Source organism: Phalacrocorax aristotelis, chromosome 8, assembly GCF_949628215.1.
Source record: "Phalacrocorax aristotelis chromosome 8, bGulAri2.1, whole genome shotgun sequence".
In the NCBI taxonomy this organism is placed as follows: domain Eukaryota; kingdom Metazoa; phylum Chordata; class Aves; order Suliformes; family Phalacrocoracidae; genus Phalacrocorax; species Phalacrocorax aristotelis.
In genome coordinates this window covers 26178974-26251062 of record NC_134283.1, presented here as the reverse complement: position 1 = coordinate 26251062, position 72089 = coordinate 26178974, and the positions used below count along the sequence as shown (strand labels likewise).

The following is a 72089-nucleotide window of genomic DNA, read 5'->3' as shown; positions in this document are numbered from 1 at the left end:
GTAAAAGACGGTCAAACCAAAATTGATAGCGCTTTATGTTTGCTTGCACCTGGTAAAAAGATTACAGAAAATACTGGACAAGAACAAACCAGAACATGTGTCTCCTCTGCAGTCAACTTCTGCATGGTGTAACTCATTTAAAATATAATTTTCCTCATAGGAAAAAAGAAATAAAAATAAGAGATTGGTGTTTTTAGCTCTTGTCCCTCACTAAAAGATTCACACAAGATAAATGCTCAGGTAATTCAGTCAGTGAGGCTAAAAAGATCTTTACACAAAGAGGTAAGGAGCTTTCCAAAACAAAATTTTTGTGGAAAGATTATCCCCTAATTGTCAATATCATTAACAAAATATTATTCGGAATAAACCTGTTCCTAACCCAGTAGACAATGTGTGCAATTTGCAAAAATATTCTAAACTTTTTTCTTTTTCCCCCCGTCGTCTTTCATTATTTTATTTGAGACAGCAAGATCTGCACAGGAAATGGCTTTAATTCCTCCCAGTATTACCATAAGTCAAAGGGATATAGAACATCTAGTCATCCACTCTGCCAAGCAACTGACATGAAAATCATTAGAAAGGCTCCAGGTTGGAAACCTGTTATAATAAGACTAAGTAACATCAGCAGAAGGAACCTTTCTGCAAGGTTGAGAGCAGCCACCTCGCGGGAGTGCAGAAGGCTGCCGGGCAAAACCCTTCAGCAGCAGCTGAGCACAGACCAGGGGAGAGCCTGGCAGGACAGAGGGCCAAAGAGCTTCAATTCCTGCTGCCCTTGTGTAGGTCCAAGCTACCACCTTCTTCCTACTCCCAGAAATTTCATACACTCCTGCATATTTAAATAACATTTCTCACACTTATTTAAAATAAAATTGGGGTAAAATACTAGGCAATTTGATGTGGCTGAAACAGAAGAAAAAGATAAGGACTGAAAGAAAAAGCTTTCTTTGGAGAAAAGATTAACTGTTCTAGTAAGAAATGCTTCAGGGAAAGGTCAGTGTGGAAGAATTCATGGAAAGTTGGTGAAGATAATGTGAGAATTGTTTGCATGTAGCATTTTTTAAAGTTTTGGTGAATTTGAGCTTCTTTGTACTGGTTTAAACTTGAATATGAGGGTGTTTTCAGATTGTAGCTCGGATTTCATGAAGAACGGGTTTAACAAAAAAGCCAAACAATTCAAAATGATGCAGACCTAAGCCACATTAGTCAGAAGCAACCGTATTATGTTCTTAATACATTTACAGTTCCCTTAAAAACAAAACAGAACTTAAACTAGGATAATGAATGGTGTAACAGTGTCAGTGCAATGAAAACATACTTATTAAAAATGTATACATCTTCCCTCAGATAAAACTGAACTGAAAGATTTGAAAATCTAAGGATCATTTAAAAAAACTAATTTTCCTTCCCAAAACAATTGTAGGATGCCTAGCTATGAGTTTTTTTCTGAATTTCTCCTCTTTCCAAAATTTGTTGCATCAACTTTTAAAGAACACAATCTTTTCAGACCAAGTTGCATCACTGCAGTAGTCATAAGAACTACTTACAAAATCTATCCTTTGCTCCATTGGAAGAAGGGATACAGGTGAGGGAAAGATGTTTTAATCCAATTCCTAAATAATCTGTCATCACCTATTCTGCTCAAGCCTAAAGAGTGTCACCATGCCCTTCTTTACTTTGAGCTTGTCACTTAGGGCAACCAGACAGATTATTGATCTCTTCATCAAGCATCTCACTTCAGCTTTGATTAATTGCTTATGTTTCTTTCTGAGAGTGAGGATATCCCTGAACTGCAGTGACAGATGAGAAGCTGCTCCTAAACTCATGAGTGTTCACCCAAATGCCTAGACAGGCCCTCAGAGGGTCCAAGTACCATGCTTTGGCACACTTGGACTTGTACATCATTTGAAACATGAACTACTATTAAAGCATTCAGCTCAATGTTGACTCAGTGTTGCTACAGACCTCCTAACCATGATGACAAAGCCAACGGAGCAATATTTGGGGCACTAAAGCAAGTTTCTGGCCAACAGAACCTGGTCCTGATGGGTGACTTCAACTACCCAGACATCTGCTGAAAGAACAATATGGCAGCTCACATGTCATCCTCCAAGTTCCTGGAATGCATAGAGGACTGTTTCCTGATACAAATGTTAGATGTGCCAACCAGGAAGGAGGTGTTGCTGGACTTGTTATTCACAAACTGAGAAAACCTGTTTTGTAATATCTTGGTTAGTGATAGCCTTGGCTGCAGTGACCACAATATTGTGGAGTTCGGGATCCTGTTGAGTGTGCTGAAGGTCAGCTCCAAGACAAGGGTTCTGGATTTTAGAAGAGCAAACTTCAGCTCATTCAGGGCTCAGTTAGGAGAGACCTCGTGGGATGCTTTCATGGATGATAAAGGAGCTAGTGAGTGCTGAGAGTTCTTCAAGAACTCTGTTGGAAGCACAAAACCAGTTTATCCCCTATAAAGGGAAGTAAGCGGAGCAAGAGGCCCCCTTGGCTCAACCATGAGCTCCTGGGTCTACTCAAAACCAAAAGAGAAGCATACCAGAGATGGAGAAGTGGAGGTTTATCTATTGAGAGCTACAGGGGCATTGCCAGAGTGTGCAGAGATGCAGTTAGAAAAGCAAAAGCCCAGCTTGAATTGAAACTGGCTGTAGATATCAAAAATAACAAGGGTTCTTCGGGTATGTCAACCATAAGTGAAAACAGAAGGAAAACATAGGCCTGCTGTTTAATGGAAAAGGAGAGTCAATCGCCAGTGATGCTGAAAAGCCAGAGGTCCTCAACACTTTCTTCACCTCTGTCTTTACCAGCACTATTGGGTCCCAGGCTTTGGGAACTACATTCCTGGTTGATCCAAACAAAGACCCACCAGTGAAGAAAGAGTTAGTAGATGATTATTACAGGAGCTTGACCCTTATGAATTGCTAGGCCCTGACACCATCCACACGAGGGTGTTGAGAGAGCTGGCTGACATCATTGCAAGGCCACTCTCCATAATCTTCAAGAAGTCATGGAGAATGGGGGATGTCCCAGAGGACTGGAGGAAGGCAAATGTTACCCCTATCTACAGGAAAGGCTCAAGGGAGGATCCAGGTAACTATAGGCCCATCAGTCTGACTTCAACCCCTGGGAAAGCTATGGAACAAATCCTCCTGGGGGCCATCACAAGTCAAATGAAGCACGTGATTGGGAAAAGCCAACATGGCTTCACTAAAGGCAGATCGTGGTTGACAAACCTGGTGGCCTTCTATGACAAAGTGACTTGCCTAATTGATATGGGGCAGGCGGTGGACATTGTCTACCTGGGCTTCTCCAAGGCCTTTGATACGGTCCCCCACAGTCTCCTCCTGGAGAAATTAATGTGTTATGGCCTAGACAAGTGGTCTGTGCAGTGGGTGGGGAACTGGCTGACGGGCCGCACCCAAAGGGTGGTGGTAAATAGCTCCTTTTCCAAGTGGCAACCTGTCACTAGTGGGGTCCCCCAGGGATCGATATTGGGCCCAATGTTATTTAACATCTTTATAAGTGATCTGGATAACTAGATCAAGTGTAGCCTGATGAAGTTTGCAGATGACACCAACTTGAGTGGGGAAGTAGACACTCTAGAAGGGAGAGCTGCTCTGCAGGGAGATCTGGATAGGCTGGAAGAGTGGGCCAGCAAGAACCTTATGAAGTTCAGCAAGGACAAGTGCAAGGTCATGCACCTGGGAAAACATAATCTGGGAGTGCAGCACAGGCTGGGATCCACCTGGCTGGAGAGCAGCTCTGTGGAAAGGGACCTGGGGGTCCTGGTGGACAGGAAGCTCAACATGAGCGAACAGTGTGGTGCTGCAGCCAAGAAGGCCAACAGGATGCTGGGTTACATCAAAAGGGGCATCACCAGCAGAGATAAAGAAGTCATCATCCTGCTCTACTCAGGGCTTGTCAGGCCACACCTGGAGTACTGTGTACAGTTCTGGTCCCCGCTATACAAAAAGGATATGGACAGGCTGGAAGGGGTCCAGAGAAGGGCCACCAAGATGATCAAAGGACTGGGAAGCTGCCATATGAGGATAGGCTGGGAGAGCTGGGTTTGTTCAGCCTTGAGAAAAGGAGGCTCAGAGGGGATCTCATCACCATGTACCAGTACTTAAGGGGCAGCTACAAAGAAGATGGTGAGTCCCTTTTTACACAGAGTCCCATGGAGAGGACAAGGGGGAATGGACACAAGTTGCTCTTGGCAAGATTCCAATTGGACACCAGAGAAAAATTTTCACAGTGAGGACAGTCAACCATTGGAATAATCTCCCCAGGGAAGTGGTTGACTCGACCACGCTGGACACCTTCAAGAGTCGTTTGGACAGGGTGCAGGGCCATCTTGTCTAGAGTGTGCTCTTCGTAGAAAGGTTGGACTAGAAGATCTCTGATGTCCCTTCCAACCTGTGATTCTGTGATTTTATATTTAGTTGTCTGAACTACTGCACAGATTGCCTTGTTCTTGTTACTTTAATCTTTACTTTTCTATCAGACAGTTTTTCACTTTTTAACTTACTATATTTTAAAAATTAATTCTTATTAGTATTGAGTAATGTGATGTATTTAGTTATGCTACTCAGTCACTGCTGGGTAACCACTTCTCATTCCTTATCTCAATTTTCTCATTCAGAGACGGACAGGATTTCTGTATTTACATCGTAGTGCTGTGGGTGAGAATAAAATAGACACCACCACCAATTCTTTTTCTTATTTTATATTCCCCTACTGTCTCTGGAGCTTTGATTATAGTTGTTGTTTTTCTCCTCCATGACAGTGGTGCATTGGAGTGAAGTTTGCAAATTTTCAGCAGTAGCTCCCAAATCCCTACCCTGGTCAGTATGCAGCAGCGTAAGCCTAGACCTCATGTCAGTAATTTTCTCACTTGCTTTTCTGTTTAATCTTCCAAGTTTGGGCTTGTAGGTTTTCCTTTTATTGCTAAATAAAAGGATCCTATTTGTATCTGTACTCATCTACTATTTCTATCATCTAAGCGCAAGAAGTAAAATGATACTGTAATCCACTTTAAATTATATTATAAAAATCCGCATTAATAGAGGCTTTTTCTTTAGTCGCCTCGTAAGATTATGAAGATAGATATTTTTTTTTTACTAAAAACTGCCACCAAAGTTATGAATAGGCCACTTCATGCCCCTGAAATCCTCTATTTCTCTACAGTTAAAAATGTTACTTTACTAAAAACCTTTCACTTTTACCTCAGCCTGATTCCAGCATTCACTTTTTTCCACACATGACTCAGCATCATACTCACAATCTTCAAACTGTATCAAATTATTCAAAGTTCTGTTCAATGCTGAGGTTCAGAAAGCCCACTGGTATAGCCTACATAATTTTCAACTCTGAATGCAGGTCTTAAGTTGGATGGTTCAAATGGGTTTTACTGATTAGGGCTGCAGTTTCTCATCAGATCTTTTGGCCAGGCAGAGGACGATAGTGGCAATTACTCTGATTAAGGTGCAGGAATGTTTTTCTTTTTTCCAGATATCTTCCCTCCAAATAAATCAGAAATTAAATCCAATTTGAATTAATGTGTGTTGGCTCAATTACTACAATAACAAAAGTTTTGCGATGTAGCTGAAAAGGGGCCTGAATTCTTAGATGAAATCACTACGTAGATCTTGGTTTCACCACATGAATCAATAATGAAGACATACAAATATAGCTAAATAGTGAAGTCCTGGAATGTACATGAACATCCTCAGATCATTCTTATTGGGGGGTGGGAGTTTGTTCCCTCTTTCTTTATGCTGCAGCCTCTTTGAAACTTTCTTTTCTTGCACATAGGGATTTTTTCAGTTCGTAGTACCTTCCTTTCTAGCCAAATTTCTGAAATCCAATGCTGCGTTGCTGTTTTTTCCCCTGGCAGGCCTCAGTGCTTATCTTTTGTACACAATATTCTTTTCATATTATTCAGTATAAAACACAAGACAAACTGTAGATGTGAGAATGTTTTATATAGCAGAATATGCCTAACATTTATAATAAGTTTTATTAACTCATGGAAGTTCAGCAGGACTTTTTCAGCCATTTATTTCCTGTGAATCACTTGATACCACATTAATAATATTACTCCATTATCAATCTTGCATTTTAGTCATCATATTTAGGCTTTCACACCTCTTTCCATTGCATCTCATATCCTCTATTCACTTTGAAATAGAATTCCTGTAACTTCTCATCACAATTCTTTTAGACCAAGAATATATTGCTCAAAATAAAGTACATCTGTATCTTAAAATCTGCAGAAAAAACCTTATTAGCACAGTCAGTGAAATTTTATATTTTGGTATTTAACAGGCTAGGTTTTTTCATACTGGTTGCTCAGTCATACATATCAGTGCAATTGTCCTTGGTTTACACTAGAGCAATGGTACGTGGATATTCCTAATTCGAGTTTCTCAAACTGTATATTATTGACTCATAAAGACTTGGAGTCCAAGAAGCTTGATGTTCAAAGTACCTATTCATTAAGTATGATCTAATAAAAGTAAATTCCAGTATTTGTTCAACACTCTTTAGGGGCAAACTCATTTCATGCAGTAGGAAAAAAGCAGTCTAATAGATCCAGTCGGAAATACCTGTTATCTTATCCTTTGTTGTAATACTAAATGGTGTCATTTAAGGTCTTGAAACGGTAAGCAAACAATTGTAAATTGTGATTAATGAAAGGTATACAATCACTGCTCTCTTTACAGTAAGGGGTGTTAGTGTTGCTAGATCTCAAATGAGACACAAACTTTGTTCTTCTGATATTTCACTCAGTGAAACTGAAAGCACCTGTATCTCCCTCCCCACTCCTTAACTTTGCAAATTACTGCTTCCTTTGCTGGATGCTTGTAGAAGAGATAATACTTACAGGGGTGACTATCAACTGTTAAACCTGGGGTAACTTCCCAGTATAATCAAAGCAAAAGCCATTATCTTCCCCTCCCTTCTCTTCCATTTAGTAAGTAAGTCCAAGTAAAATTTACAATATGGAGAAAAACTGTATTAGAAAAAAAACTGTGGGGCAATACTTATGGAACTCATGCCAAAAATCCAGTGTGGTGATGTGTCACAACATCTTACAGGAAGCAACAAAACACTTCTAAAAGCTAATTCTAAAAGCTAATTTTTTTGTCAAATCAAAGTCAGTGTTAGTTTGGGATAAGGTGCTCAGAATGAGCAGGAAGGCAGCAGCTACTTGATTATTCTTTTCTGTGTTTTACTGTCATCTTTGACTAGATCAGGGATGACTAAATAGGGGGTTTTGGGCATTTAGGCTGTATACAGTTGTTACAAGTCACAGCTCTGGGGCACTGCTGTCCCAGGACTATTGCTCTCTAATCCTGACACAGGCTGCCTGCAGCCACTAAATCTTTCCATGAGCTCTTTGTGTTTTTTAATCCCACAGTCCCTTGTGGCATGAAACAATCTGTCATCTCGCTTTCGTCCTGAGTCTATTCCCTATATCTAGCCCTAACAAGTCTTGGCAAAAGCACAAGTGAAACAAAAGCAGGTAATTCAAGGTTTAGCAAAATAAAGGGAATCTGCAAGGAAACTCTAGCTCAAATGTTCTGTTAATACTCACAGAAATGTATTTCCCTGATTTATTATTTTAACAAGAGATGTTGAGAGTGAAAAATCAAAAATACATTTCAGCCTACATGGTCCAAGACCCAAACTTGTTTAAGCACCCACATTTCAGTGTCTAACCACACTTAGGGAAGAGATACCTGGCCGTCATGTGCACGGTCATCACATTTGGGGCACCTTAATTTTCCTAGTTCAAGTGATGACTCTGTCTAGGTGAATACACCTTGAAATCCAGGTTTGTAGAAAACCCCAAGATTGTCAAACAAAGTATGCCCACATAAGGCAGTGACTTTGAGGGGAAAAGAGAAAGAAAAGATGGCACATGAGTAGCAAAGCAGAATGAAGAGCTCTGCGTCTGCCACAAGTTGAAATAGCCATTTAGAATTAGCCTTTCCAAGTTAGGTACGTAATCACCATTCACACATTTGAATAGCTCACCATTTATCTCCACTGGAAATTGAAACGAAGTTTTGGGGGTTACTGACATGTGCATGACTCATGGGGTGCTCACTGGCTCATTTAAAATTGTGGTTACAGTTCAGGCCACAAATGTAGAGGTTGACTCGCCCCAGCTGTGCTGAAGCTCACAGATTAGCCAACTCCATTCACAGCAAATCAGTTGTGTACTCCAGCTGAGTAGATTAAATGGAGCTGGAAGGGACATTGGCGATAGCAGTTGTCAACCCTGTGTCTCAGTGGCCCTGAGCAGTCATACTCGAACACTAGGCAAGAATAAACACCATATCAGAAAAATTACTTTTACAGGATCATGTACTTTGTTATCAAAATGCTAATAATTACAATGAGGCAAATAAGGGAACCTTTCAGATTGTGATCTCACTTATCGTTGAAGTCTATGAAATGAACTTAATAAATAGACTTAAACTTAATAAATCAAGTCTCACCATCTTAGCAGGTGGTGCAGCCACTGAGTAGTAGGCTGTTGTACCTGAGCTTCTAATGCACTGCACTGCACTGCTTTGAGAAAAAAGGAAAGTAAGTTTGAAGTCAGTGCCAACTCCAAAACTTTCCATTGATTTCCACAAAGCTTAGGAGGATTTATGGCGCTATTCACATTTCTCAGGAAATTTCGTAACATAGCATCCTCTACATAAATTCTGTTGCATTAGTAGGTGACTAGATAACAGTTTATGTGCAAAATAACACTGACTCTATGGCAGAAAGAACCACTTGAAGTTGGGGAGAAAATTCATATATATGTGAGTATAAATATATCTACATTAAAAAATACCTATTAACAGCATTCTAATAATTTTATTAGAGATTTGCGATTGTTTCATTAGGGTTGAGAGATCTCATCACACAATTCAAGCTCTAAATATATGTATTTAAGACATAGTCATTTTTCCCCAAGGACATTCTGCCCTTGGCAGAGTCCCAGAGCTGATGCAAATTTGTCTAAGGGTCAGCAGGTTTTACACTCTTTCTGTAATGTTAACCATAGGAATATTTTTAATGTATTTTATATGAATATACACTCTACTACTTTCCCCCCCCCCCCAAGATAACAGTAATTAGGAGCAATGGAAAAAATCTTATTCCTTCTGACTTGCCATTAGACCTTATTTCATATTTACTGAACAGCAAGCTCACAGTCTCCTCCTTAAAAGACTCAAGTGCCATAAGGCAACTGGTTGTATTTAGTAATCTTCTGCATCAGTAGTTTTGCCTTTTGGGCTCTGAAATTGATTTCCCTCATCTTGGCATGTCCTTACAACTATGCCCCTTGCCTTATCACATTGCACTGGCCAGCAGTGGCAGAAGAAATGTAAGTCAGACTGGTGATTTCTGGGGCATCAGAAGTGACAGCTTCATGGGTAGAGAGAGTTGAGACAATTCTTTTGACATATATTGTTGAAATATATCAGTCACCACAGAGGCTACTCAAACTTAGGAAATTTTCTTCTTTATGAAGAAATCCCCCGAAAGACAGGGGGTGTGTGTACCCTGTAAATACACAATCCAAAGTTGTTTTGAACCTATTTCAGACTTCTGCTAAGAATTTCATAAACTGTGTGAGAACTATTTATCTCAAAAATCTTTTTTTAATTATTATTAGAAACATGCTGGGATGAAAAAAGGATCCATAAAATGTATTCTTATTTAAAATTATCTTTTAAAACTGCCTTAGCCACAATTATTCTTGTACATTATTGTCTAGTATGGACTAAACTTTCAGCTGTCAATAGCACATTTCTCTGCTGAGACTTCTAATATACGTAATCATAACAAATACTGTGGTGATATTTCCATCTTTTCCTCATTTTTTCTAATTGTCTGCTGCTTCTTTGTATAACACTCACTGCTGAGAAGTCCCAATCACTCACCACAGATTCTAGTTGCTATTATAGCTAATAGCAATAATACCCAGCTGATACATGATATTTTTTCTTATCAGAATCTAAAGGTCATACAAGAAGTCTTGGAGAATAGGGTGAGTGGATCCTTGCCTGATTTCTTCAAACCCAGTGAACCACAAGATAATTGTTGTTCTTAACCTTCATTTAATTAAAGAGGGAAATACGAATTCAGAGCTTTTGTAAACAGATCAGCATCATTATCACCATCTGACCAATGAAGCAATGCAATTATAGAACAGGTGACTTATCCACATTTACCCAGAAAAAGACTCAGTAATTCAGGTCCCTGGAGAGTTAAACCATAGCTAAGCCATTAGATTATATCACCTGAGTTATGGTGGTGTGACCATGGTAAATAGTTTCCTTTTGATTGTGCACAATTGAACAGGAAGTTATGTTTAGATGAGCAGTTTCCTAAATCCCAGGCATGATGAGTTAGCAGTTACTATTACCAATATGTTGTGGTCTGGTGTGCCCCTTTTTTTCACCTGTGGAAGTCTGTTTTATTTCTTGGACAGAGCAGTGATCTCACCGTACATCTAACATGGATGGCTTCTTGGCCTTTCTGAAACACATTAGTTTAACTGTGGAAATTATCAAAGTAATATAGTGTACATCTAATAAGAATTTTTCAGTCATAGGGAACGATGATTTATTTGGGGACTGTCAGTCCCCCTTTGGAGTAAAGAATGGACAAGGACAGCCTTCTGCATCCCTTTTCAGCCTTATTGTTTGAGGAAGCCACAGTGTCCCTTCTGAGGGGACCACAGAGACAGCCCCCCACTAAGGCTTAGGATTTTCCCCACACACCTGTGGCAAGCACAGTCCTGCTCTGTGTCAGGTCACTCCTGCAGTGAGATCTCTTTGGGCCATGGCAAAGATCAGGCACAGGAAGGTTGCCCCAGCACGTAGGCACTGGCTTCTGCCGAAGTTCTGGCCTGACCAGGAGTCATGAAGTGGCAGCTGTGGCATCACCTCCTCCCCCATCATACAGAGGCCCATGTTCACTGCTTGCCAACCTCCCCCTAGCCTGTGTTAAGCTGCTTCACCTCTGACTTTATAGCCTTCTTGCCTTCAGTTCCTTCTGGTGTTGCATAGGCAAAGTTGCTTTGTGTCTGTCTTTTTCTCATGTATGCTGATGAGAACAATGTGTCCATTCTAACTATGCAAAGTGCTGGCACTCTGCATAATGCTCCAAGTAGCAGAGCTGAAATGTTAGACAAGTTCTTCTCTGTTACTGTATGGAAACTAGTAATAGTAGAAACAAGGTATATTTTTGATCTGAGACTGAGGCTGTGTTGGTTTCTGTTTGAGATCCTTCAGTGCACTGACCTTGAAGCCAGTTTGCTCTACTTTAGTGATGCATGCTATCCAGCCACAGGTATGATGTGAAGAGAAATGGATGATTATTTGCCATTTGCACTGACCATACCTTCTGATATCATCAGCCTTTCTATCTTTTGAACATGCATTCCAAGCTATTAAATACTAGATGTAATAAAACAAAATAATAGCTAATAATCTGTATAGCTTGCTTGCAATACAGAGGTATAATAGCTTGTCTGACGTATTTTAGAGCCAATATCTACCTTTATCACTGGTAAGTGCCTCCTGAGACTCATTATTCATGTAATTCCCATTAAGAGGCAGTAGTAAAGCAGCCTGTTGTCTAACAACTCTTGTTGTTAAGTACACTATGTTTAGTAATAAATATGTCAGCTTGTGCTACACCAGAGAATTATTATTATTTCTTATCTCTAGGCATTTATAAATAAATGAATCATGTTTATTTACAGACTTCTTTGCACTTCTTGCAGTAGCCAGATAAAACTACTTTTCTTTAGGTATGTGGTCATATTTCTTGAAGCTTGCTTATTCCCATTGAACGTAAGGCTGTACCAAAATTAATATTCTTGCTTTTACTTTGCAATTAGCCAAGTATGACATTTAGGGGAAAAAAGTTGTATTGAAAGGTACATTACATCAGCTCCAGAATAATATGATAGAAATACTTCACAGAATTGAGTTACCTGAACTTCTCTTATTTCTACTGCCATTATTAAGGCCTGATACAGGAAGATATCTAACTTGTATCTATAATTTGGCTGATCAATGGCTCCACGCAGATCTATGACAACCCTCCACATAAATTTCCAGCTTTGTTATATAATTAAAATCTTTTGCAGCAGTGTGAATATAACCAGGAATTATTCTTCTCTTTCAAAGACCTGAAACCCATGTTTGTGTGGTTTACCACTGAAGTATTTAAGTCACTGTTCATGTGTCTGCAAGAATAAGATTTTTAACCTCATGCTCTGGCAAAATCCAGACTCCGAAAATTCTTATTTTCTGTTATAATGATTTTTTGGCATCACCAGTATGCTTTTAAAAGTCATTCTATATATGGCTAGAAATATTGAGTGAGGTTTCCAAACGCATCAAGCACTCATTTAATTCTGCTCATATCCACTTGAAAAGGTTTTTGTTGTTTTATTAACATTTGCTAGGAGAAGGTCAATGCTGCCTGGGGCGAGGGGTGGATGATAGATGGTTAATCACCAGGACTAAAGCTATGATAAACATCTGAAGGTGGACTTTCTGGTTTACCAGCTCTCTATATTATCCGTAATGATCTTTGTCTTCTGTATGAGTGTCCTTAAAATCAGTTTTCTCAATTTTTGTACTACTTGGCAATTGCAAGCAAAAAATCTTTCTGTTAAATGGAAGCGGACATTTTCAGCCCTGTCACCTGTGTTGGAAAAGAAGGTGTCGGTTAGTGTGACTTACAAATGAACATAAGCATTGAGATTCAGTAACTCAATGACCAGAACAAAACTCCTATGCATTCTTAGAAAGCTGCTAGTGAAATCATGGCTGGGATCCTCTGGAAGTATCATGTGGAACTACAAAAAGACTGACCTTCTGTGGGAATCTGGCTATCTTTTGGGGAGGAGATTACAGACAGATATAAGAGAAGTGCACTCAGGTGTGAAAGTTCTGGCTTTACAGCCAGATAAATGTTATATCAGTGCATATATTATTCTCATAACATACACTGTGTCCTTTCAAGCTGTTGAAATGGGATGTGTTTCTCTAGTTACTTCCTTTATGTTTTCTTCATCTTCCTACAGACAAGAGAGTGAGGAGAAAAGGTAGTCACAAACAAGCTGGTAAAGGCCCTAATGGCCCAAGGCCCCATTTTGCTTGGTCTAAATTAGCCCAGTTCCTTACAAATCCAGCACTGGTGAGGCCAGCTAAGGTGAAGATAGAAATGCGCAGGAATCTGCAGGCTGATTGACAGTAGGTATTGTCTTCTAAGTAGCTATATGTAGCAGTTTTCTTTAAAGTTTGATTTAGCTGTCTCACAAAAATGAGCAAAATCCTATCAAGCCCACACGATTTTATATTAATCTGCATATTATTTTGTCATGTCTATGAGGCTTAGCTGAGCATTATGTGTACTTACAAAAATATTTTACATTGCCTTATTAAAACTAACATTTGACCTAAGACTCCCACACTATTATTTCCTGAGATATGCACTGTTACCTTTGAGAACTGTGTCCCTTACCTCTTTATGCCTGCTGTAGATCCTCAGACAGGAAAAAGATGAAAACTGAAGTTGAATTTCATGGGGTTTTGTAAAGAAACAAAATAAAAAAAAAACTTTGTCTAAAATGCCTCCTGAGGGTATTGAAATTAACAAGTTCATAAAAAAAGAGATATGTCCTCTTAATTTAGTTAATTATGTTTCATTGAAAGATATTATCTTTGTTTCTTAAATTTATTTCCCTAAAGCAGGTCCTAACAATAGGCAGAGATTTTTACTGTGGTCTCTATTGCTTTTCCCTCATATTCAAATGATGCATTCTTTTAAAAGATTGTTGGCTGAAATCCAATTTTTGTTTTTGTAAGGTATTTCACAAAAAAGTAGTTTATGAGAAAGATCGTTCTATTGTAGTTTCACTAGGTTTTATTTTTAGTTTTACATGACCATAAAAGATTTTCTTCTGTTTTATTTTTGTCTGGAATTTTTCATATCACTGCCATAAATTTGTTGCATTAATAAATATCACTACTATAGAGAACAATCCTAGAAGCTTACAAACCACTTGTTTAGAAGTGTGGTTCTGCTGCTACAGGCAGTAATGGAATAGGAAGTCTAAGTGGGGGTTTTTAAAGAAATTTCCATTAATCCTATAGCAGCTAAATAATGTCTTTCCTATGAGGCACTTTAGTCACTTAGTATTAAGCAGGTGATGCATACATGTAAAACTATCATGTTAAAAAATAAAAAAGCTTGTTAAAAGTTAGCATGTTAAGAAACAAAGCTAGTGCATTCTGGGCAGCCGTTAGCAAACCACTTCTAAACAAATTTAGCATCTTAGGCCTGGTTCAGCTCCTTAGGCTAGTACAACTTGAGGTTAACTAAATATTTTGTATATGAGGACATTTGGAAAGAAATGAATCATATTTGTTTGCATTCAAATGTCCTTGATTGGAGAAAGAGTTCAGCAAACATATCTTTCTTCCCTTGACAGCACATTCAGAAAAGCAGTGCCTTTTGGTCTGTCTGTTTGCAGGTTTTTGAGGGGAAATGTCTGTAGTCTTTGGGGGAAATGCATGTAACAGCTGTGCTGCAAGTGCAAAATCTACTCAGAGCATCTTCAAATGCCCTAAAGCAGTTCAATCAAATAAATTTATCAGCAGCTGTGAAGTTGTCCTGCCTGTTTGGACAGGCCTATAGTGAACAAGCCTATGGAAACTTGGTGTTTCAAGGCTTTTACTTCTCTTGTTGTATTTGACACAGTTTGTAATCAGATGTAACATGACAGCAACAGCTTGACAAGCTGATAATACACTTCACTTGCAAAATTCATGTGCTAAGACGGCAAACACATTTTTATTTAAGCTATGTCATGTTTATGCATAGCAGGAGGATTTCTTTTTTTCTTCTGTGGATCTGCTACAGAAAGTCTGAGGAGATCTTGGGTTTTTATCTTTTAAAGTGTGACTGATATTTTTACAGCCTTTAAGAAAAAGTTACTTTCCCCAGTCACACTAATTTATTTGGACAGTCATTCAGGTACAAAGCACAGGCTGAAAGAGGTTCTTTTACTATTTGCTCCCCGAAGCCTGTGTGCCCCATTTTCTAGCCATTAGGGTGTTTCATAAACTTTTATTATTTACCATATTGGTGAAAAATAGAAGATGGAGAGGAAAGGAAATCAGTTTTTTCAGGTCTCACATAGTCAGTCCAAGAGAAAGAATATAATTAATAGTTATCAGTGTGGTAAAACAAGTTCTTGGTCATTACAAAAGTCCTGCAGTAGCTTCAAGGGATGGACCAAAAATAAGGTGGAGAAGTTTGCCCTACTGATGAAATATCAGAGCAAATACAGCAACACCATGCCAGGGTGTCATGCTGGACTGCCTGGTGACTGTGAATGTCATCTGCTGAGACTGTTCTTCCACTCTGTGAAGCTGACTAGTGCTATATATTTTCCTCTGAGTCAAATCCTGTTGCATCTAGACATTTCTCTCATTTTATTTGAGTAAAATTCTGCCTAAAAATGTCTTAGCAGTGATAAAGGAGATATGAGAATCCCCATGTAAGCTCTGCATCTGGCATGTGAACTTAGGAGGTGGGTGTTCAGTGTCACTTGCCACATTCCTTACCATACTCCTCCATAAAATCCTGTGTAGGTTTCCATAGGGATTAATCTCCCTGGAGTTAGTAGTATGAGGCAAGGAACAGGGATTCAGACTGAGTTTTCTCATTCAAAATAGAGGAAAGCATAATAAGTTAATAGAATCCAAGTCCCTAGTAACGCAGTCTTTCCTTCAATTTTGAAGAATCCTTCTGTAGAACTTGTGTTTAAGAACACAATGAATATTGTTATATGCATATATACACTTATATCAGCCTTTCCTGCTTTGGGTCCTCTAAAACTGTACGTCTGCAATTGGTTGTCTCCCCCTACATAAGAGCATGAGCCTTGCTTTCCAGGAACTTTTCAAGAAAATTTGAGAGCCGGATGTACTGGAAGAGTTGAGAAATAACATTTTCCACCTATACATATGCTTGTTTGAATGTTATCCCTACAAGTCATTAAATAAGTGAAATAATATTTTATACGTCCTGAGGTTCTCTTCTAACAGCCTGTCTTTAGATTTGTGCATTTATTTAAACAGTGAAATGAATAATATAAATACCCACATTTTTACTCTCACTCTCTGATTTTTCTGCCATTTTATCTGGGTGACAATGCATTTTATTCTGTTCCTACCCTATATCATATTTATTGCTGTAGTACTAAACCTTAAAAATTGTTCATCTGATTCAATTAATTGCTTTACTGGCTATACATTGTACAGACTGAACTATCTTTTTTGAATGTCAAATCAGATTTCAGAAACATTCCTGTTAATGTATTTGTCCCTGGAAAACACTGGACAGAAAATTATATCTATTAAAACTGCATTCAACAGCAAATCCACAGAAACTAAGTTTTTGATTAATAGCAGTTTATCAAGCAGTGTGTCATAAAAGGCAGTAACTAAAGAAAACCAAAGTAAAACATTCACTTTCATTATTGAACATTTTTAGCTTTATTATTATAATAGAATTACAGTCTGACATAAAATAAAGAGCTTTTGCTAAACTCTGTAAAGCAATACATGCTTCTGCCATAAACAACCTCTATTAGATTTAGGTTTTATTGCCACATCACTGCACTGAGGTGCAATAAACATTCAATGTCATCTGTTTAAAATTATCCCAGGAGTAAACAGGAACTGTCCTCTATAAGAGTGTATCATTATTTTCAAGGAAGACTTACTATTATTACATGGTTTAGCAAAGCATTGTAAAAAAGCTACATAGAGAATACCTTGTCTTTGATAAACTGTGCAATCAAGTTTATACAGTATCATACTATTGGCATAGACTAACTAAGAGGTGATATAATGCAGTCATTGCATAGCAAAAAGCAGACTAGTTAAGTAATATACACATCTAATGTGCAAAATGCAGACCAAAAGGTAGCTATGAATTGCTAGAAAGGTAAAATGCCCTAAATGAACACACTAATTTAACGCCAAAAATAACAAGATAAACAAGTACACAGAAGTTAAAGAGCCATAGTTTATTTTTTTCTATACATAATCTACACATGATACCAGAAGATGAAACATCCCCTTTAAATAAGCTCCAATCAGATAACTTACCAAGTTTAGACAGGACTAAATGTTAGACAATGAAGCATTATTTAAAAAGAAAATCTTCTCTAAATAAAACATTAACTATTTCCTTTTGTAGATAATGTCAACTTCTGATTTATTGAGAAAGAGTTTAGAAAACATTGCCTATGAAATTTTACTCAGTAGCTGTTTCTCTGGAGGCTCATGTAGCATTGTTTTAAAATTCATTCAATACCATATGTTTGAGTTTTTTAATTGATGTGTGCAAATATCCACCATTGTTCCCATCTTTCTGAAAAATATTTATCTGAAATTTTATTTCTAAGAATCAGCAGTAATGATACTGACTAGAATTTTTTTAAAGGGAGCACAGTACCTGCAAAATGGACATCTTGTATTTAAAGCCCTTACATATTGTTCCTACAAATATATTGCTACAGTAAAAATGAAATGTAGTAAGTTTACTCAATAAAATCTATTTTTCTGTACATTCTTTTATGTATGACTTTTTGTATTTAATGCTACATATATTACATCACTTATTGTAACAGTATGTATCAGCAAATATAGCAGTAATATACAGATGAACTTCTGTCTTAACAAATATTTCACCATTTACCTACCAAATATAATCCCATACTTTAGTATTTATGCATGACCTGAGCAGACCAGTCATTAATCTAATAGTTTACATTGGATGACATTGTCAAATTGCAAGCTACTGTACACTTAACCACTTTACAAATGGAATTAATTCCAAGCGCTTTCTGAGCATTTATTTTTTTTGGCTTTCCAGTACCACTTTTCTTTTTAATTCAGGCTCAAAATATGTTTTATTGAGCATTTAACAACATATTAAGAGCTAAGAGGTGGATCCTACACAATGTTTTAAGAACACAACTTTAAAAAAGTAAAAAAATGTACAATCTCATGCTGCATATTTACATATATTATTTAAATACTATATTTTGTCTTTCTGCTACCCATAAATCTCAGTCTAAAGCTTCTTGTTAATGTATCATTTTATAAAAGAATACATTCAACATATCTAGAGCTTGCAAAAATTGTTGGTTTGTTGTGTTTTGTTTTTTGTTTTAAACTCTAAAACATAGTGATGAGTAAAAGCTATCTGTAAAAGCATCCAGGAATTGTCTGGATTACGCAGGTGATAGAAGGAACTTGGGAACCGCACTTGACTGTGCAACAACAGGTTTTAAATCTAGTCTAGTGACAACTTAATGCTTAGAACAAGACTGTGGTAAAACAGCAGATTAAAGCATTTGTTACCATTAGATCTTATGTGTTATACAGTGATGAACTGTAATAGAGTGAGTAGATTTCCTTTTTCTTTAAAGACCATTTAATATTATAAATCAGGTGGTTTGGAATACGGAAGAGAAAAGGGATTAGGAAAATAATGAATCTTATGGGATTCAGCAAAAGGAAAGCTTTACATCCTTGGAAAGATTATAAACAGTGGTTGAATAAATGGTACAGGACAGTATGTGTATCAGGAATGTCATAAAGAATATTTTCCCACTCCCCACAATCCTTTGAATAAAAATATCTTTTTTCACTAACATATACAATACCCTTTGGGAGCATTCAGAACTAAACTATCTACAAATGACTTCCTTTTTTTTTTTAATTACTCTACAACTCTTCTTTTCCCACTTTCAGAATAATTTTTCCAAAGTATATAGCTTATATCTCTCTCACACACACAGGTTTTTTAAATATACAGATATATTTTACCTTTTAAATAAAGAAACCTTTATCTTCTTTAAGACAGAGGCAATGAAGCAAATGGGAATTACTGTATGTGAAAACGGGAAGGAATTCCCAGAGCAAAAGACAAAACGGAACTATACAAATAAATGAGGTTATTGATGTGGAGTTGGAGCTTTTAACTGGGGCTCCCGGTTTAAATAGGTAGCCCAATAGACTAAGTTAAAGATTCCAAAAAGCAATGGGAAGGCTATTCTTGATAGTCGATCAATTTTACTGACGCTGTTAAAAGTTTTCTTGGGTTCTGCAGGTTTTGTTTCTGGCTTAACTTCTTTGGGCTCAATTGTTGCACTTTTAGCAATGGTTGCCAGCCCAGGGTCTCTTGCAATATTAGGGGTGTAGCTCGTAGCTGCAGCTGTGTATGTGTTATTTTTCTTAATGAGAGGATCCTTCACTTTCTTTGGCTGAAGAAAGAAGAAAACGTTTTATTCTCACTATCTTCTCAACAGATAAGATCATAAAAAAGCACATTAAAAATTGCAATTAATTGTAATAAGCTGCAAGAAAGAAGTTAGTGTCTGGATACATGAGTTATATGAAATATTTAGGTGAGGACAAAGACAAAATCATCCATCTGTGTTACTTGTATTAGTTAAAATAAATTAGATGATGGATAAACTGTAATGAGGATTTATACTGATAGCTAGGCTCACTGATCAACAAAATTACCTTTAATGGTAATCAATAGTGACAAACCACTCGTAATTCCATATTCCCTTAATCAACTGTGCTTCTTGACCAGGATGAAAACTTTAAAAGACACTTAATTCTTTATTGTACCTTTCCAGTATCAAGACAAATAATGTTGTATGACTTTTGCATCCACCTACCTTGATTGCTAAAGCAAGAATGTATTGAAAATCCTTTCGTGGAGAAGAACTTGTTGATCAGAAAGAGTATCTAGATTTTTCCCCTGGGTCCTTATATTTTCTAGTATTCTACTTCTGTGATCTACTTGTAGGAAAAAAAAATTAAATTTTGACATCTGGGGTTATCAGTTGGAATTCAACTGTCCCTGTTGCAGACAGTCCAAACCCTTCCTCCAGCCACTGCACAAGGATAAACATAGAAGACAGATGTAGGGATCGTTAAGGAGGTGTAAAGAAAAACATCCATTTGCTCCAAGTTCCTCTGATTATGAGAAAAAAACAGTGAACAAAAAAATCCCAAGAGCTTAGAAAATCTTTAGGCAGTATTTGCCACAGAAGGAATAGGCAAATGTTATCCATTTTATCCTCTTAGAAGGGGGGGGGGAAGATATGGCTGAAGAGAAAATATTGGCAGAATGTGATCTATTATGTCATTTCACAAGATAGCAAGTGTAATTCTGTTTTTAAGCAGCAGCTGTCCCACAGAGGCAATATTTTTTTGAAGTAGCCACAGTACTTTTTATGACAGATCAACTACAGATTAATAGCTATAAGGGCCACCCAGTAGGGGGGCTCTGGTAAAAAGTTCTTGTTCAAGAGCTGAACATTCCAGGGAGTAGATGGGCTCCTGCAGGATACTTGGGAATGTAAAGGGAAGCTGCAAAGGCATCAGAACAAATGGGGAGAGGCTTGTCGAAGCATGGCTTGGAGCCCCATGCAGGAAGGAAAGGAAGGCTGAAATGTTAAGTTTCTGCTACTTAGTAAGAAAAGGGATTCACATAATTACTCTGGTGTAGATACTCTTTATTTCATCACAGTAATATTCAGCTTAGCTTGAGGCTAAGAAAAAGCTTCAAATTCTTCTGGAATATTTCTGCTGAATAGGAGGAACAAACAGGTTGAAAAAAAATCTCAGAAAAGAAGAAAGGCGATGTCAGAAAGATTTTGTTTTGGTTTTGTTGTAGCTGTCTGTCCGTTCTTTTCCTCCTGAGCAGAAAGGCTGCTAACACACTTCCTGAGCATGAAGCCAGTCCTGTTTTCTTCTCAGCCAGATCCTATAGTCAGCAGCACTAAATGCAGCAGGCAAAGAACCGCTTCACAGGCATCTGAGACTTTTTCTATAGATGTAAACGTCATGAGGAATCTGATCCACGAAGTCCTGACACCAGTCAGGGTCTTAATATTTCATGTCTATTCAAGGTTATGAAAAAGTAATATAACAGCTAATAAGAGCTCTAAATCAATGCTCTGTTCTCTGTTACTTTGCCTTACTTGCCTTTCCTTACATCTGCAGATAGTGCACTGTACCAGGTACCAGTATGTCTTTGCTGACTTACATCAAAATACACATAAAGACCTTTACTTGTTGAGGAATGCAAAGCCATAAATATTCCTATGTTTTAAACAGTCTTTGAATATTGTGTTTATATTGGTTGGGTTTTTTTCTGAAAATGTAATTTTCTTTGAAACAAATAACGTGGCTGATTATAGTAACTATGTTACAAGGTAGGTTATATTAACAAGGCAATATTTAACATTTAAGCATTTTGTTCTATTAATACAGCCCATGTTTTTTACAACAGATATCATGAAAATAGGAGCACAACAATCAAAAAAATTATTTTCAATGAAAGTATCATCAGTAACTGAAAACTCAGTATTCACAAGCAGTTGTGCAGCTCATTGCTGTCAGTTTGTTTTGTTACTTCACTCATTTATTCTACAGTATGTTTGTATTAGTTGTCATTGTGTAAATGTCCTAATTTTATTTCTGTTTTCTCACTGACTTATGCAATTAAAATAGAAAAAAAAAAGTAGGGATATACTTATGAATTAAACACACATATTCACGTATCAATGAGTAACATCTGCTCCTCCAAATATTTATTCTGCTGAATCTCTAGTCTGTGAGTGTTTGTAATAACCAGCTAGGCAAGTTAAAACTCTTTCAAGATATCTCAAAAAACAAACAAACAAAAAAACACCACCCACACACACTCCCCCCCAAAAAAACCAAACACAAAAAAAACCACCCAATCAAATGAGCTTCCTCACAGAAGCAGCGGACATAACAACTCACAGGCAATGGGAAATTTTTCCTTTCATCCCCTTAAATGACCTCAACAATTTCTTGATGCACCTGTGATTTTCAGAGCAGGTCTGATCCCAGACCAAAGCGAGTCAGTGTGATGTCTGTTGCATTCAGGGAGGTACAGATCAGGATTGCACACTCCCAACGCAATTGCCAATGCTTCCCCCAAAACAAATCAATTTCTCCTATAGACTAAGAAGTAAAAATAATATTTTGATTTTTTAAAAATAGGGAAATGATAGGAAGCAAAAGAAAGGAAAGAAAAAGTCCTGTGGTGATGTATGTGGTCACGATCACGATCACAGGGCAGTCCTCCTGAAGTTCATGTTGGGGAGCAACATACTTTGGAAAATGTCAAACACAGTAGCCACCAGAATTTTTTTTTCCTTTCTTTGTACTGAGGCATCCACATTTCCTCTTGCTTGAACACTAGAAATTTAATTGCCTTCCCTGAAAAGAATACACACTTTTCTTCTTTCTGCTCAGCAACACAAGTCAAAATCTCAGTAAAATTTTTAATTATTAATAGGATTAAATATCCAGTATGTCAGAAGTAGTATTTAGGCATTCATTTTCTAAGTAGTTATTGTTTATGTGTAGAAATGTTGTGTGGGAGTTTCCTCATTCCACATAAGGAAACTGTTTTTGGAATAATTACTATTCTAAATAAAGAGAATTTCTTAAAAAAACCCATATAGTGTCCAAGTGTGACACAGTATGGCCCATTGGGATAGATATTAAGTGGTGTTACCTTTTCAGGAACGACGCTTTTGCCATCCCATGCGTAGCCTCTCTTTGTGAAGTAATTCACTGTTGCAAATTCGATGAGTGCAGAAAACACAAAGGCATAGCACACCGCTATAAACCAATCCATAGCAGTGGCATAGGCCACCTTGGGAAGTGAATTCCTTGCACTGATGCTCAGAGTAGTCATTGTCAGGACAGTTGTCACTCCTGCAAAGCAAACAGGTTTAGTCTCTTTAGATCTGTGGTTATATTTTGTGCTTCATCTCTCAACTGTTAAAATAGATGGGAAAGGTTTGCCTTCAACCCTAATTCTTACAAACGTCCCTGCTTAAGCTCAGCTGCTAATTGAGGATATCAGATTTCAAGTTCTGTGGAAGTTGCTGGATCTTCCAAACATCTTTTATACCATTTTTTCTGTAACTTTGTTGTAGTAGAATAATATTTTTAAAGTTAGAATGGCAGCAAAACTTTGAGTTGTGGACTGAATACTACTTTGTGCTTCCTGGTATTTGGAGAATCATTGTCACTGTTCCTTACTCATGCTCTGCAAATCGTCCCACAGATGTAACAATTTAACATTTTTAGTTCTTTCTTACAACTGTTCTAAGATAGAAAGCTAAAAGACTTGCTGTTTTTATTCTGCTTATTTGGTATATGCTCCTTCAAATGTATACTCAAATGCACTAAGCTTTATGTGATATTACTTTTATTTGAATTGATGGTTTTGCAGGGTCCTGTCCCTTTATTCACTGATGCCCTGAAAATAGCAAAGAATTTATGTATGAACTATGATAATGTAATTTGCATTTCTGATATCAGAATTTCTTGCTGCTGATGACCTGTGTCCCTTAACTGGCCACAGAGAGCAAGCAGGACTGTATCAAACTCACTCTGCTTGCAGCTGCTTGGAAAAAAAAAAAGAAAAAAAAAAAGAAAAAACCCACCAGCCAAAAATCTACAAGCTAAACATTTACATCAAATCATACATCCACAAGTTACCTTGACAACTGCAGTGTCATGTATTGAATGTGTCTTGAGTTCATCTTTGCTGCGCTGAGTGTTAGCAAAAATGTGCAGTGGTCTAAAATAGGCCAAATAATGGACAATATATTTACGTGCTGGTGTAAAGAGCTGGAATTATTAATGCCTAATGAAGAATAAATTTCTCTTCCCTGAGAGGCAATCTAATCCTTTTATTTGACTCAGTAGTGAGCTTCAATTTCCTTTAATATAGTAGCAAAACAGGATTTATAATTTTTATGATCTGTGGTACTAAGTGGACTAGAAGATCTAAGTTGTGCTTCTGTATGTATGTACATAAATGCAAAATTTTCTGAAACATTGTTTCACTGCGCTAAGAAGTGAAAAAAGCTGTTTTGATACATAATGATGGAGTAAGCACAAGACTATTTACTAAATAACTGTCTTCTAAAGAGAAAACTTTCAGAATTGTGTGGGTTCTTGAGCCTGTGAAGATAACAACTTGAACATCATGCGCTATTATATATTACTCATTGTGAGACTAGGAAATTTTGTCCATCTAGGGACAATGAAGTATCACACTTCAAACTGATCATCTGACATTTCTTTTTAAATGGCATGTGCAAAAGAGGTAAAATAGTTATAATTTCAATAGCTTTGACTACAGAGGCCAATAAAAGTCCCAGGTTAATTTTCAGTGAAGTTGATAAAAATTCAGAGCTAATTTTAGATGTTACTCTAAACAGTATTATGTAAATCAAATTTAATTTTACTGTGCTCTAAACCATTCTTCTGTAAATGCACACCTATATATCAACAGAAAGCCTCTACTTGGCTCATGAGGTCTAAGGCTATGCAAATCGTGATTGATTTCCAGAGGCATTGGGAAACTAAAGCACAGCTGTGACGACTACCAGAAAAGGTCAATAGAAATAGCTCTTGTTCGAGAAGAATTTCAGAATCTCAGTTTCTCAAAATCGGGCCTTGTGACTCTCTGGCTTTGCTATGTCCAGTGTAAATGGATAAATTCTCTTCAGCAAAACAGGAAAGCCCATGGCGACCTGCCCCAGCAGTGCCCCGAGGCAGGGAACCTAGCGTAAAAGCCAACTTGGCTGTGCATTCTTCCACCTTCTTCTGCCGAAGGTGTTCAGGTGTCCCATCTGAACATCACAAAAAAGTCTAGGTCACATAGCAGAAGTCTCAGGTTCTATTTTCCTTAACTGAAGATTTGTTACATCATCTTTTTTCTTTTTTTTTTTTTTAATATGTACTCCGCTTGGATTAATATCTTCAAAAAATATGGTAGTTGTTTGTTTCTAATTTTATGATAAGCAGTGGTTAAAACACTAGGGACCAACTGTATAAACTCCTACAACTATAGATCGCTGCCTTACTGCATTCATTGAGTGTGTCTATTTACCACTCTAAGCACAATGACCAGCACCCATTGATTAAAGCCCTTTTGACAATCCCCACCATGAATGTCATTGCCATTGTCAGTAATATTTTATTCATATACTTTTTGTTTTGGAAACATTGAACTGTAATGGATTGTTTAAAATATTTTCAGATCTCTTTTTACTATCAATTTAAAAGCTTTGTACCTTAAATCAGCTTCTGCTACATCTTTGCAATGAAACGCGTTAACTATTGTGTACTGCGCTATGTCCAGGCTCGTGCTGTTCTCCAATATCATGTTATGCTAACTAGTTTCGCCATAAAAATTCTTAAATCTATTTGGCTTATTCTTAAATCTATTTGGCAAGCTGTTTATAGGTCTTGCTTACCAAATACGGTTCTTGCTGGAACAGATTCTCTATTTAGCCAGAAGGACACCTGTGACAGTATCACTGTCATGATGCATGGCAGATAAGTCTGGATGACAAAGTAACCAATCTTTCTCTTCAAATGAAAATGTGTAGTCATAACAACATATTCCCCTGAAAACAAGAAAAACAGGAACATTAAAGCTTTTGTAAATATACACATTAGAGGGCTTTATAGGAAGAAAATTTTCATTACGTTAGCCCCTATTGTAAAAAAAAAAAAAAACCAAACTCCTCAGATCAAATTGGGTCAGCTCTGAAGAAAACATTTTAAAAAGCAGGTTCTGAAGTTCCACTAATAATACAAAACTAGACAGTTCTGGGAAGTGCGAATTAAATTTACATATTTTCATCTCTGTTGAGTAGTGAATGAAAGTCTGCATTAACTGGTGGCTGTTTAGGCCTCTTGTGAAAGGTCTTATTCCATCAGAAGATGGAAAACCAGCATAATATACACATGTAAACATCACATAAAGATTAAATCAAGACAGACACTCAGAAGTGTTTCAGTCAGGCCAGGCTTAAGATGTAATTGCTGATGTGATTGTGTCTGCATTACCACTGTCTGTGCTTTATGTACTCTGAAGATAAAGTGTCCCTGTTCTGCTAATTCAGTACTTTACTAAATGATTATTCTCTCTTGAAGTAAATGGACAATGCAAAAATAACATAGAATATTTTCATTAGCACTAACTTTTCGGGTGCTACAAAAACATGTAAGTATTCTAATTGCAATTGAAATGAACCTTAAGCATTTATATAATTCTATAAGCCTTTCCTGCCAAAGTACAGCAAATAATGCCTCGTTTTCAGATCATTATTTACATTGTTGAAAGTGCATTTTGAAAAATAGTAGTTTCTCAAAAGATTGGAAAGCCTGTTGTTGTGACTTTTTTTTTTTCGAGTAGATTGATTCTTATTATTATGCAATAAACATTATCTTAGAAAAAAAACAGGTGGACGTGCACTTGAAGGGAAACATCTATCTAGATTAGAGATGGCATGTGAAATTACTGTTGTTCTATTTTAAAATGTAGGCAGTTAGAAAGAGAAAGTTGCTCTTGTACGGGAAAAGCTTAAATTGGATTAAAAAACTATGTCTAGACATTGACTGCTTATGCACCGAGCATGTCAAATGCTCTTTCTTTAATTGAGAGTCTAGAAGAACAGTCATTTGAACAATCTTGTTCAATATGTAACCCTGAGGAAGGCTTACAAATAAGATGTGACAATATTCCTGGTGTGTTTCAATATAAAAAACAGTAGCAAAGGGGGAAAAAGAATCAGTTATAAGTTGAGAGGTAAAGCAAAAGATGTATAAAAAAAATTTATTTCAAAAATAGGACTGGCAGAAGTAGCGTAGTAGGTATTAGTACTTGAATTTTGCCCACCTTTCTTTAACTTTGACAGAAACAATCTTCTTTTCTTCTGTACCGGAGATTATGATCTTATGAAGGGTGCCAGCCTTGGCTAGAAGAGCCAATAATTTAATTTTATCTACTAAAATATGACGTGGGAAGCTATTTTAATGCAATCAGATATAGAATGCTCACAACGGTATGTCAGAATTAATTCAGTGAGTGTAGATGGCAAGCTAAGAATACAGAGTGAACACACTACTGTACTCTGAAGCTTTATTTAGCTGCTTAAATTATCAAAGTATTTTTAACCTCTGGAAAATGAGAACAAGATTCAAAGCATAAATGCAATTAAAAAGAGAGGGATTACTCTCATCTGTTAAGCATTGCAATAGGTCTGAGCTACAAGTCAGCTAAAGGTAATGCCATGAGGAGTGAATCAGGCAAAGCATAGGCCTAGAATAACGCCTACAGTTCAGTTACAAGGCAAAAACATGTATTTAAGTCTTCAAAGTACCAGTGGACTGTAGTCATTTATTAGAAGATAGTAGATCTTTGATGAGATTTATTTAAAAACTGCAGGACATGAAAGTGCTCGTTATTCACTAAATATTTAGCTTCCCACATTTTATGGCTTTCTTTAGTTGAAAAACATAGCCACATTCTTGACATATGCTGACCACTGTCTAACTTCCCAGCAATTCCTCTGCAATTCTGTTTTCAAAGGCCTGTAATTCACTACAAGCTAAAATTTCAAGTAGTTCTTGGGCAAAACATTTCCTATATTCATAGCACCTGATTACTAGGCTTGCACAAGTTGCAGCACAAGTTGTAGCTTATGCATCTGACATTTATCTCTTACTCTCTTATCCAAAGAAGTTAGAAAGGTATTTCTTTTTAGCTTCCTTGGAATTCCTAAAGTTGTCTACTAATAATTTATCTGCTCTACACAGTTTGATTTTCTTTGATTTATTCCATGAAGGTTAAATTATTTTGTATGTATTATACAATATGAAGCATTTAAAAGTGGTCACACAACTCCTCCATTTCTATTAATTTTTTGAATGATTGTCCACATTTGAACACATCCAGTGTTCTGAAAGAGTTTGTGCCTGTGCGCAGGAGAGAAGATGGCCTCAAGCTGCATCAGGGGAGGTTTAGGTTGGATATTAGGAAAAATTTCTTCACTGAAAGAGTGTTCAGGCATTGGAACAGGCTGCCCAGAGAGGTGGTGGAGTCACCATCCCTGGAGGTATTTAGAAGACATGTAGACGTGGCACTTTGGACATAGTTTAGGAGGCATGGTGGTGTTGGGTTGACAGTTGGACATGATGATCCTACAGGTCTTTTCCAACATTAATGATTCTATTATTCTATGATTCAAGACTTCTGTAACTACAATTTTTGACCAGCCCTTAATTCTACAGTATATCACAATCATTGAGTCAAATGCTAGGGTGCTATAAACTAGCCTGTGTCTTTAGAAGAAAATAGTTGATAATTCAGTAAAGTTACATCAAACCTATTACTCAGTGTTCGGTAAACTATTTTTAATAATCCCAGTTTATCAGGTGAGCACCTAAAATTAACGTGCATCACATTAGATGTAAGGTTTGAGATGGAGGCTGAGTTTTAGCTATAATAATACTTGTTCTATCACTGTAGGTAGGAAGTAAGGCTTTCCTTGCCATTAATTTAAAACTAAGTATTTCTCATTTACTACTTATGCCATGTAACCCAATGAAAAACTCTTAAGAACAGCATTCTCTCAACAGATTTACAGAACACCAGAAAAAAAAATATACCATTGTGAGCATAAATCCTGATGATTCTTAGTGCAAAGCAATGTTTTCAAGGTGGCAAAATAGTTCAGTGTAAACAGAAGCTTGCATGAACCCTTTAAGCATCTGTTAAGGTGCATATAAAAAAAGATAATTTTAAATTTATTCTGAGTCAATATGAGTCAGTACTTGGAGAGTGACAGGAATTTTACATACAAGTACAAAATGGATGACTCTCTGCTTAAGGAAAACTGCAGCAACAATAATGATTATTTAGTTTACTGAATACTATTTTTAAGCCTGTAGTACCTGCATATTCCATTGCCAGCATAGACGAATAACTATTCCATAAAAAAGTAGTCTTTCAAGATTCTCTTGTCATTAAAAAAAAAAAAAAGTTATTTATAGTTATCTTGTTCTAGATCCAGAAATAAGGATAGCAGATGGCCTACTAGCAGAGGAAGAAATTAAGGGTGGGGAGGGGAGAACTTTACGGATTTGCTAAATCATTTAATAGTTTTGAGAATGTTTAGAGTAACCCAGTTACACACAAATTCTTAGAAAATAAGTGTCTGGAACTCCAGACAACTATAAATATAATCTTAAAATTGCCCAAGATTATGTAAATTCCTGTAATGATCCACAGAATCAGCTGCACAAAAGCTTCATTTTCTTGCCTAATAAAGGTGCTGAGAACTCTTAAATGAAGATTGTCTTCTATTCCTTTTGTCATTCTGTCAGATGAGTCAACATCCACAACTCTGAAAGTAGGGATTTAATAATTTTCGTTACATATGTTATATCTTAAAACAGAGATGAGCAGAGGACAAAGATGTGCTGGAGGATCCTGTTGAGACTAGCTGCCCACCTACCTGAGTGGGGAGAAAAGTGATTATTAACAACTTCTGATCCGCACCATTATTCTGGGAAAGGCAAAGCATTTTTCTTTACAAAGCAAATCAAGAAGAATTTTTCCCTGAGACCTTGAATTTGCAAGAAATAAATGTGTTTTTTCCACACTTGTATGTTCTTATCAGGTAGTAACTAAAAGGATTGTAAGTTTGGTACTAAAAAGATTTTTTAATGAGCTTATTTTTAGTTTTGATAACCATTGTATTCAGTTCTTTGTAATGTTTTTCTGCATCTAGACAACAGCATCTTTATTTCAGGTAATATTAATTATACCATATTCAACTTTATAGGTAGGCGTGGTAAGGAGTTTCTTCAGGTAGAAAAAGGAGGCAGAATTCAAACCTATGAAACATATAGACCAAACAAATATTTTGTTGTTTCTTCATGGAAGTGTGTGAAGAATTTTTACGCTACTTATGTTTGCCTTCAGTTCTGTTTAAAAATTTGTTATCTGCGTTTCTTAGGAATTTATAGGATACTTCTCACGTTACCATCTAATTTTCTTGAACTATATCTGGAATTATCTATTTGGTTTAGATATGTTCCCAAGATTATGATTCTTCTGATTATCTTACTGCTCTTATAATGCATCCAGCAAGCAGAGAATTGGCAATGAGTGCAAAAGGGCAGGCATTCAGGTTGCTGAGGTCTCTCTGACTGAGTAGCTTCAGAACAGAAAGCGCAGAGAGCTCGAGATCCTTGCAGTTTCTCACAAATCCTATTGACTTTTCAGCAAAGGGCAGGTGGGGTGAATTACTGGCTCTGCAAAAGTCAATGGCAACATTTCTAGCCGTGGCCAGGCCAAGAGTTCTTCCCTTTTCTTTTTACTTGTCTGATGCATGCTTCTCTGCTCAATAATGGAAACAGTGAAGCTATGGGAACAGTTGTGCTGATATTGTCCTCATGCAAAAAGCCCTTATTACTGCCATCCTACTTACTTCTTTTATGATTACCTCAGCTGAACAGGGGCTTCCAAGTAGTACCTTGAATATTGGTCCATGAGAAACTTTTGTTTCTGAGAAATTTTGTTGGTTTAATAGAGCATATGAATATATTTTGGCAAGCTAAATAAAAAATTCAGACATGAATTAGGGGTCACCTTAAATTGACTCACTTTTCCTTAAACATTCTTTGACTTTGTGAATGGCACAGTAGAAAGTTTGGTTCATGCAGGTATAAGTGTATTTCTCTACTTCAGTCACAACATCAGGTGCATTCAAAGCAATACAACTGGTTCTCCTAATGCAGTGCTTCTTTTGGTCCATTGAACAGTCAATCTATTCAACACACTCTTCTTTATTGCTCAGTTTATTACTGTATTTAGGTCTTCGTGCCCCTTCCAAATTATTAAAAAAAAAATAAAAAAGAAATTACATCTTGAAACAAACACTGCAAAGTGAAAAAGTGAAGGTTTTTAGCCAGCTTCAAGGTTACAGGTACATAATACTACAAATGTCAGCTATATTTCTGTATCTCATTAATAGCTTTGGAGTTAAAGCTGGTGCTAGCATTAAGACACCTAAATCCTGTGTGGATGTTCCAGATGGTTTTTAATTTAATGACATGGTTTTTTACTCTCTAAATACCACCTTGAGAAACTATATGCTTACTTTTTAGCAAGTTACTTCACTGCCTCTAGGAATATGATCTTTGAGGATTAATATTCATATTCTATTTTTTAAGCTTATATAGTAAGCAGACAATACAATAATATGAGGAGTTCTTTATAATGTAAATTACTGTTTTTTTCTGGCTAGATATGCCACTATAGGAAGCTTTTTTTAACTGTTCAAATATTTTAAGCACCAGTTGAAGCAGGAAACTAATCCTAGGATATGTTATCTTTTCAGAATCATGTTTTCCCAATCTGAAGTCCTTATATTGCAATTTATCTCTCACTCCTTGGTCTTTGTATTTTTTTCTCCTTCTCTAAATTATGTTTTGGCAGTTAAATATGCTTCTTTCCAAAAAGCCTTTTCCACAGACCTGTACTGGACTGAACAATTCCAGAGTCCACAGTTTGTCCAAGCAGATCATATTGGTTCAATCGAGAGCCATCTTCAGCCACAACCACTGACCTTGCTGGTTCCCGAGTCCATTCGTACACAACCTCTGCTCTGGTGTAAGCATCTAAGTTAAAAGAAATATATTGCATTTCAGCTTTGCACCTTATATGGCCAGATGGCTTTATCAGAACAATGTTTTGAGCAGTAGTTTGAATATTAAATTCTCTTTAATTATCTGTAGAAACCCACAACTAGTTTACTGGAACTTTTTAGCTATGGGAAATAGAACTGATTTTATAGGTCTATCCATATGATGATTAGCTAAATATCTGCTCTGCAGGGCTGGATTAAGGTTGGTCCTCAATGGCATGAAAATCTTTCTCTGCCTTACATCATTCCTACCTATGTAAAATCTGAGTGACCAGAAGCGAGATTGAAATGTGGAATTTCATGGGCATGCGAGGAATCCAACTCTTTTTCTAACTTTTAACTCCTATCAAGAAAGACAAACCCCAGTCTTTTCAATTTGTCATAGTGTGATGTTGTCTTGGCCACCGTAAGAAAACAAGTTCTTCTCAGATTGGTTTCAGTGATCTTCTCATCATCGGCCTGGCTAGAGCTCTCCATTTGGTAATCCCCCTCCTCGCACTGTCCTTGCTGCATAACAGGCATAGCAGACATTTCTGAGGCTGCCTAGGCTTGAATGAGTTTAAATCACAATTAATCTTTTTTTTTTATTTAGTTATTTTTGGGAAATGCTCACACTCAAGTTCACATTTGTTTGAGACTTCAACAAAGCAAAAGAAAAACACTGTGGGCTCTCCAAACCTGAGTAGTCTAGTATGTTACATAGATAATGCAGTAGCCTGCTCCCTATGCCATCCAGGTGTTTTGTGCTGTTATTAGTACATTATTTTTGTTATTTCAGGAATCAAACTATATATAAATATTTTTAGTCAGTCCTGTTGTAAAATTCTTCTCTCATTTTGCATAGTCTGGAGTCTGACAGTTCTCGCTCTGAGCAGTTAGGGTGGGACTTAGTTGGCTACATGGAGGTATCTAGTGTCATTCTTCACACCTAAGAGTATCCAAGACATGTATAGGACTTAACGTGTCATCAGAACCTACATAAAGCTTGCACCCACCAAAGGCAGCTGGAAGCCAGATGGGACATCTTAAGGCATCTACAATGACACTAGACTCCTACTTACAGGATGAGATTTTCCCTTTTTTCAGGACTGGAAAGCAGGACAAGAAAAGGAGGAATCTGATTTACTTGACCTCATTTGTGAGTTAGTAATTTTATCTTATCAATGTGAGAGATAACAAAAATTGAAGAGGTGGTGTTGGATAGAGTGTGCTGGTAAATTAATTGCATGGCATTTGATCCCACATTATTGAAGTGGAAGGGTGCTTTTACCCTTGGACTTCATATTCCCTAAGCACTGTAATATATACATAGCTTTATGGAATCAGTGGTAAATGCCAATCTACATATTAATAATTCTGACCTTAAAAATAATGGCCTTGCTAAGTACAACAATTGGCTTGGTAATCTAGTTGCAAAAAGAAAAAGTAGAAATAATATTAATTTTCAAGCTTTTTACTTGTTCTGGAGCAGGAAAGGAGTTTGCAAGAGAGAGGACTGATTTCTTGAGCTGCTGAGAACCACCTGATTGGGTCAGCGGGAAGGGAGCACACTCATCAGTGCTGGAGATGAGCACGCCCTGCCCTGTAACGGCCAGATTCGGTGCTCTGTTTGGCTTCCATCCTCAACTTCCAGTTCAGATATTGCATAAGTAGCAACACAGCCTTTTGCTCCTACCACTGCTGCTATCCAGAGTGGCCTTAGTTTTAAACTTGCAATCAGATTTTTGTGGAAAGGGTTGAAAGCATCTGCCTTTCTGATTTTGTTTTGCCAACATATGGCTTTTTGTTGTTCCAGAATCTCTTTAGCATTTGTCACATTGAATTTACATGGAAATAACCTCTAGCTTAAGCTGCTATTTTGGAAAATCACTTTAGCCTTGGAGCTGGGTCAAACATTTATCGGCCTCTACAGTACGGGTGCAGTCCATACAAGACGTGCAACTCCTTCAATATGTGGCTTTTCTGAATCCAACTCCACCAAGTGATGAGGATGTGGAAAAACTCTTATCTAATTTAATTCAAAACAAACAGAGCTGGGCAAACACTACCTGGGGACCTACTAAGTGTAATATTGTAGCCTGCATTTAAAGCATGTTTTCATGACAATTAAATGTCATCTTCACTAAATTTTTCAGTCCATTAGGATGATTATAATTAATTGCTTTAGTTGTTTAACAGAAATGTCTGAAATGTATGATTGCCACTGAAAAAGTGGCAAATAAATATAAGAACTCTTCTTTTTCTGTGTATAATGGCAATTCCCGTTTTCATATCTTGCTTGGATACAGCCATTTGTGCCATGGAAGATATTTCTATTCATATCAATAATGAAATATTGAGATAAATATTCTATAATCTGGTAATTATGACATATAATCTGATGAGAAGGAGGAGAGAGGGACAGCTTTAAGGCCCCGTTCTGGACAGTGAATTCCCTATGCAGTGTTTGCAGTGAAACCCTGCTACAGAAGGAACTCCTCCCCATGAGGACCCCAGATTAGAAACTCACCTGAATTTAGTAGGGGAATGCAAAGTTTCCCTGAAAACTCCTTGATTTTGCCTCATGGCCCTTCCCAGCAGTTGGAGTTACTTGTTTTGCTAGGTCCTGTTTAGGACAGCCGGCATGATAGCCAGTTAGCGTTCAAAACAAGAGAATAATGAGAATAGTCTGTTAAACACAACAGAGCACTCTGAGCTTAGGATGCTGGTTATCGCCTCTGACTTTAGCGTAAGAAATGGTGTCTCAATCAGAAATATCACTGATTTTTTTTTTTTTTGTTCATTTGAGAAAATTATGTACGTTATGATAATAAACTCTTCTTGGCAGGATAAAAAGGAAAATAATTTAAATACAAAAGATATGCAGATACACTTGCAAGTCTTTTTGCTATCTTGTTTTTACTTTGTGTTGTGGTTCTGGAGTTGTATTCAAATCCATATTATCTATCCCATTTCATTCACGTTTTCTGTATCTCTTAATCATTTAATTGAGGCAAGATCCTTAGTAATCTGGAAAGCTGTGCATTTTGTGAACCAAGAGTACAGTAATGTGGGACACAGTGGGCTAGAAAGAACTCAATGTAGGAAAAAAATGGGATCTATTGTTCACACTAGGGAGTGTCTGGTGTTTAGGCTGTGGCTCAGTGATGCACACAGGTGGTGACAAGTGTCTTATCAAGTCTATAAAAATTCAATGTAGTAGTTCAGCTTGTTCAAAAACTGTTATTGGTTTAACTTTGCATGAGCAGGTTTTATGCACAATTAGCCATTTTCCCAACTCCCAGATCCAACATGCAGTCCACATAAATATTTTAATGTGCATTTCAAAAGAAATTCCGTCCTGCGACCACTCCTGATCTAACTGGGATCTCAGGTGCACAGATCTGTTACTAATCAAGAGCCCACTGCAGCTATTTGCTCTGTTATTAGCTGGAGTAGGCCTACCCCCTGCCCTCCCCCCACACTTTTGTTTCAGAGGAGATTTGGAAAGATTTACTGGAAGTGCTGGAAGAAAACTTAACATTCAAGGAGTAAACTATTCCTGTCAGTGATACGCCAAGTTTGTATGAGCTTTTTGTTCTCTAAATTTTATCTAGGAGGCTAGTAGCTCTTTAAAGACAAAACATCAGTCCTTTCTCATGGTAAACATAGTGCTATTCAGCCCAAAGTAAATTATCGCCCTGTCTGGTAACATGTGAAGAATGAATTGGGTGTTCTGTTTGTTGACTTCTAAAATAGATCAAGGCACTAAGTACCCATTATCAATGAAACGACCCATTTCTACTAGAAAAAAATAACCATTGAGGAAACAATTTGTACACTACATCTTCCACACATTCTGTCTTCCTTGTTTGTGTTGAACCAACCAGAGTAAAACAGCTCTTCATTTTCTTTATTTTTACTTAAAGAGTTGAAGGCAACTATATTTAATTTTTTAAAAATACTATGTTTAGCTAAGTTTGAAAGTATCAGTGTCAGGTTAGTTGTTATTCAAGTTAAAGTTTTGGGGTAAATACTTAACTTACAGGAAGCTTCGTCACTTATTACAGATTTCAGTTAAGTTACATTTTGACCAGTACATTCTCTAATCAAAGGTTACAAATGTTGCAGGTATAGGACTCTATTTGGAGTTTTGTGAGATTTTTCACTTCCAGAAATGTTACACAATTTTAATACTTATATTTTATAATCTTAGGCAGAATTTTGTTCTAAATGTGCCAAGACTATGGTAGGGGAATTCTTTTCACCTAAATCAATTCATTTATCCATGGTCTGTATTACTTTTCTCTAACATTGATTTTGGGTCTTAACAAAATAAAGCAACTATAAGATTAACAACATTTTCTGTGTGACAAGCTACTTTTCTAGACGTTTAGAGCACTGTGATTTTTCTCTTTTGTGAATGTCCAGTCATGTTGTTGGAGAATATTTAACACACATAGAAGTTAGTTATATTAAATATAAACATATATAAAAGAATAAAAATACAACCCTGAAAAGAATGAAAAATACACAAGATTAAACCCTTGAGGTTTTCTCAGTTGCAAAATACTTCTGTAAAGTGGCCTAAAAAGCGAGAAACCTCAATTTAAAATAAACTTACAGCTTCCAAATTTCAAGGGGCAAGCATGTGCATCCATAGGAAAGTCTTCTAAATGCATTGGGCATTCTGCTCTCACAGTCAATCTATAATGGATTAATGAGCAAAAGGACACATTTACTCTAGTTTCATAGAAATAGCAAATAGACTTCTATTAAGACACACAGAATAAGTATAGCATAATATCTGTTATGTGATTAATTAGCAGCTAGAATGGGACCTGAATTGTTTGGCTGGGGGCCTGACAGGCATGTGTAGACACCACAGTGCGACTGGCTCTGCCCTTCTACCATGTTCCGCTATAGAGCAGAGACATGCTCAGGCTTCTAACTTGGCATGAGGATTAAAATCTATTACAAACTGAAATTGCTTCCTTGTTGCCATCATTAAATTGGCCAACTCTGGATGTTCAGACATTTGCTGAAATCATTTTGTTGCTATCAGCTTGGGTGCAAACATATTTCTCAATAAAACAGATTAAATAAACTAGAAACAGTCACATACCGCATACCAGCAAGGAATGAACAATAGTTGAATACTAGGCAGAAGATTGCATTAAGGCACTTGCAAAGGTGAGCAAATAGAAATGGTAATGGTCAAAAAAAGAGACATATATGAACAATGTGCTGCCAAGATAGTGCTCTTGTGGATTAAATCCCTAACAGCCAAGCATTGAGGAAGACAAGAAAAAATTATCTGGACTTGTATAACTACCAGCCAAGCAAAGTCTACCCTAGCCTAGGCAGTCTTGAAAGATACTGCAGAATAAATTGAGCATATTTGACAGGCTCCCAAAAGCCTGGAAACTTTGTTTTCTCCAAATACTTGTACTGTTTTAAAAAACATCTTTAAAATTGTTAAAAGAAAATTCAGTGTTCACCTATGTACTAAGCTATCCATCTTGACTTTGAGTCAACAGAATCACTTTATACCTTGTTTGATTCCATGGGAGACATAAATGGGGTATGTGTAGCTCTGCAGAGACAACATACCATTTTTTTCATTAATTTGTAGTCTTTTAATCCAGAATGTTTCCGTGACTCTGGATCATCGTTACTTCAAAAGGATGTACTTAACTCCTCTGTTGACAACTGGGTAGCTAAAGTTCAGTTATCCATGAAGAGAGTAACATATTTCCTGCAAAAAATGGTGCCAGCACAAAAATATTTTTTTTCTCCTAACTTTCCAAATGCTTTAGTGAATTGTTTTTCTTATTATGAATGGAATAAGAAGTGTCTATTTTTAGACTGTCATGCTCTGTATTCCCAAGAACAAGAAATATGAAGAATAGGCAATGAATTCTGTGTGCATGTGCTAGTTCTTAGAATCTGCTTTCTATAGGATCCAAAGATTAAAGACCCTTGTACATGATCTAGTATTCTAGATTATATTAAACTTTCAGGCTTTGTTATACTCTGCTGATGGAATCCTTGAAAGCAGCTCCAAATTAGGATCCTCTGCAAATCGATGGATTCCTAATAAAATAGATACCTTTTTAAAATCAAGCATTAAGACGCATCCAGAGAGTGTAAAGGTAGCACAGCAGGAAGGGAGAAAAATAAACACTGCAAATGCCTCAGGTTGTCCATTATTCCATGGCCTATTGTGAAAACAGTTACTAAGCAGGGATCAAGTTATGCTCAAAAAGGAACCTGTTTCCTGTTTGGAAAATATAATGCTTTAACAAGTTAAATTGTCAAACTAAATGAAGGATATAATATTTTATGGCTCACCTCATTGTGTATAGCAATGTCCCATCCTCTGTAATTCGTAATAGTTTATTTGGCATCGTCATGTTATGAGCCACTGACTTCTTTCCATTGTGGAAAAAGGTATCAGGTGTCCAAATTTTGCTGGCCATTAAATTATTTAACCGAAGAACAGTCATAGGTCCTTTAAATTTTAATCTCTCATCTTTCCAGCTTTGGCGGAAAAATACATCTATAGTGTATTCCTACATCAATTCAGAAAAAAGGGAAACACTTATGATGCCATATGTTGCAGTGTGAGAACTTGAAAAGTATGTTCTTACCGTTCCCTAGAAGCAAGATGACTATTAACGAAATTAGTAATTATCAGAACATTTGTACTCCATATTACTTACAATGTACCTGAAGCTGGTTATTAAACAGTTACAATATCATTACTGTGTTCAACAGAATACATGTTAGGGAGAATAGTGTATTGAAAAGTAGACAAGAATTTCAGATATAGTATAGTGGAAACAAAATAATTCACACTTTTCTCACTTCTATTTCACCTTCAGTAAAACTGTAATTTGAAGCTGTGGATATGTAGCCAGCATGTGTAGCACACAAAGAATATGTCTTTTAGAAGAACGCAAGCCTGGTGAGACAGGGTCTTACTAGAACCGTTTGTTCTAAGTGTCTCATTAGCATAAACATGTAGTCCACCTGCGAAAAGTTCACAGTTCTCTAAAATTATGTGGTCTGATTTATGATATGCGGAATGGCTCTTTGGGCCAAATCACTGGACTACAGAGAACACAAGCCAAGGACAGCTTTGGACCAAGAAGTACAGTTCAGTTATGCAAAGACTGGGCCAACAGAGAAGAGAGGCAGTGGCTGGCTCAGTGTACATGGGGAGAATCAAAATAAGCAACACTCACTACGAAATGAAAGAATTATTTGTTACAAAGCAACAGGACCAAAGGTAAGAGGTCAGTTAAGTTTCGCTCTCTCACGTGGAGTTAGGAAAAATATGTTGAAGTATTATACCTAAAATATGTATATATAAAATATGTATGTGGGGTGAAAATGTGAAAAACTCTTGCAGATGGAGTATAGTATAATATTTTCCCAGGGAAAAATTCCATTCTGACATGAAAGTTCAGTACGGGACTATCCTGCCCTTCCATCATTCATGGTTATGATATTGTGATAAACATGAAAAGTAGCTATCCAGACACTATTCAGTATTACCCTGACTGATAATCTTTTGGCTGAGAAACTGAACCTTTGCTTGAGACCTCCTGCCAATGGAGATGGCAAATCCTGAAATAAAGGAGATTCTTGTGTGTGAAGGCACACACAACTGTAAGGAAAAGAGCTGCCCCAAGGAGCATGTTATTAAAGAGAACATTCTGGAACGAGTGTGCAAAATCACTCTGTGGCAGACTCCCTTAGACTTGTGATTTTTCTTGCAACAAATGGCAACGCTCCATACAATGTAAGCAATCATGAGCTGTTTATTCCTTGTGCAAGTATCAGCAGGAATGGTGATTCTTACTAGTGGTGTGTTAGTCCTGGTTTTAGGGCATGAAATGCCTAAATAAATTTCCTGTGGACATCAAAAAGTTGTAGTTCCAGGGGGGTGGTCTTACTTTGTGGTTTTGTTGGGGTCTTGGGGGGTTAATTTACATCCCAGACCTGTGAATTGTTTTGGTGCATACTTGATTGTATTTCCATTTTTTTTAATCACGTGCTGGTGAGCTGCTGTAGCCTGGATTTGTTCAGCTCCAGTGACAGCAGTTGTGCATTTATAGCCAACTACTTGCTTCTGAATTTTGCTTAGTTGGGGTCTTAGGTTGAACTGTGTGCAAAATCTTGTCCCAGGTGTGCAGTAGAGTTAGAGAGAAGGAGGTTTAAAATGCAGTATGATGACATTAAGATACCGGATTTCCTCCATATTTTACTAGCGCCAAAGAAAATTTCCTCTTACATGCATGGGAAAGGTAAAAGACGCCCAGAAGGTGACATCGTTTCAGTGGGCATGCCATTCCCTTTTTATCTTTTTCAGCCTGCAAAGAAGGAGGTGAGTGGGAGGTGATACAGGTTGAGAGAAGGGAGTCTGGTTTTTCACTTTATATGAACACAAGGTTCTTGTGCTGGAAAAGAACAAGGAGTCTGAGAGATTTGATAAGGGACTTGACAGCATAAGACAAAACTCAATCAAAAAGTAGCTGTCAGGTCATGCCTGGCACAGACTGAATCATTCTCTGTCCCAGCCTGTTGCACCATATAGGATGAATTCATTTTGGCGGAGATTTCTCAACTCGTTAGCTTTCACTACCCACTTTAACATGTACAATAATTCTCCTCAAATGAATCCTGACAGACAGCTGATCTTTAAGATCAAGTCATCAGATGCTCTGATTAGGGCTTTCTTCTATGGGAAGGTGCTATAGAGAACAAAGGAACAGAAGGATTTTCTCCAAACCAGGTACTATAGAAGTCGTCTATGTGCAAACATATGAGCAAGATGAAATTCGGAATAAGTTCTCCACAGTGGAGACCCTTCATTCCTTAGTGTGCAGGTAAAGAAAGATGATTCCTATCTGCACTTTGGCAATAAGTTGTATGGTACTGAATATATATTTGCAACACTTTGATTTAAATGTTCTCTAATTTACTCATCTGATATCTCTCCTTGGAGAGTGTTTATTCCCAGGGTAGACCACACTACGGTCTACATCAGACAGGGTGCTGTACAGGAAGGTAATAAGACAGATATTTGTTCCTGAAAACCTGACAGTACAGCAGCAGTGGGAATGAAGGTTTACTAGTCAACAACAACAAAAATCTGTCTTTATGAAAAAAAAATTTAAAATGCTTCTTATTCCAGAGAATAACAAAAATTACAGTCCTGAGAATAGCCAGTTATATGTTGATTAGTTCAATCCATCATCTGAGAGACCATGCCTGAAAACCTGCATAGTTCTAAAAAAAAAGATGTTTTTATTTTAAAAAGTGTTTTTCTTCTGTTTAACTTTATTCACAAGTTTAAGAACAAGCCAAGACATTCTCTTTATAGAATAACAGGTTATGTCTATGCGGCTCTTAAAAGAGTGTATTGAGAGTGGGTAGGAACACCATGTACTCCCTGATATATCAACCTACTATCTATATAACTGCTTCATTGGATTTCTGCAAACAGATGGTCTAGGTATGCTGATGTCTCACTGTGGCTGTACTTTCATAACACATGGCATCAGCTGGAATATCTTGTTGCCAGTTCCCTGCCATCAGTCCTGGGCTCAGACAGTAGCGCATCATTCCCTCCATGTGCCGATCCAGCTGCTTGTGAGGCCCCCTCCATGACCAAATTCCACAATCTAGTCTACATTTACTGTAAGTCTGCTCATTTGGAGCAAATTTGGGGTAGCCCTCAAATGATGGTGTCTACAATCAACCTGTAGTATGCATAGAGGACTTTGCACTAAATGTATATTGAAATTGATATAAATTTTATATTCTGGTAAGCTCTTCATTTTATCTTTCTCTTTCTGTCTCTGATTTCATACTTATTTCCTTAGGCAAAAGGCTTAGCATGAGTAGGCTGCACACACATTACTTTTCGGGGGAGGTGAGTAGGAGTTTTACACTAAACGCTTTTCTGTAATTCCTTAGTTTTCAAGACATATGAATGCCTGCCTGTGTGTTTCTTGCTCACACATTTTATTAAGAGACTGATTAATTCTTTCTCCTGTTTACCTAAGTGAAAATCAGGAGTCAATGTGGTATGGGTTTTTAATTGTTTTTGAGATTTTTTTTTAGGTAGTGATCACTTATGCTATAGTTATTCAGCTATACTGAGTTATAGCTTAAGTCAATAATTTCTTTTCAAATATACCTGTTACTACTTCTGAAAGCAGATTATTTTTAGCTTCAGTGTTTTATTCTTCTTCAAAACCCAAACCCCATACAAATATCAGTTTGTCCTAGGGATGGTAAATTATCTTTACCTTCTACTTAATAATTAAATCACCTGAAGCTACAAAGAATAAGTAGATACCAAAGTCCAAATGTTATATAGTCCCAAGTAATTCAGTAAGCCTATCAGTTACTCTAAACTTATATCTACATGTAGGAAAGCATCCATGCCTATTCTTTTATTAGATTGCTATTCATTATTGGAATTTTCTAGTAAATCTGACTCAACAGAGCAAGCAATAGCTTAGCCAGCTGACTTATAGACAATGACTCTAATAAATATTAATACAAAGCATACATGCACCCGCATATATCTATCACTTTTTTTTGTTCACCTCCCACAAACATCTGTGTCCAGCACAATACTTTAAATTACATTAACTTTCAGGAAATTAATGAAAGTCCTGTCCCGAGAAGACAGATCTCTACAAAAAATGGAGCAATCTCAGATCACTTACAAACTGCGGCTGCTACCTTTTTAATTCAAAGACTATTAAGTTAAAAAAAACCACATGTATTCTAGTCACATGGCTCTGTTCAAAATTTTCAGTTTGTCCAGTGGTGATCGGCTACCTATTTTGAGACAGAAATGAGAAAGTAAGGTGAAGTGTTTCGCTGAACCAATTACCAGAACACAAATAGGTGGATGTCAGTGGTTTCTACCAATCTTTATCCAAGGAATTTCTCCTCTTTGAATGTATAATTTAGAGTAATAAGTCGACATTGGATTTTCACAAGATTATCACAGAACAAAAAAGCTGAATAGAATGAATGATTTTTTAAAAAAAATTCTTCATGATATAGGTGGTACTTAATACTGTATATCTGTGCTGAGTCACAGTCTGGATTATCCTTCTGTTGTAGGTCTTCTCAGCAGAATGACTAGTCAAAAAGCCTGTGCTGCCCAAGCTATTCTTTTTCATTTAAATATCATGGCATCAGTTGCAATTATAAATTTGACTGTACCTTTATAAATGCAGTTTTCCAAGCAATCAGGAAAATTATGTCTCTGCATAAGGTTCTTTTAGGAAAATAAATTACCTTGTAAAAGATACTTTCTCTGTTTTTCTATCCCTTAACATTATTTTGAGTAGTCAAAACTTGTAATATCTTACTGTTTAAGGCCTGTCTATTGTTCTAGTTCAAATTAAACAACTTACAATTTTGTGGTAAGAAATGCAACTTATTTCCTTTCCTGTGATAATTTCTCTTTTTTTTTTCATCTTTCTTTTGGTGAATATCTTTAGCTAAATGTAGCCAGCTACAAGGGTGAACTGTTTTCTCTTCTTCATTTAAATTAATGAGGATGTTTCCAACATTCATCCTAACACAGGATCCAGCAGATGTCTGTAGCCGCAGACCAGGCTTTCCCTGTCAATAGCAACCTACTTGTGAAGACCTCATTTATATGCAAAATTTAAAGTACCTTATCCATATTTTTACACAGTTTTTAATATCTCTTAAGACCATGGCTCACAACATCTTCATTCAGTTTTCTGAACTTCCCCATCCCCTGCAGTTATCTAGCAATTTGATTTTAATATTCATTCCCTAAAGAAGTGACACTAATTTTCTCATTAATCTTCTCTTCTCTTTCAGCAGCCAAGATCTAGGAAAGTCACTTCCCATTGATCAGTAGCTTTTAATATAAAAATACAGGTTAGACTGTACAGATGTCACACTGTAGGCCTAAGTGTTAATTGCGTTTTAAGATTATGATCTTTCTCGGCAAATTGGATCAGTGGTGTGCCAGCAAGGACCTGAGCAATCATTCTCAGAAGAATATGGATCCAAACCCTAATGCATTTCATAATATATTATGGAGCAAATATAATGTCTGTTAAAACATATTATTAAGTCACTGAGGCTGCTAATTTCAGGGCACTTAAATGCAGTCACATCTAGCAGGAATGGTTGCACATAAAAGCTGACAGCATTTTGGAATCAAGGCTTTAAAAAATGGCCAGCTTTAAAAGAGGTAAATAAGTTATTGCATAGGTCTTTCATCCTCCAAATTTAAAAGACAAGAGAAAATGAATGCTGTAGAAATATAGGCCATCACTTACCATATCGTGGTCTGAAACCGGCCCAAAACTGGTGACGAAGATGTCAGTCTTCACTTCAGTTACACGCTCTGATGAAGCAGGAAATTAGGACAGTGAGTGTCTATCAACAGTCTTCATTAGACCTAAGCACTACCAATTCCCACAATAAATAGAAAAATTTTTGGCTTTGATTAGCCATTCTAGAATCGGTCTACGATACAATCCTGATAATTTATTGCTTCTAGATGTAATTTCACAGTCAATATTGTCAGCAACAATTTCTTTATTGCAGTGTTTCCACAGAACTTTTTGAGGCATGGCTTGTGATGCCACAGTACAGCAGCCATAGTTCCACTGCTGTGTAAATCTTTTCACTCTTAGACTAATAAATCTTCTTGTCTGACAATATAAACAGTGCTGAATATTGTACACAGTACTCAGAAGTCTCATTGGGTACTCAATATTTCTGGGCAAGCTGAATGAAGGTCTTTAATAATGAACCCTGGGCTTATGAATTATGTATTTTGTATTGAGACACAGGAGCATAGAAGGAAGAGAGAGAGAATACATTATGGTGTATAAAAACATATTTTATTGGCTTCAGCTAGAAATGGCTGCATTATCCTTAACTGCAATAAATAAAAAGGAGTTAAAACTTTCCAGGTAACTATCTGCTAAACTTCTCTATTACAATTTTTGACTACATATAAATGTTATAGTTTGTACATGATTTAGATTTCTTTTTAGATTTATATGAGCACTAACATTAGATTTCCCTTAAATTACCAAATTTGTTTTATAGGCCTCAATGACAGATTAGTATAAATAATAATAATCCTGAAATCTTTAAGTTGTACATAATACAGAATATATGTTTATGCTACACCATAAAGCTAGGCTTCTCTGTGGTTTCAAGGATGTCCATTTTCTCCATGGCACAATACCTTTGGCCATTTCAGAAGAATCTAATGATTTTTGTGGTCACAAATGCTCAGTCTGAGACATCTAAAATGGTGCTGATCTCCATAAAGAAACAAACATCTGGCTTGTGCAGATCTAGTGTTAAGTCACTTTGAGAAATGCAGGAGCTTAACCTCCCCCCTTCCTCTCCTCCTGCTCTACACACATACACACACACACAATCCATTGCTTCTGAACATATTGGTATTTTCTAGGCCACACATCACACAATATTCAACCAGGATGACATATATCAAAATAACTCGCTTGACTTAAATATAGCTGCAGGGAGTAACACCACCTGGAGGCATAAATCCAGTGTTGAGTAGAGCTAACCCCATCAGCTTTCAGAATTTACAGTGATGTAACTCTGAATGCATTTACGATAGTGCTATACAAGCCAGGATGGCATTTTTGGTAGAAGTGCGGAAGGAGTGATACATTTGTCAAACAACTTCCAAAAAAGAAATAGAAAAATTTTGAATATTAAAAGTAATCCTAGAGAAAAGAGGCTAACAAAAAAGTAAGTGTATGGTAAGCAAAAGTCATGCAGCGGGCAAAAATTTGCATAAGACTAAGAAATGTATCTATATAGCTATCTGTATCATATTATTTAAATATTGTAACATAATTAAATTAAAAAACAATTTTAATACAACCCTCTGATTTTGAAAGACTTTAGATCGTTTAAATATGATTTGTGCCATCTGAAAAGAAAGTTCTGACAGAAGAGAAGTGAAATAAGGAATGAAGTTTAAGCAGCCGATAACAATATACATTTCTGTATCTGACACAGTAGTTCTAATGAGAATCGGTTCTACGATGCATGTACGTGTTTTTCACTTTCCTCCAAAAAAGTCTACAACTTCTAAATACATATAAATATAAACAGTTTAATATAAATATTTAATATATATACAATAAAATATCTCCTTTTGTAAGACAGCAATAATCAAGATGTAATATTTGATCTGATTCTACTGTCATTCTAGTAATGCACTGAATGACACTTGTATTCTCTTAGCAAGTTAATGCAAAAATTAGGCAGTAGCCAAAGTAATATCCAGAACTCATTAAAAAAGTTAAAGGATGAAATTTCCAACGTATTATTCATAATCACAGCAAGTAAAATACTATGATGTGGTTGAATTGTCTAATAATATTTTCATTCTTTGTACCTGTGACAGAGACATGTGACAAAAGCATTGGACAGGTGAAATTTCCTACTTGGCTGTCCAGTGAAATTAATGTGTGGCCTTATCATTGCTTACGAGCTTTTCAACTGACTTAAAGACATTTAAGTATTCTCTTGACATTTAATTGGCTCTGGACTTCAAGAAGTTCACAGTGAGAATTTAACCTTCTACTACTGGAAGGAGCATACGGTTGTCCAGAAATTACTTGGCTTGGACAAAAAATATTCTCTCCTTCAGCCCATCACTTTTGCAAAAGTTCAAGAGGCTGTGGTCTTGTGTGTAACAGCTGGCAGAAAAAAGAAGATGGGGATTTCACAAGGTCCAGTAAAACATTGCTGAATTGATTCTTTAAGTTCCAGCTACTGAAACACCTTTTCTTAAGACTGGGAAACTGATATCATCATGAAACCTATCAGGCTTTTACATATTAAAAAGTGAAACTCAGTTGACTCTTTTAAAGGTCTTTCATCCTGATTCCCCATCTCTCCATCTCCTTTCCAGGAACTTCCACTGGTGTCATTAGGAGAAAGAAGATGCTAGAAGATCTTCAGGCAAAATGCATTCATCCCTTAATGGTGTAAACTCAGAGTCCCAGCTCTGAATGAGCCTCCATTGAAAATAATATAGCTAACTGATTTACCTTGCACAAACACAGAATATACTTTTTGAATCAGCAACGTATTGTGTAGTGGTATCCTGAATCCTAGTTTTGGGAGACATATGGTCATAGTGGAGAGGTTGAGGCTTAAGGAAATCACTTTGAGGGCACAAAATGAAAACTAAAGGCTTTGGCAGTAAGATGGGACACTTCCAAGGGAGTGGGAAAAGGAGTGATGCCTTTCATTTCTATATAATATTGAAAACAATTTAAGTGGCATTTAAGTCATAAGTAATAACAGGAAATTCAGAATGTGAACTCACAAGAGATTGTGTTATCTTCATATTGATTACACTTTTGCAGAGCATCTACTCCCAGGTCTCTTCAAATCCAGATAAAACCACTGTACACACCACCAAATGATTTCTTTTTTCTTTGAGGCGTTCCTCATTTTCAAGAGCAATGAAAAAGTGTGTATGAACACACAGAAAAAGATTAGCCCCTCCAAAGCCATATGGAAGTTTTGAAATCTTTGTTTACTGTTTTTCTAATTAGATGATTCAACTGTGCTTTGTTAAGAGCTTCAGAAGTTGTGAGTCACTCCTGCACAGGACACGTGTTTACTCATACAGTTGGGATATATATTTAGAATGAAGGTTAAACATGTTCACTTTAGCTTGATGACCATAGGAAGGCTTAAACTGTGCTTCAAATGCTCAGAATGCATTTTTCAGGAACATTAAATCCTGAGCTTTATTAAAAACCTTCTCAGTATTCCTAAGAACTAGAGAAAATTCTAATTTATTGAACAAAACAAGCTCAGGTCAGGAGCTGATCAGACTGCTGAGATAAATCCAGCAGTTGTAAAGACATGTTAACCATGTCTTTTGACTATCACAGCTACCTCATGAACCAGGACTAAGTAATATAGGGATATCTGTAGAACATGTAACAATTCTAGTTAAAAAAAACCAAGGAAATTATTAATGATATACTAGTTTTACTATAAGGCAACCATAGGGTCCAAGTAGTTACTGATCAGCAAAACAGCAACTGAGTACCACACCTAGACACTCTGGAACAGACAGCCTCAGGCAATTGATCCATGTACGGCTATGAAAGCGCCAGTCACTGTGAACTACTGTAATTTTGCTTTTTACAACTACAGCGTTCTGCTAATGATGCTAGACTAACGTACCCTCTCAAAATTAATAACAATAAATATTTTGATTTAACTCCCAGGGAGCTCATTATTGCTAGAATTGTGATTGGATTACAAATTAAGAACAAAATAAGAAATACAGATTTATTTAAACAGCAGGACTTAAGCCTATTTATCATAGGAAAGTCTACATTAACTATTTCCCTTTCTGACCTGCTGGTATTTGAGTACAAGGCTTATCTAAATAGCATGTTTTGGTGGCTTAAATTAATTCCATCTTTTTTGGTAATGCGCTTGTTCCTCCTGCATGTCTTGTGTAAGTGTGTGCTATAATTATTAGAATAAAGAAGACTTTTCCTATGGTTTTGAATGAAAATAATTTAGATGCCTGTATATTGTACACTATTATTACTAAAAAAAGTCATGTGGGCTAATCACTATGGCTGCATCCTATGAAATATTTTGATTGAAGAACCGCAACAAATACATTCATAAGAATTTTGTGCTGCTGCTTTTGTAAAAGTAGAGACCAAAAGGGAGAACAGTAAGCTGTCCTGTGGTTACCAGCTATAGTCTGTGCTGCTATGAAGGGTTTACTGAGAGCTGCACAGTGTCATGGCAGCTCCCCCCATGCCAATTAATAGCTCAAAGCTGCTCATATCCTCCCTACCTCCCTACCGTTGTACTAAATCAATTTTCCTAGGGTCTTCTCTGGCTTTTTACCATTGCCTTTAAATCAATGTGGTGCCTACAGAGTGGAAAAAAGACCAAAATCAGCCCTTTCAGATTTTAGAGCGAAGCATAGCATCTAGTCCTTCTTCCCATACAGAATTATGTGTAGGGGTCCAGTATAGGACTCTCTCTTCATTTAGAGAAGAAACATTTAGGTTTAACTAAATTTTTATTACACAGACAGATGAAAACCATATTTTCCCTAAACTTTAAGTTGGCTCAGATATGATTTCAAATCCAACAATTTCTATTGGGACCCCAATCACCAAGAGGTAAGTTTATCATATATTTATAGATAATGTTCTCATAAAACTGAATTTTAAAACCTGATTAACATAATACTGTCAGGTTTATTTTCCATCACTTTAAATGTAAGCACTCTGTGGAAGTAATGAATTGCCTGAGATGGACCAACATTCTACTTAAGGACAGTCACACTCAATTTTGATAAATATCACACAGGAGAGCTGAACAAATAGCTTTTCCTGATAGCATAAAACAAGTATAATTCTGTTCAATACTGAAGTAATGTTGATAATCTCTTTGGGATGACCTAATGGGCATTTGACCCAACTATAACAGCAAATTTCATTTAGGAAGATTGATCAAACCCACTCTTGTTCTTCTTAGTTCTGTATTAAACAACCTTTCTACTACAAAATCCCTCTCAAAAGGATAAACCACATTTACAGTTATTCTAAGTTAAAAGGTCACAGACCACATGATAGCCTTTAGTTTTAGAGAGGGGAGGTACACACTGCAAAAGTGATAGTCTTAAAAAACCTGTAGCTGCACTTGATTTCATGTTAATGAATCTCAGCACCAGGTACAACTAACCTGTGCTGTGCAAGCCCACCCTCTCTCCACCGTGGCACTCCAAATCTGCCATGGTGGCATCCCAGGGCTCATCTCTATTCCCCACGTGAAGGCAACCCAGCACAAAAGGCAATGGCATGCTCGTTTATGTGAGGAATTTATTTCTTCCTTCATTTTTCATTGCTTTTCAATTCTTTTAAACTCCCACTCTAGATATAGCGGTTTACTGTGAGACCTCACCAAACATTGCGGTGAATCTGATTCCTTCCCACCACTCTCTGATCCTTTATTTTTTTCGGGATTGTGTATTTGAAAAAAGAACAGTATCTTGATTATTTAGCTTATTTTTGATCACCCGTAGTTCTAGGATCCCGATAGTTCCCAGAGAAAATTATGCTATTACCTAAATGACTTCACTGTTTATTTTTTTCCTTAATGTCTAACATCATTTCCTCTTTTTCAGCTTCAATATGTTACTCTCTGCAATTCCTCCTCTTTGCTTTTTGTAAATTATTATCCTCTCATAGCGTTAATAGGTGTCCTCTAGTGTGATTCAGAATGTTTTCACATTCATTTTGAAAGTTTTATTTTCTAGGCATAAATAACTGTAAATGTAGTTATTTGTCCATGTTTATGGATGGGTACAACAGATGCTATTCCCTAGCAATGTCTGACTAAGTGACTATGCCTGCATATGAAGGAGGCAAACATCTAAATAACATAATTTATATCAATAATTATTGATAAGAGCTGCAAATGTGCCAATGCATAACATATTGCTGCATGTTTCTTTTAAAGAAAAATCAATTTAATCTTGGCCACAATGCTATTTTTAAAATACAGAACATACTCAATCACTATAATTTTTCCCTGTGGGCTACCTACTCCATTTTATTATATTCTTGTTAATGATAAATAATTCCTCCTTTGTTTAATGGCAAAATGCTCAGAGCTGCTTTCTTAATTTCAGATATAACCTGACTGGGCTATCTGATGAATAACAGTTTTCATTCCCATACTCTTTATGGAACATATGTGTTTTTTAGTTTTCCTTTTGAAGTTATACCTCAAAAGAAGAGTCAAAAAAAGGAAAGGGAGGACTTACTATTAATCTACCACTGATTCCGTGCATGTTGAAAGAGTGATTCAAAATTCAGCATCTCTAAATTTTTCATTATCTTAATGCTCCACATTTTAACGTGGCTTTCCAGTTAATATATAGTGTATCTCCAACAATGTATCTTTGTAATGACATGTGTCCAGAAGCTCGTTCCTGGCTTCATGGAGCCTCATCTGCCTCACCAGGCTACTTCTACCAAACAATGAAACTGGTCACCACACTAATAAGAAGTTTGCAAACTTGGTGTTTATTTCAAAAAGGAGGAAATTACTCCCGTAAGTGAGTAAAGGAAGATCAAGATCAAACCTCTTTCACAATTCATTACAATTTCTCAGTAAACAGACCTTTTTGTCACTGAGTAGTTCATGCATACACATGAACACAAGGAAGGAGAAACAAATAAATTGACTGAAGAAACTCTATCTTCTACCTTTTCTTCCATAGGTGAGAAAGAGAGAAATTGGTTCTCTTTTCTGTTTCTGTTCATGCACAGAATTCTCTTTTCTGGAGGTGTATATGTTTGAAAAACCGCAATACAGAAGGAGAGGTCACACAGGGATAAACAGAGAGTTTTCTGCAATATGTCCCTTTCTGTAGAAGAAAGTAACTGTACCAAGCACTGGTTTACTTCATTTACTGTTTGTCAAAAGGCATAGAAAGAACAGGACAGACAATTTTGGATAATTGGAAGAGTGCTATAGGGTAATCAGTAATATACAGATTTACATTGTGCCTAACAGTATAAAATTTATCAACGTAACATATATGTGTGAGGGTCTCTGGTCTCTCAGATTCTCTGATAGATACATCACAGCAAATATGGAGCAAATGAGTTTTAGACCTAATTCTATATATCTAAAAATGCTGTTATATTGGTAGTTTTCTTCACTTTCTCTTTAGACTAAATAAAAATCAAGTTCTGATTGAAATATTTAATAAGAAGCCGTCACTGATGTTGGGATGGAAAACGAAACCACTGCTCTTCCATATACATTTTAAAATTTCCAGCAACATGTTATGCTATAATGAAAGGCTGTTGAACTTCCAACTCCAAAAACTGTGTTATATTTGATATATTGATTTGGATTTCCCATTGGATATTTTTATTTATGGAATATTTCAGAATACATTTCCTCATTATACAAAGTGTCTAAATCAAATGTGTCAAAACTGAGTCATCTTGAGATTCTTAGCTTATATTTAGATACGTCAGCAAGAAGGTTTTGCAGAGGTGAATTTCAAAAATTCCTGAGCAAACCCTATATTATAAATTGGTACCAGAATTGAAACTATTAGCCTAGAAGTTTGTCCCTCACTTTTGAAATCTATAAAGCATTATTCAACAGTCAAAAGAGTAAAGCTACTTCTTACTACATCTGATTTTAAACATTAATTTACTTCCCACAATTTCATTAGATGTGGAATTTTTTAAAATCTTGGTACTCTTAGTTCCTAGTATTCAAAGCTACCAAATATAACAGAAAAATTAAATTTACTCTGCTGAACTATAATAACTGTGAAAATAAAATGTACTAAGCAATAGGGAAATTGTGATATTTGAGGTTCTTGGCTATAGGCAAGAACATGCAACACAATTCAAAAAAGGAGGGATCCAAAGGTTATTCAAACTTCTCTAACCCTTGGTTAGAGAAACTACTCTGATCCTGCCTTCCCTCCACCCCATATTTCCCATGCTCTACTTATTTTCCTTTTAACCTACAATGATGTAAATGGCTATCAAAGTTTGCGAAGAGACTCATTTCCTCCTACAGAAGCAGTTACATTAAACAATCTTACTGTCAAGTGTAAATTTTAAATGGACTGGATGATCCTTTCCTGAGGTACACTGGCCCGTTCTCACAGTGCACCCTTGAAATCTGGCTTCAGAAACATATCTATCAATACATATACATAAGATTCTTTACAGATGTGCTCAGTTCTCTAAACTGCAATCCAGAGAATGAGAGAAAATCCTTTCCCTGTGTCTCCTTTTGTTTGCTTTTCTAGTAATTGTTAAACAAATCATAACAGCTACAAAACTCATCTAAGAAATCATCATGTGCTCAGATTTTTCTTGTAGACAGGTACCAGACTCTACACAATTTACAGAGTTTCATTTATTTATTGCCTTCTCTGCTATGTTTATTTACTGTGATATAGTAGCTGACTGAATTGTACAGTTGCATTAATCAAAGATAAAGGAGCATTTATTTCTACACTAGTCCAAGGGATTACAAGTAGGCAGGCAAAACTACTGGTAGATAAAAGAAGTTATTCTATTTTTTGTTGTGCATTATCTGAAATTGCACACAAAAATTTACAGACCAACCAATTTCTAAATGTGTTAATTGATACTTTATAAACAGAATTTTATCTTTAGCCATTCCTTGAAGTCAGTGAAGTCAAACCATTGAAGAAGCTGGCTCACAATTCAAGAACTGTTGCAAGATGGTAGCCTCAAACCACAGAATAAGCTTATTCTTAATTACCTTCCATTTCATCCGCAGGAGCTGGTATAAAAATTCTTAATGTAATACCCTGTTCTTCAGATAACACAGTTCCTCTGAGAGCTATTATATGAAAACAGGTTGAACTATACTTTGCAGGGTGGGTTGCTTTATTTTACTTTACCTGAATATTAAAAAAAAAAAATACACACACAAAAAAAAAACACCCACATCTGAAGGAAGTGAAACCAACAACAAGTTTTTAAGACCCAATTTTAGGGTCATGTCAGAGTAGAACAAATCAAAGAGTGGAACGTGGAGACGCTGATAAAGACTAGACTTTGTAACGTTTTTATAAAGTTCTAATTGCTATGTGTTTTTAAACTTTTTTATGGATTCAGCACCAAGAGTAGAAGACAGACATTTTTACCAAGCTGTGAAAGCAAAATGTTACAGAAACAAATCCTGACATACATAAGTAGGAACAAAGACCCAACTTATAAACTTCTCTGAGACTTTTACAACTAAGGTTGATTGATGCTTTCACTTTTAAAACCAAATCCTCTTATGAAGATAATCATAGATAGATGTGCTGTTTAGGCCCGATTCATAAACTTGTCATTTGTCAGGTCACAGGTCATATTTTATTATCTTTTATTCTTCATACATTTAAAGTTTCAATACATATTCAGAGGTCTTCTTGAATTGTGAACCATTTTCTTCTTCTTTTAAGTGTGAGAGAAAACAGTATGTGAAAGACAGATAGGGCATGCCATTTTTGAAAAAATTAATGTTACATATCAGCATTATATTATGTGTATATAAAAACAGAATTAAAACAAGTATATCATGGAAGAATAACATTTTTAAAACTGATTTTTATCTAACATGTAATCTTGAAAATTATAATACAACACACCTCCCAGTCCTGGTCTCAAGCGGTTATCATAACCATCCAGCAGGCGATCCAATATTCTGGTAAATACTGTGGTGTTGTCTTTAAGTTCATCTTGTGATGAGGTTTGTCCATAGCTGAAATGCAGAACAGTTAACACTGAAAAAACGATGATCTACTAATAACCTTACAAAACAATAATTCCAAAATCTCTTTAACCCTCCTTATACTGGTTTGTGGTCACAAAATCTCCTCCATAAAACAAGATTGTAGTGCTTTATAGGGTTCTTTCACTTAAAGAGTTTCTTCTCAGATTGTACATTTTTTTTGTAAAATCATAGAAAAACAATAACTCTCAATAAACAGTGAGCAAATAGAACGACAGTTCCTTAACTGTCATTATTCATTAATGGTTATAATATTTTAATATATGTTCCTCAGTAAAAGGCTCATTTGTCAGCAAAATATAGTGTTTAATTCATAATAGCTATAAAGGGTTTGCACAGAAAGAAAGATAACGATACTTGAGAGCACTGACACAAGTACTGAAAATAAGTGCTAAAACAAAAAAATACAGAGATGTCTTCTTTATGAATATAGAAGTAAATCAAGTGAGAGTGCATTTTTACAGTTGGTATATAATTTTTCTTTGTTCCCCATTTTCCTTTAGCAATTAGACTTGGAGGAATACCTCCAACTTTTCCCACAAATATGTAACAAAACCATCTGTTGATATGGAAATTTCTCACATCTGTAAAGCTTTGCTTACAGATCCCTAATGTGTATCTCTAACTCAGCCAAAGGTCCTGAAATTTTTCTTGAACAAGGATGAAATTAAGCTCTTTGAACACAGCTACCAAAATCTTACTCCCATCCACGTAGATCAGAACGAAATCCTTGGGCTTATGTTTTTGTCAGCTGTAGATGACATCAGAATCAACGTTTTTCTTAAACCTGAAACCTTTACAAAATACCCTGTCATAGACGATTCCCTTAATCATAGGATACAGTTGTCTTAAAGCCAAACCCAGTATCAGTTTTGTATTCATTGCTGGGAAGGCTTCCATTATAAACATGTGTAGTCATCATGACTAAAAGCAAAAACACTGCTTTCCAACACGTCATTTTGCCACACACATTGCTACTGAACTTGATAAAGAGTGCAGTGCCAAAAACTTTTGTCAGGATCAGGGCTAGTCACAAGAGTGTTTCTTCCATTGGGCAGCTTGTCAGCCATACAGCCACAGCGCTATGTGGGATGCGGTGCCCTGCCAGTTGTTCCTGCTCTAACCAGCAAGGACTGTCTTATGAGGAATATGCTGTTACCTGAAATGATCTGTTCTATTAAAATACCTACAAAATTATTTTCTGTAAGCTGCATTAGTCAAACATCCTTTGTACATCCCACACGTATATCCCACTTGGGTCAAATACAGAGAGAAGGAGGAAAGATAGCCTGAATGTAGGGACTCGGCAAATGCTTCAAAGTTATTTTGCAGTACGGGTTTGAATAAGTAACACTACAAATTTAAATTAGTTTCAGAACTGACACTCATAGAAGTTTTGCTAACTTTTTTTTTATTTCAATAGGATGTGACTCTTTGGAGAACAATGTTCAGGGTTTTTTAATGCATATAAATCACTGTTTCTAATGAAGAAGAGAAAATCTTTAATAGTTCTAAAAAAGACTATGAATTTCCTCTAGCCGTATCATATAATTTCCGTTAAAAAAACAATTGGTTGTTTTATATTTATTTTTCATACCTACAGATGCATTTTAAGTCGCAAACGCTATATTTTTTTCTTTTATGGTTTCTATATGTTACCAGATGACAAGTTCTCCTGCTGTCTCCAGTGAGCATTATCTTTCAAAGGATCGTTCCTCACACACCTTATGTAGAATTGCAACACAGGACTTTTCACTGGATTAAATTTTATGTTAACGCTCATTGTCGGTAAACAAGCTGCTGTACATACATATCTCAAGGGTAGCAGAAGGTCGTCAGCATTAAGGTGGCAGAAGGATATAAAAGCACTTCACAAATTTCAGCAGTAAATAAATGAGTATTTTTGCAGAAGAGGTGTCAGAAAGATGGACTAGTGGCAGTGCAGTCAGAAAGGATGCCATGCAATACACTGCTTCCACTCTGGGTGTTGCATTTGTCAGTACCCTTACCTGTTCTTCCCACCATTTTATCAGAGGTAAAAAGCACCATTAGGCTGTTTTTAACTGCCATACGGTCACAACAGGAAGGATGTGAACATTTGTGTACATACAAAGTATACTGTAACTCCAGAGGGACTGTGATTTTTCATTCAAAGCACACATATTAAAATAGTCTTAATGTTGGGGGTTTATGACAAGAAGAATAATACAGAAAGACTGTCTTTCTGTATCACAGACACTTTATCTAATTCATCAATTGTTTTTTTATCATAAAGGAAGGAAAAGGAAGGGAAGTTGCTATGACAGAATGGCTTTAGAAACAGATATATTTCATGTAAGGTGTGTACATTTTGAGGAAAAAGTGACCGTGTGCGATTGTGTTTTCATATTAAACCACAGTATAATAAAAACTGTGCACTAACTCCATCTACAGGTCATTATAATAGTGACACACCATCTAATTTTTAAACACTAGTCTAAATGCATTTTAATTCTCACTTCAAGAACGCACATGCAAGTATTATAGACATAATGAATATATGTACACATATACATGTACATGTATCTATATAATAAACATGTCTTCACAAAATTCTCTAGCTAGGCCAGATGAAGTACTTCATGAATACTTCAAATCTCACCTTTCCTAATATATTATCAAAATAAAGGTATTTCTTATAAAATGTCATGTTTACTTGATAAAGCAATTATAACATGGATCACCCGCTTCTATTCCTTTTTTGTTTGCTTGTTTGAGGAAACACTTGTGCAGATGAACCTTTGCCCACTCCACTCTATTCAAAACCTTCAAGGTAGCCAGAAAATAAGTTTATCTACAGCTGTGAATGCATAAGGACACATTATGGAGATCAAGGGTCAAATACATCTTTTAGGGATCACTACTGACAGTACGGAATTTCTACTGCTTTTTGGTCATTAGGTAACATTATTGATGGGACATTAATATTTCTAAAATACAGAAATATATCTGTGAGTCTTCTCAAACACCTTTACTGAATTTTGAACTGCAGAGAGTTATTCTAGTATACTCTAAACTGCTTTATAATCTCTAGTTAACTTATTAGTTGTTAGATGAGTTGTTGTATGATTAGAGATTGTTCTTAATACTAATGCTATTTTTAGATTATCATTTCAACATATATTCCATAAACATTCAGCGCAGCATGGTCTTTCAAACATAAACTGTTACGGGGTTTGAGCTTACAAATTCTTCATCCAAGCAGTCTTCCTTTGCCAGGAAGGTCTACCTCAGATTTGCAAAACTAAGTTAAGACACAATCCTGACCAACCAAGAAGTAAAAGTTTTGCCTCTGATTGCAGGGACAATAAAGTTACTAAGTAGCACTTAAGTGAGATTTAAAAAAAACCTAATTACACTTTTTTTTTCTCCTAAGGAACTTGTATTTCTGAGCAGTCATTATATAAGGGTAGAAAGGATTGCACAGGTGTTTAAGAGGTAGTTTAGTTTCAATTTGTTTCAGAAAGCTTTTGCTTTTTTTTTCTTCACAATATTGAAAAAAAAGATGTTATGCAAATAAATTGTTGCTTTCTTTCAGTCTTCCCTTAGTTAGATTTAGCTGGGATTTGAACAGGGATTAACTTCCCCCAGTACACTTAGTAGTAGTGCAGCCCATGCAGTATTTGCCTTATGCTGCTATATTCAGTTAAAGGTTCCTAAAATATGTTGGTGCATTAAAAAAAGCTCCCCACCTTCTTTCAGTCAACGCATTCAAAAGGAGGCTCCAGGCCCAGAGGCAGTCACAAAGCACCAGGAGTCTCTTCATGGTGGGCTCTGAAACTAGAAGAAAAATTATCATCAACATCCCCTACATTAAAACAGGTACTTGAAAAAAAAATGTCCAATTTTGGAAACTTTTGCAGAATAATTTGATGTCAGGCAATGACCTCACAATACTACAGCTCATGTCATTCAGAATAAGGGAGCACGGCCTTGGCTGTTCTTCTGTTTACCTTCTACTTTTAGACACAGAGGTTTAGGGTGGGATTTATTTTCCGGTAAGGGTGTATTCTTGTTTGCATTGTTCTTGAACTTTAACAAAAACAATTATGAGTTAAAGCTGCTGTCCCCAAACTCTGTGGCAATTCTTACTCAGTTTCCTCCTGTGCTGAAAATGTGACAAGGTGCCTCCATAACTTTTCCAGCTAGCCAAGTGTAATTATTTTTTGTTTGACTTGAACCAGCCTGAGTCCTTCCAAACCTCCTGGAAGGTGTCAGTGTGCAGTAGCGTGACCGAGGAGAGCGGTGCTTCCCTCACAGCCACTGCTTTGCTTTGATGTGAGGGAAGCAACTTTCTTCTGCAGATATTGCTATTCTCCTCTTCACTGAAATGTTAGCATCAGAGAAGGAGTACAGTGATCAGATTCTGACTCTCTGATCTGCTGCTACGTATGCACGCTAATATTTTTGTTGGTCTAAGGGGCACAATTCATAACCAAACCATGTGCTGACAGCCTACACACCATCTCCTAAATCTCTACCGGTCTCTGACTACTGCTAGGAAATGTTTTTGCATCAGCAGCCTTCTCCTCCTCTCCAAATGTCTCCTGTCCTCTCTCCAGAATTCACTGAGTTACTCTCGGTTTACCTTTGAGTAAAAAGTAACACAACTCAGAAGGTTTCTTTCACTTTCTAATAAACCCTAAAATACAAAGTTAGCCGATATTTGTGGAACCGGTGTTCCAGATTCAACTGATTGCCCAGGAGATGCTGCAGGTCCCTTTACATATCTGTATCCTGTGTGCTGGAATCCAGTCGATTTACTACAGTAAATAAGGGCAACAAAACACTAAGCCTCTATTTCCCCCCAGTAGCGAATTGGAGGTTTTTTAAATGCCTGCGAAAATGAAGCCCTGCACATGGAAATGTTGTTGTACCTTTAAATAAAGCTACCCGAATTCACTGCACACTCTCAGGGACAATTTAAATCAATAAAATATCATTACAAAGCGGTATGTAAGCAGTGAGATATAATTAGTGCGTTTATAGGCAAATGATCGACAGATAAGAATTGAGTGGGGCTGAGCTGATCTAACTGGGTAGGAAGAAGCTGGATGTGGCAGGAACGCGTGGATAAAGATCTTCAGGGACGAGACTGCATCTTAACTTGCCCTGTGATCAGCCCCCTTACAAAAGGAAAGGCAACATCTGTGGCTTCAAAAATCGCCTTCTCCCCGTCCTGCCAACTTCTGCCTTGGCAAAAGGCTCCTCGGGATAAAGAACGGAAAGTGAATTATTCTGAACTATCTTGATCTGTTGAGCTCCACACCCGCCCCCCCCTCCCAACACCACCCCCCGCTTCAGTAAACCCACACAGGCACTGTAAATCCTGGAGAAGGAAAGTTTCTCGCAGCTGGAAAAAGCAAATGTTAACACAGACTTTCAAGGAGTGTTAAAGACGAGCAGCCCCCAGACCCTGGCCTCCCCCCGCCCGTCTGTGAAACCAGCTCTGATTTTCCCGTTCAAAATGGGAGAAAGAGCCACGCTGCCGGGAGAAATCCGGCAGCTCCCACTGGAAAAAGAAAAAAAAGGCGGGGGGGGGGGAGGGAAGGGGGGCATTTTGATGCATTTTTGATCCCCGGTGAGAGGTTTGCCCACCTCTGAGGCGCAAATGGAGACTTGTTTTCCTGCCGGCATTTCAACTTTGTATTTCCCCCTCACTCTGAGAAAGCCACCCCTCCCACCGCCTCCTTCGGAAAAAAAAATATATACATATATATAAAGCAAGCCCCAAACCCCCCCAAAAACCTTTTCCAAGAGACCGGTGGAAATCAGACCGCGCTAAAAAAATAAATAAATAAGGTAAATTATAATGCCCATCGATCGCTGCGGATTTTCAAGCAGGAGGGATAGGAAAAAAAAAATCCCCCGGACCCGGCGGTACCTGCGGAGAGAGGGGCGAGGAGCCGCCTGCGCGGCGGGACGCGGTGCCCGCAGCCGGGAGCGCCGAGGGATGCGGGTGGGTGCGGGTGTGGGTGGGTGCGTGCGGGTGGGAGCGAGCGAAGAGCCGCCCTCAGCGGGAGCCCCCCGGGCGCGGGTCGGCGGCGCGGCGGGCGGCTCTGCCGGGGCTGCGCTCCCGCCCGCGGGGCTGCGCGGGGCTGCGCGGGCGCTGCGCGGGGGCTGCGCGGCTCCGCTCCCCCGCTCACTCCGCCCCGGCCATCGCCGGCCCCGCCGCTGCTCCGCTCCGCCGGCTTCAGCACCCAAAATTTCTCTTCCCAGTATTCCGACCGCCGCTATACAACAAAAGCTTTCTCTTTACCAAGACAGTAGTAATACGTCCCAGGGTAAACCGGATGTGAAATAGGCTGTGACTTCATGCCAGAGAGATTTTATTTTAGAAAGGAAGGTGGTACCAAGCTCTCATCTAGAGACCAATCCGCCCATTTTTTATATGCAGCACAATTTAACTTCCAGTGCTCTCGCCCTAATCCCTTTCTCTCTGGCTGCAGACTCAAATCCTTCCACAATCTGCAGCATTATTATTTGGGGGGAGGCTGCGCGGGAGGGGGGGGGGGGGGCTGCACCCAGAATCTTTGGACACTTGCAGTTTACAAAACAGCCTGCTTTGAGGGTCGTACATTAAAAATATAACCGATCGGCGTTAGCCGCCAACCTTTGATCAAATATTTAACCGCGGCATACATATGAATGAAGGCTAGCGAGAAATGCAGCGGATGCAGCACGACGCGTGGGTGCCTGTAGGCTGGCTGTACCTATAGGGACCAGGCGGTAGCCTATGGATGTAGCCAGACGGGGACAGAGACGCTGTGCAATCCTAATTAAGCCCAGGTAGCACGCATTTGGGGCGAGAGCCGCAGGACGGGAGCGGCGGGACGCGGCGGCTCTTCCGCGCCGGGACACGCCTGTCGCCGCTCGGTGCCACCCTCGCCCGGAGCGGCCCCAGGGCTCCGCCGAGGGCCGCGCTCGGGGCTCCCGCTGCACGGCTCCCCCCGGGGCCGCCGGGAGCCGGCACGGCCCCGGCACGGCCCCGCGGCCCCCGCGGGGGGCCGGAGCCGGGACAGCCCCCGCGCCCCGCCGGAGCCCGCGGCCGCAGGGGCCCTGCCGGCTGCCCCCGGGACAGGCGGGGAAGTCCGGCCCTGGCCCACCCGTGGTCCCCGAGGGGCACCGCTCTGCTCCAAGCTAATGTCGATTAAACCCCCTCCCCCCGCCAGCGACCGGCCTCTGCCCAGGTGCGAGCAAAGTGGGCGAGCTCCGGGGGTGCCGATACTTCTGCGGAGAAACAGGAGGGAGCCGGGCGCGCCGGGTGCGGCGCGGTGTCGGGAGCCGTGTCGGGGGCGCCGGGAGGGCGGCACGCAGCCCCCACCTGCCCGCCACAGGTTATCGTGGCTTTGGCTCCCGGCACCTTTCTTCAGCTCCAAGCCTTCTGCAGAAATGTCAGACACGGCTGACGGCCGCAAACACGGCGTGGTCAGCTGCCTTAGCTCTGCTTAGTGTGAAGAGAAAACGAACCCCTCAATCAACAGTATCTGTCACTTATAAAGTGCTACCGGCACCCATGGGGTGGAAGAAATCCTTACACTGTATGCACCTACTGGATTTCACATACTGTCTACTTTCCCTCTTCCCTTCTCAATGCCATCGCCGAGCCAATATCTGTTCCCTCCTACGATGCTGTTCTAAGGGAGGTCAAATCCCATATATTTTGTCAGAGGTAACCCGAATTAGTATCCTATGTTACAGTCAAACTATCTGTTGCAAGCTTTATCCAGATTTTTAATTGAAATATTGCACATTCTATGCGCTCTCATGAAACACGTGATCTGTTTGTCTTTGCAACAGCATGAGAAGGATTTGATGTGACCCAACAAACCAATGACATTCACAGCTGAGGCTGGCAATAACTTCCAAGGTGGCAGTCATTCTGGATAAGTGCCTGACTAAATGCTGCAATGATTCCCCTAAGCGCAAGGAAAATAGAAATTTGGTTTATCAATGTCCCCTAGTGCACCAAGTTCACCCAGTCATTATGATCAGCATCAAATAGCCACAGGTTATTTTAAAAACTTGCAATGGACTTTTTGCTTAGTTTCCTGACACTTCCAGTGTAGTTCATCTCATTTTGATTCAAGGTTGTTAGCAGTGCACAGAAATGTAGGGAACAGAAAAACCTGCTGACTGCTCAAGGGAATTATAGTAGCTTTTCAAATCACTAGCGCATAGACACAGTCTGAGTGGCTAGAGGTATTTTCCAAATATGCAGTGTTTCCACCTTCATTTGCTCTTAGCTAACATAATTTACTATGTTTTTATTCTTGCACTGATGCATGAGAGAGTTTTGCTTAAGCAACAAGTCAGTTGAGGTCCTCGGCCAAATATACAGAAACAGCACAAGGGATTTTTAGTGAAGTACGTCGATATTGTGTGGCCGTAAAACCACTGAGATCCCTTGCCCTGTCACTAGGACATTAATTATATTATCTACAATGACCTTAAACTCTTTTTCCTAGATGAATACTATATGTTTGCAAAAATAAATAGATGTTCATCATTGCTCCAGTATTTCATTTCCCCCTTCATTTCTCATGAACAAAGAAATTCTAAGTCCATTTGCTGTATGTGTATGTCTGTGGTAGGCAGCTAGACAGACAGATGGGCTGACAAGTGAATGATTGAATGGCTAGAGGTTCACGTACCTCTGCGCTAAAATCGGAGCAAGTGGGCAGCTGACATAGGTTCAGAGCCAATGAGACATAACCTTGCATCCTATTTTTTTCTTCTTGACTTATTTTAATTAGTACCTAAACAATGGCAACTGTTTTTATTATGTCAAGGGTTACACAGGACGGTCTTTTCCTCCGTGGATGCAACTGCTGTGTGCCAAAGGATGATATGTTTTTCTGAGTTATCCCTGGGCGAAAATATTGACCTAAAATTGGAAGTTGCTCATTCTCTCTCTAATTCTCATCTGCTCAGAAAGTAGGACAAAACTATTTTTCCCTCCATGGCTGAGTTTCCTGTCCATCAGTGCTCACACGTAACCCAGATTTTCCCTTTTCTTTTCAAGGGCTGTTATCACAGTTAGCATGTCATTCTACAGTAAACACTAACAATATTTGGATGTAATCAAACAAATAGTCTGTTTTATGACAGATTGTGGTAACAAAATAACTGTCTTTTAAGGAAAAGAAGAGCCAACTATGAAAGAAAACATCTGGTCTTTTAAAGAAAAATATAATTTGTTGTTACTGACAAGAATGTTCTTTCAAAGAACAAGTGCTAAAGTGGGAGATGCATGTCTTGCAATACTTACTCTTTCCTCTTCCCATCCAAATTCCACTGACCTAATCCAAACACCCCTAAGGGTATTGCATTTGTCAAATCATGCTGTCTGTGACTTTCAGGCACCTACTTTAAGAGGATAGCTTTGAAAATCTTAAGCTATATATAGGAATGTGTGTGTTACCAGGGAGTCTTGGGGTCATGTGATTTCATTCTTGAATGAATTGTTCAAATGAGAAAGGGAAGATGCATCTGATTGTCTCCAAGTAACTCGATATTAGATGATGTGCACCTCACTGCATGGTTTTACAGTCACATTTGGAAAAGGAAGATGTCAAGAAGACCTAAGGTTTTTTCAAGACAGCTTTATGGCTCCGTAGAGTTGTCGAAAAGAGGCTATGTCATTCACGTTACAAGGTAGTGTAGAGCTAAATTCTTTAAAAACAATATTATTAAATCTAAACAGTCAGCCAAAACGAACTTGGCACAGCTGCTGTGTGCAACGCTTTGAACCTTGATGTTAGTGCAAGTGATTAGTAGCAATGAAGTTAAACCAACTGAATCCTATTTTGGTAAAATAAAGGTATTAAATGATGGATTAAATTTGACATAGAAAGATTGAAAGATTTCTTGAAGTCATTAGAACTATTTTTGCTTTTGAATTTCTAGTGAACACTTTTTGAAATCTGTCCTATTCCTTAAGTGCCTGATCCTCCCTCTGCATATATATACAGAGCACATATGCAGGGTATTTATATAAGTCACCAGGGAAGAATGTTTTTTTTTCAATGTTGTGTTTTTTATCATGTTGTTCTTTATGTGTACAAAATATGCACGTGCTTTCTTTTAGTTTAGGAGTATATATAAACCAACTGAAATTCCACAGCAGAATGCTTTGACACAATGTGTCCTGAATAGCCAAGGGATTTGAATAAAGCAAATGAAACTCAGAGATTTACGGGCATACAGCAGAGCAGATAAAGAATTAAAACAGAAAGACCATCTGCTCCACAGCTTTGAACTCTGTTATTTACAAGTCCTGCTAGTGTGATTAAATGGAAATATTTTGTTAAATATATGATCTGAATTTGATTACTAATTTAATGTGTTTCATAAATATACTGAAGAATAGCTATTGACCCTTTGGTAGACATAAGGAAATTCAGTACCTTAACTTTTTTCCCCTTTAATTTAGAGACACGGTCAAGAAAACAGGACATATAATTGTCAGCTAGTGTTTTTTATAAAAGGCAAGTGATGATATAAAAAAAAGTTCCTGCTTATTATGCCTCTCTCATTTTACAGTAAGGTTCTATCCATTGTCTCTTTCCTCTTCAGAAAATTAGTAGGAAGAGAACTTTCGGGGAAATACAAATAAGAATCTTCGTGAAAACAGGTTGCACTATTTTCAAAGAGTCAATCTGAGGTATAATACCTATTAAAGACATTGGGATGTTCTTTCTAGATCTGCATTGAAAATGGAAAGAGGCACTTCTTTGAACCCATTACCTTTTAAAAATGGAATAAAGATGTAAAATAGCTGATGCCCAGAAACTTAGAGATGATGATTGTCTTTTGAACTTTAAGATCTCTGAATACAATATTTCAAACAGAAAACCCAATTACTTACAAGTTTCTCAGACACAACCGCGAAATTCAATCATAAAGCCAGAAATGGAGGGTTCTTTCCTAGATAATAATAGAATTTCTTGTCTGGTGTCAGAAAGGAAGGATGGGATAATAATCTGTTTTCTAAAAAAACCACTGCGGAAATAATGAAAACCACCAAAATAACAAAGGTCACAATAGGGAGCTTGTGGGGATTACAAGAGCCTGGTAAATCCAGCAGTGATCATTGATGAGATCTTTTTCAGGAGGCGTTCCCTGCAACAGCTGGATTTGTCTATAGTGGAATACAAACACCATATGTGTTTATCTCCTACAGTCAAACTCACTCTTTCTGCTGAGGTGAAGCCTTGACTAGAAATCTACAAACTCCTGGAGCTTTCACGGCAACTTCAGTATAAGTTCAGCACACCTGTTACAACTAGGAAGCTCTCCCCACAAAAAGGGAGGACTGTACTCTTGCCATCCTGATGTGGACATCATTCAGGTACCCTTCAGAAATAAGAAAGTGATTTTGTAGCTCACTGTCCTTCCTGCTCTGCATTTGGGACTCAGACCTTAGAATTGTGACTTGTTGTTTGATATACTTAATGACAGTTCATATTCCTACAGATCGATGAACTAACCTGTAATTTCACATTTTCTTAAGCAACAGTACTGATCCATAATGATGATTTTTTTTTTCTTATATCAGAAAGGATAAAAATCTATGTAAGTGGAAGTTCTAGATCATTCAAAGTTCCTGAAGGTTGACACTTTTTTTTTTCCATTTAAAAATTTATCTGACAACATAATGTTTAGTGCATTAGTAAGCCCTTGTTATTTATTATTTGTGGATAAAGGAAATAAGTGACTACGAAAAGGAAGTGAGCAAAGTAAAATAAATATTTAGAGATATAAGAAAAACTAAAATACATTTTTTAAAATTGATAAAAAATCAGTAGAGAAAAAATCATTTTCCTACTGTAAATATTTGCCTTTGATTGAACTAAAAGACATACAGTCAAAATATCTCAGCCTGAATTCAGAGATATGCTTAAAATGTGTTTAAATCCATCCCTATTCAGCCAAACACTTAAGAATCCACTTAATGCCACGGGACATAAATATTCTTAAACTTAAATGTGTCACACTAAGCTGAATTTTGCTGCTTTGCTGCTTTGGAAGCCAATCACCCTGCTGACTTCTTAGGTGACCTTAGACACATTTAATTTCTCTCCCTGTCTTGCTGCCCTTATCTATAATGAGAACTTTGCAACCTGTGAAGTTCAGTTAGCCAAAATTCCTGTAGATTTCAGCAAGCGCAATACTAAGCAGAAGCTTTCTTGCAAATACTGTTTAGAAACCACAGGAAAGTTTGTAAAGCAAAGGTAACATGTCCATTAGCTTGTCAGGTCCCACTGTCATTTAGAAGCACAGAGTGTTTGATTCACCCATTCCTCCTACTCCACTGCCTTCCTCACTTCTTAGAGATGGTTGCAAGGAGGCTTTTTGGATGACTTTATCTTCCAGTTGGACACACCATATGCTTCCTGACTGCTGATGCTATTGCATGGAGATGCTCTTGCTCAATCGTAGTATGCTATCAAAGGACTCTTGAATGCACTGTCCTGTTCTAGAGTTTGAAGTCTGCTGTAGAAACAGCAGAGTAAACATTTAAGTGATATTCAGACTTTCAAATTTCATTTTTGTGTGACCTGCTTAGTGCTAAAAATCCAACTTTAGTCAGGCATAGCAAATATAGATGAGGAATACGCTGGGACAATCATTAACAAAGTGATGTTATAATGGTATGATTTTACACTTTAGCTTTTGCACTCATCTCTTTTAAGGTTCTTATCCAAAAGTTACTAACACAACTCTTCTACATTTTCCTTCCATTTTAAAATTATTTCTGTTTGCTTTTATACCTACTGAAAATTACACAAACAAAATCTGTGTAATTTTCCCAGAGCTGCTGTGCTGGGACAATTGAAGGTCCAGGTGTTAGTGGCAGAAATTTACAGCCAATGTAAGAGCAGGGTAGGTAGCATGCGAGCTTTCCTCTGGCCCAAGGTTCCTGGTTTCTATGCATTTGGCTTCTAAGGTGGGTTCTTCCTGATTTCTTCTGTGGTTTATGTTGCTTGGTTTTGCTGTTATAGACTAAAACCTGATTTATAGGTTTTAAATGTCTTTGCAGAGCCTTCAGGGTTAGTCAGGCAGAACTGAAATTTTGATGTTGGCTAGAGAGCTGCTTGATAAACTTCTAGTTTTTTCTTGCTTTTTGTGACGTACTGATCTAACTACATTTCTGGTTCCATCTATTTCATTCACGGAAACATACCTCACAATTGTTATATTTATATGCCAGGCTTTGCAATGTGAAGTCTGCATTTACAATAGCTTACATACGTGTTTATATTCTATTAGAAAACAATTGTTTTCATTCACAAGCAGATGAAATAATTGCTGGGGTATAGAGGCAAAAACCCAAACAATTGAAAAAATCAATATTTTCTGGACATTAGCAATGAATGTAAATATTAGCAGAATTGAAACTGTGTTGTAATCTAAATCTGTGCTTTTTCTAAGGGAGACCTATAACAGTAGCATTTCTGAAGGTGTCTGATAATCCAAGATGATCCAAGTGATATTTTGGAATATAACCAATAGTTTTTAGTGTTGAATAACATAAACAGGCTTGTAGATGTAGGGATTGGCTCCCCAGCACATGTAAACTGGCACAGCTGTGCTGAGTTCAGCTGGATTGTTGCAGCAGCTGTGGATCTGGTCCCCTCCTACTACCCTGCTTAAACTAACAAAAAAATTGCTACAAACACCTTGGCTTGTTCAGGTAACATGTGAAAAGGTAGTCAGTTTAATATGTAGCTGTATTTAGTGTTCATAGTCTTTACTTGCTCCTTTCATAAAAATGTTCATGTTTACCTAACCTTTGTAGCATGCATATTGGTGTACAGTTTTACTTCTCTTGAGATCCTGTGTACCAATATTAATTTGGCTTTGTTTTAGAGCTCAAACTGTTACTTATGAAAATTATGAAATGTGTCTCCAAAGAAGCAGTGCCTCTTTAGTCAGTAGTGGTTCCGTAAAAAGGAACGTTGAGTCTTTTCTCTTTTTTGCTGCTGTCAGTCAAAAGCAAAGCAATTGAGATTGGAACAATATTCAGGCCAACAGCCACTGGTGTGACTGGGAGGAAAACTACTTTTTCAGTTGTGTTAGTTCTGCTGTGGGGCAAAGAGCTCCGTATTTTGGGGAGTGATTCAGTGGCATGGCATTGGAACCTCCTGCTTGATTACCATGGGCTACCCTCACTGAAGGGAGTGAGAGTGCACAGGCCCCGAACAAAGAAATGTTATCATGGGCAGCATTTCATGGACTGACAAGAAGGTTGTCTGACTTTCTCGTTTTGTGGTAAGGTAGCAAGTAAAAGAGTGAGCTGTTCATTTTGAAAGTAAAACTCTGCTTTGCAGGTCATTAAAGACAGGGTTCATCGAACCCATCCTCAGCTGTGACTAATTAATTAGATCCCTAAATTCTCATGTAGAGTGATGTCTCTGTACTTTTTTAAGAGACTGTTGAAATGGAATGAATGGGGTTTTTTATACGGATATATCCCATTCTACTAGAAAATACTGATAAAAATGTAGCTAAAACTTAGTTACATGAACGTAATAAAGGGTTGTAAAGTCAGGTCCACAGAATATTGCTGCTGTTTTGTAGCAGTTCTGGAGGGTTGGGTTTTTTACAGTTTCTTATTTGTATCCCATCAATTGAGAGTTCAAGAAAAATATCCAATGTAACAGTATTTTGATACTGAGCCAGGTGTGATGCTGTGATGATATCCTCCATTTTTCAGGACAAAAATCCCCAACTATATTGGTATGTGAGGTAATTTGTCAAGAGTGAAAATACTTTCTTCATCGGAAACTAAAAGCAGTGTTACTCAGTAACATATATAATTCGAGCAAGAATTTGAGAGACCTAAATGTTGATATGGCTTAAGTCTGTATCATAAAGCAATTGACACGTGACATTTGTCTTGTCAGTAGTCTGCAGCAAAATCTTTAATCGCTTCGTAGCAGTGTCATGAACTTCTCTCATCTGTTAGGGATGCCAATGGCCCTATGACTGCAAAACTGCTGGTATTTTCCTTGATTACAGAGAGTGATTTGCTCTAGTAGCTAAAATGTATCAAAGTATGCTTTGCCTTGGATGACAAAGAAAGAGAGTGAAGGCGTTTTTCTAAAGACAGTGATACAAACTAAACAAGTGGGACAGCAAATCTGTATGTGCCTGCAAATAAAACTGGCTAGTCAACACAATTGTAGTTATTGAAACCTCCCAATGCTAGATCCTTGGCAGACAGCAACTGGACACGGCTCAGCGCTGGACTCCCTCCTGCTCCCCATAAAGAAGCAAAACAGGAAGAAATAGTGAAGAAAGTCTTCTGAAGGCAAAAAGTTCCCTAGCACAAAATATCTGCTGTACTTAAGTAAGGTCTGCCAAAAGTGCAAATTTTGTTGTCATTTGGGAGAATCAGCCAAAGGTGTTACGGAAATAATTCTGTTTATATTTTATATTTTTCTACCATATTTTTGCATAAAAGCACAGAATATGCACTCTCCAGACTTCCCGCCCACCCCACCCCCAGCTTTTCCATGAACTTTTCCTTGTTCTATCTTTTCATTGTTCTTGAAATTGAGTAATACAGAAAAAGCCATCAGTCACCTAAGCCAGTCAAGCATTTTCTGTGGTTTTGAAATATGCGTTCATCCAACATAATAATTTCTCCTGTCTAATGTTAAAATTTCTTTTCCATTAATACATTGTAGTAGACCTTCACAGGAGTGGGTAACAGGTTGTAGTTCAGATTGTCCTATTAAAGCTCAAACGTTCTTATTTTCTAGGTAGCATAGCAGGATACACATATTTTAGAAAATCTTTCAATTTAAATGCTGAAACATAATAAAAATAAGAATATATTTCAAAAGTAAACTCGAAGACTTGATTCCATGAGAGACCTGCGACCTTTAAGATAACAAAGAGTGGGTATTCCCAGCTGTGCATTGCTCATGCACAAGTGCTGACATCATCCATGCACTGTAGGAAAAAGCTATTTGTGCTGGTTTTGGCTGAGAAGGGGTTAATTCTCCTCACTGTGGGGGTCGGAGACCTTTCCAGCTTCCCGCGCTCTGCCGCGTGGCGGGGGGGGCTGGGAGGGGCAGGGCCATGGGGGGGGCGGCTGACCCCGACTGGCCAATGGTAGGTTCATTCCATACCACGTGACACCATGACCAGTATATTGAGGGGGGGCAGTTGCGGCTCAGGTCGGCGGGCAGCGAGCGGCTGTGGCGTGTGCAGTTTGTTTCAGCGGTTCGTTCCCCCTCCCCCCTCCCTTCCCCCCTCCCCCGGGGCTTTGCGCCTCTCGTTGTTCTCCTTTACATTGCATTTCTACTGTTGTTTCTTTTAATTTTAATTATTAAACTGTTCTTATCCCAACCCACGAGCGTTACCCTTCTGATTCTCTCCCCCATCTACCGGTGGGGGAGTGAGCGAGCGACTGTGTGGGGCTGAGCTGCCGCTAAACCACGACAGTCTTTTTGGCGCCCAACGTGGGGCTCAAGGGTTGGAGATAACAACAGCTGCTGGTCACAGCACCATGTTGTCCTTTTTGTAGTTGGTGTTAAAGATTGGCGTCGGTTTGTTTAGTGTGCTGTGTTCTGCTGTGATTAGTAACATTTTGCCTACGAGATTTGTTCTGCAAACACTCATTTTCAGCTTTATCTGGTATTTGGGGTTTTTGCTGAAACCATTACTGTACTTCGGATACCACCTTATTGAGGTGATTAACAATTATACCTCCTCCTCTGAGAGATTTTATATGGAGGAAATACAGAATGGTGTCTTTGCAACTTTGTTCTATGATGTCTCTGCCTTTATTACAACAACTTTTTTGTATCTTGAACATCCTTGGGTGGTTAAGGTGCACTTACTGTTAGTTTTTGGGCATGTTGTTTTGGTTTTGACTAAGCAATTTTAAGAATATCACCCAGAAATCTGCCCCAAGGCTTAATAGTTACGAGTGGCAGGGCATGTGGGATAGCATGGGCAAATACCTAGGGCAGTGGGCACCCCCAGTGTTTTGGAGTTTTGCACCTGAACAAGTGCAGAATCCTGAAAAACTAGTAGAATATTTGGAGAAAGTATGTTGTTATGCTGGGAAATCCAGAGGGACACAGATAACTGCAACGTGCTGGGGCCTGGCCCGTGCGTACCGAGCCCTGCTCAGCAGTATTCAGTGCTCCCAAGGACACAAGAAGGTCTCTGGATTGAAAGGCAAAGTGACAGGTGCTGCAGCCACTCAAACCCCCACGACAAGCACTGGAGCTGGCTCAGAGAATCAGCCCGTACCAGTATCAGTCACCCCCATACACAAGATGAAATATTGGAAGCAGATGTCAACTCATTTAGAACGGGATGATGAAGAAGCAGGGCCATCATGAGGAGAGGAGGAAGAAGTCATAAATGAAACAGAGACCACCCAGTCCCCGTACTTGAGCGAGTTGCGAGATATGCAAAAAGATTTCAGTCGTCGTTCAGGTGAGCACGTTGTCAGCTGCCTGCTCTGGGATAATGGGGCCAGTAGCCTGGAATTAGAGGGAAAAGAAGCCAAACAACTGGGATCCCTTTCTGGGGAAGGGGGTATTGACAAAGCAATTTGGAAAAAAACACAAGCCCTCAGCCTCTGGAGGCGACTCCTGTCCGGAGTGAAGGAAAGGTATCCCTTTAAAGAAGATGTTACATATTGCCCAGGAAAATGGACAACTATGGAGAAAGGCATCCAGTGTCTAAGGGAATTAGCTGTGCTTGAGGTGATTTATGGTGACCTGGATGATCAACAGTCATCCAAAGATCCAGATGAAGCCGAGTGCACACAACCCATGTGGTGGAAGTTTGTACGGAGCGCAGCATCCTTGTATGCAAACTCATTGGCAGTGATGTCCTGGAGAGGGGACGAGACACCAACAGTGGTAGAGGTGATTGATAGACTCCGGGATTACAAAGC

At 37.8% G+C, this 72089-nt stretch overlaps 1 protein-coding gene across 2 annotated transcripts; it reads right to left on the bottom strand.

The window, feature by feature from the left end:
• Window positions 1–17128: 17128 nt before the first annotated feature.
• GABRA1 (gamma-aminobutyric acid type A receptor subunit alpha1) lies at window positions 17129–60485 on the bottom strand. 2 transcript variants are annotated; one of them, XM_075102113.1, is made up of 10 exons: window positions 60417–60485; window positions 57850–57937; window positions 53976–54088; window positions 44047–44114; window positions 38042–38262; window positions 36312–36394; window positions 31539–31682; window positions 25463–25615; window positions 22699–22901; window positions 17129–19390 (listed from the first exon to the last, which is right to left on the bottom strand). In XM_075102113.1, the coding sequence occupies exons 1-10, from the start codon at window positions 60472–60474 to the stop codon at window positions 19082–19084; spliced, it is 1440 nt and encodes a 479-aa protein (XP_074958214.1). In that variant the 5' UTR covers window positions 60475–60485; the 3' UTR covers window positions 17129–19081. The 2 variants fall into 2 exon arrangements, with proteins under 2 accessions (XP_074958214.1, XP_074958215.1); XM_075102114.1 differs by lacking the exon at window positions 60417–60485 and adding an exon at window positions 60042–60399.
• Window positions 60486–72089: the final 11604 nt, after the last annotated feature.

Excerpts from the sequence above, each read along its gene's own strand:
- GABRA1 (XM_075102113.1), bottom strand. The coding sequence starts at position 60,474 with ATGAAGTCACAGCCTATTTCACATCCGGTTTACCCTGGGACGTATTAC. Across the intron at positions 38,263-44,046 it reads CGGTTTCAGACCACGATATG|GAATACACTATAGATGTATT; the intron begins GTAAGTGATGGC and ends GAATTGATGTAG. Across the intron at positions 22,902-25,462 it reads TCCAGCAAGAACCGTATTTG|GAGTGACAACTGTCCTGACA; the intron begins GTAAGCAAGACC and ends TTTGCTTTGCAG.